This window comes from Dermacentor andersoni, chromosome 4, assembly GCF_023375885.2.
Source record: "Dermacentor andersoni chromosome 4, qqDerAnde1_hic_scaffold, whole genome shotgun sequence".
NCBI classification, from domain to species: domain Eukaryota; kingdom Metazoa; phylum Arthropoda; class Arachnida; order Ixodida; family Ixodidae; genus Dermacentor; species Dermacentor andersoni.
This window is the reverse complement of record NC_092817.1, coordinates 21,597,267-21,668,522: the sequence shown is the minus strand read 5'-3', so window position 1 is coordinate 21,668,522 and position 71,256 is coordinate 21,597,267. Positions and strand designations below refer to the sequence as shown.

Here is a 71,256-nt window from a genome sequence, read left to right as displayed (position 1 = left end):
CGGGGGAGGGGGGGTGCATGTTTCGGCTTAAAGAGGGGATTTATGGTCTCTTCGATTTGGCTTGCACTGGCTGCACTAGTTCTGAAAAGTGCCGCAGTGGTGCCGAGCGGGTGCAGCACCGGCAGCGCCGGTTCAGCAAGTGCAGCTGGAGCCGCACTAGCGCACGACTGCAAAACGAAGACGGAAGTGCAGGCCTAGCAGAGGCATAGCTTTGTTTACGTGTTTTACGTGCACGTTGTGTATCGCTGGCACCGCTTGCGACGTAAAATGGCCCTCTTTGAAATTGCCATGGAGCTATTGGACTCGGAAAGCGACGACGACTGCGACTACAGTGACATCCACGTTGACTCCGACGACGAGTTCGACGATGTGTGTGTTTCGGTAGCCTGTGCGTTGGTACGAAGAGATGCAAATCGTGTGCCGGGGTACGAGAACGTGATAACCAGGTATCATGAGCATGAGTTTAAAAGATTGTTCAGGCTCTCTAGAGAAACATTTGACTGGCTAAGTGGTCAATTCAGAGCTTCGACCTTCTATCCAAACGCGCTTCAAGGGCGTCAAAAAATATCCGCTGAAAAGACATGCCTAATTGCTCTTGTGTATGTCGGCTCGCAAATGTCGATGTACGCCATAGGAGACAAGTTTGACGTGGCAGAGTCGTCAGTGCATGCATGCGTGACGCGGTTCGTCCACTTTTTGCACTCACTTAGCGGTGATGTTATATGCTGGCCCAGCAGTGCAGAAATGAGTCGCATCAAGGCAGGTTTCCTCGCCAAGAGTGGAGGCAAAGGCCCACGGAATGCCATCGGCTGCATCGACGGTTCGCACATCCAGATCCTGACTCCAAGCGAATCGACGCAGTCATATTTCAATCGCAAGAAGTGGCCATCTATTATTTTACAAGGGATCTGCGATGATAGGAATCGCTTTCTGAATGTTTTCATTGGGTTCCCTGGATCTGTCCACGATGCCCGCGTTTTGAAGGAGAGCCCATTCTTCGCACGTGCGCCATTGGAATGTGGTGAAAACTACATTCTGGGGGATAGTGCGTATCCTCTGATGCCTTGGCTGATGACTCCATTCAGGGACAATGAAGCCTCATTTCCGTCTTGGAAAAAACACTTTAATAAGCGACACAGCCAGCAGAGGGTGTCCATCGAGAACACCTTCGGCATGCTTAAACAGCGTTTCAGGAGGTTGTACCTTGTGGATGCCAAAACTGTTGTGCAGTCCTGCTATATAGTCATGGCAGCGTGTGTGCTCCACAACCTGTGCAACAACGAGAGGGACTTCTTCCAGGAGCTGACAGCTTTACCACAAGAGGAAGATGTGGGTAATGACGACAGTGAAGGGGATTTTGACTGCAGCCTGCCAGGCTACAGTCAGTCCCTGCGAGAGTTCATTGCAAAGGAGCAGTGCTAGGAACATGTCGCATCTCTGTGAATGCCATGCCAATGTGGAAAAGTGTTTTGTAAAATGATTTGTCTCATATATGAGGAATGTTTTCATTTGAAATAAATTGAACATGCAGTGGTAGTGCAAGACAACTTTATTCTTCCTGTTGCGACCCTTGTTGCTTTGCAATCAAATCTAGCAGGCGATCAAATCTCTCCATGCGGTCTGCATGCCGCTTTGCCCGCTCTTCCTCCCACTTTTTTCTTTCTTTTTGTTCCTCAGCTCTCGCTTCGGCTTGCTTCTCTCTTGCTTGCCCCATTTTTTCCAGCACCTCCAAAAGGGGAGTAAGCTGTGACTTCCTGTGGCGTTTCCTTTTAGAGGCCGGGCTGTCCTCAACTGTTGCAGACAGTCTGTCCTCGACTGGCACAGGCAAAAGCTCGGCGGATGCTTCTGTGGTGCTTGTCCTGTAGAAAATATACACACAGATGCCACACCAATTCCAGGTTTTCCACAAAAACTGTCGTTCGCTTACCCTGAGCATCCGCTGGGGAGGATTGCCTTTCCGGGCTCCAAAAGCAATCTTGGGTTGATACTGTGTTCCTTTTCAAGTATCTCTGACAGTTCCCTGTGTAATGCGTGATGCACAAATGAAAAACCCCATTGAATACCATAGTAAATGAGCACACTTACTCTTCATATTCGCAGGTCACGCGGTGGTGACCAGATGAACTGTTCTCCTTCTTGCTCCTCTTATATGCTCGGTCAAGTGACTTCCACTTATTTTCAATCTGTGTGCTGGTCATATTGCACATAAATTCCTTATTGATCAGCTCGGTGAGTCTCACCCACAGAAGCTTTCTTGTGCTAAAATGAAAGCATAGCAAGTTAAATACAAAACACACTGCTACATGTGACTGAAATTTTGCGGTACCTTTAGTACTTAAGTGTGGCGCTTTCTGGTACTCTGAAATCATATTTGCATACTGGCTGCCACACATTTCAAACACTCTTGAGATGAGAATTGATGTACTAAGCTTAAACAAATCCTGCAAAGTATGCATGAAAACATTCCATTGACATTGTTGGAAGTATAAATTTGAGAAACGACAGTACACTTCATTGTTGCTCATAATATTGGTGGCAACATCAAATGAAACGTAAAAGGCAACGTACCGGAGTTCTCTGCTCTTTCCAACCAAGTTCTTCATCTCCGTGTACTTGGAGATGAAGAACTTGGTTTTGCGAGTACTCCATATCTCCGATGTTTCTTCAGCGGACGCGGATGCCGTTGGAAAGGCGCCTGGCCCCACTCCATCGAAGCCGTCACTGGCGCAGGCCGGTGTCGGTGGTCGTGTTACAGGAGGAATATTTTCAGCCTGTGAATCTTGGGCCACGAACCGGAGTGTTACGCGCTGCCCGTCTGCGAAGACATAACATAATATTTGGAATGTGCACACAGCACAGCACGATATCTCAGAAATGCTAAATGGATCTAAATCAATGCCGCAATTAGACGGGGACCTATGCGTTGATCGTGGCCAACCGCTACACGTGGCCACGAGTACGAATAAAGCACAAACTGCCCGCTAACCATGCTTTCATCGAAAACATGCAGCACCACTTGCCTGATGCCTCGTATATATATCCATTTGCGTTTACGTCCTCCAGTGGTGAGCCGTCGGGTTTGTAGACAAGCCTAACTTCTTTCTGGACGCCGTGGACGAAAACATGCATCGTCGTCTGCTCTTGGCTGGGCGGCAAGTACGCCATGCTGCACTTTTCTCTGCACTTGCTCTGGAGCGCGTGCAAGCCGGCCGAGAACTCGTGCAGCACTTGGCCAGCACCTTGACAAAACGAGGAGAAAAGTGTAGAGGGCGCGCGCTGCACCAGAAAAACGAGGATGGCGGTGCTGCACCCACTGAACTAGTGCAGCCGGTGCTGCCAAATCGAAGAGACCTTTAGTTCCGCGGCGGTCAAGGCGAAGCAGGTGGATGGAAAGAATGTCACATGCCTCTCCCGCGCATGCGCACAAATTCGACAGTTGGCCGAGTCGAGGCAAAGAGGAAGACCATCGCAATCGCTATCAGTTCCTTTGCGACGCCGGCATGGTACGGTCGAGCGATGTAGGTGTTTCGTGGCGTATTGTAGCAGCAATCTAGCTATTTTTGCTGCTATTTATGCTTATGCTGTGTTGTGGCTAATTCATCGATGCAAGCCAACCAGCAAGGTGTTTGCGAAGCGCACGGTGCTTTCTTCGTTCCGTGATGTGAGCGTTTCTGCAACTTCTCTGCCAGCTGCGATGCAGTGTCGTGTGAAGTGATTTAATATTGGCACTGACCGTGTTTTAAACTGCACAAATAGCGAACAGCTGTTCCTCAAGACTGCTATGCGCCGAAGTTTTCTCTATCTCCAAATTATATTAAAAAGTATGTTCTTTTCCATCATTTTTCATAAACATATTATTTTGATGTTATTTTATTTCAGTTTCTAATGCCGCATTTTGGCAGGTTATTATAGCGCGAACTGTAACAACGTGAAATGTTCTAAGAACGATTTTCTTACCTTTTTCAGCTGCCCCGCGTCATGGGGTTCGCTTGAAGTTGCTATAAACACGAAGCGTACAAATACTTCGTTTTCACAGCGTTCGCAATGACCTAAGGTCTGGTAAATATTGTCTGATCATGAACTCATTCTTTGCTCTTTCCTACTCTGGCTGCACAGGATGAGAAACAGTAAAATATTGAGCGTATAGCTTCACGGTTCACAATTACATATTTTTCAGCGAACCGGTTCACAATGACATAGGTTGCACTGGATAGACAAGTGCGAATGTGAAAGAAAATCATTCGCACCTGTTTAACCACTGCAACCTATGTCATTGTGAAGCGGTATATTTTGACACTGACATTTTGTTTTCGAGTAAAAATAAACGAACACGTCAAATTACAGAAGCGTTCCATATAATGTGTGCTTAAATATGCATCAGTCAGCCATTGGTTGCTATCACTGACAAAGCATTTGTATTCTTGAATACTGCTTCAAGCTCTGTCATCTGTTTATATAAAAATGGATGACACGTTTTGCACATGCTCGGTGCAGCTAGCTGGCGCTGTTACGTTCATTCCTTCCAAAAATAACTAGCTTTGAGTAAGCGCTCGCGTGTCCACCTTCTCTGCGTCCGTGTCTATTGTGCGTGCTACGAATTTCACCATGAATAAACCATGTAATTAACTTTTTAGTGAGTAACTCATTTATGCAAGTAATTGGTAGACAAACCCATTTTGTACACTTTCCGAATTTTAATAACACGTAGTAAATACAACGCAGCAAAGGATATGCATTGAATAGTGTGCCCCATCCTTGCCATCTCCTCTGCAAGTAAACAGGGATGACGGTCACAATTTTAGCATTCATGTGAACCTCAAAAAGCTGTTCTATGTATGTGATATGCTAACCTGAACATGATGTTAACACTGACCATCTTGTTTCTGTGCAGGGTTGGTTCATTCTGCAAGCATTCTGAGACATCAGCTTGCATAATCGATGCTTGCTAGAGATTATGCGACAGCTGCCATGCCGTAATCAACTAAGTCATTATTCATTTTTTTAAATTTCTCTACTATTCTCTACTACTTCTCTCACAATTCTGTGTAAATATTTTCGTGTGAATAAACTTCTTTCAGTGCAAACTTGCATTTGTTTTCCATTTACGTGCACCTTCTAGGTTGCATACTGCCGTTTACCAACATGTTCACACATACTGACAAATGTTTACACTATGCTACTAGGTCGTATGTGGGACAAATGTTACTAGGGGAATAGTAAGACGTCAATAGCAAGTACTACATAAGCACATGTAAGTAAAATTTTGCCAGAGTGTTACTAAAGAGCCTAAAGACTTGTGTTGGTTGACGGTTAGTAGAATGTCTACAGACCATCTATGAACATGCTTCAGTTGAAGTACGGTAGCCAATTCTTGATAGGATCCAATTCTTGATAGGATGTTACTAGGGTGTATAAAGACAAATGTTAATAGGGGATTGGTAGAAAGTCAACAGAAAATATATGAACATTTTTCTTTTGAAAGAATGTTAATACGGTGTATAAAGAAAGCTTGTTTATAGGGGATTGGTAGGAAGTCAACAGAATATATATGAACATTTTTCTTTTGAAAGAATGTTAATACGGTGTATAAAGAAAGCTTGTTAATAGGGGGTTGGTAGGAAGTTAACAGAAAATATATGGACATTTCTCTTTTGAAAGAATGTTACTAGGGTGTATAAAGACAAATGTTCATAGGAAATTGGTAGGAAGTTTAAAGACATCCTATGAACATGTTTCTATTGAAAGTTGGTGGCCAATTGTTTCTAGGGTGTTACTAGATCGTTGTTAGGATGTATAAAGACAGCTGGTAGGATTTCAATTGACTGTTGGTAGGTTCTAGTAACAAAAGTCTATAGACTGTCTAAAAAATGTTGCTAGAAATTTTTATAAGGGTAACAAACACTATCTAATTCCTGCGCATTCTTCTTTTGGCACTCGGCACAATTTTTATTGCACAATATGAAGATGCAGCGGAGAAAGAAAGTGCCTCCGCCTACGTATACAATTTGTCAAGTTGCTCAACATCGACATCAAAATCAATAGCAACTGCCAAAAAAAAGGGTATATTCTCGCAATCAGGTACCATTGATGGCTCTCCAAAGTCTTGCGAGCAAGTTGCATTCGCCCAGTGGCCAATCGAAACTGAAATTCCGTGAGCACCACCGCACCCGCGCCTTCCTGTTCGGAGCTCCGGGAACAAGCCCTAAGTGCCTATAAGAATGCCGGGTTGAGTTCGGCAATTCTTCATACTGCCTTATAGCGCGTCCTTCCAGTCCAGATGTAAAGCAGACGTGTTCCTATGAGTCACACACCTCCATCACCTCGGTATCGGCAGGGCTAGTTGCACTTCGCGAAGACCCGACCGCCATGTTGCCGCTCGTCGAGGGGCCACGCATGAGACGCGTCGTTCTCCACACCGAATCGAGGCAAGCGGTGCTCCGCCTCGTCGACCGCTCAGCGGATGTAGCGATCGGCTGACGACATTGTGCGGCGGCTTGTCCGTGCCCGGTTCCGAGTCCGCCTCAATTCGCCTATCTTAGTGTTCCCGCTCCTAACGCGGCAGACGCCGTAATGCCATCCCTCGAAAGGATGGCACGCACCCGTTGCCCGTGCTTCCAGACTCTCAGACAGCGGACATTCACGAGAAAATCCTTCGGCGCACCACGCGAGCTCTCATAGCCCCGTGTGGTTACGACCTCCCTGGTGGCCCCACCCGTCGAGAGGAGGTCCGACGAGTTCGCGCGAGTTCGGCTGTCACCCCGTCCACCCCGCGCGCAGTGGGCAGTGCGGCGTATTGCTCGCTCCTGAACAGAAAGCTGTCTCCAGTAGTCACTGCGGACCCGATAAAATTCTGATTGTACAAGAAGTTACACCATTAGGAATAATCTTTAATTAAAATCTCAACTGGGACCAACACGCTGATAAAATAACTCAAAATATAGCTAGGACTTGCGGCATATACTGTCTAAATTTCGACAACTGTTTCCGTTAAAAATGAAACTTTCGCTTAAAAATGCATTATTCTCCTCTCACGTAAGCTGCTGTAGTCTTGTATGGGGAGATACACCTCCGGAAAATAGAAACAAGATATTCTTGTCACAGAAAAAAAGCAATTCAACATATTGCAAGCGCCCAATACGACGCCCATACGAGTTAATTGTTTGGAAATTTTAAGATTTTACGAATCCACCAAATACACAGCTTTAACCTCATTATAACATACAAGCAAAACTTTTTATCCAACAATGCTTACTTTCATAAATTATGCAACCTTAGGAAAAAACTAGAACCGCGTTATGATATTAGACAAAGGCCTTCCTGGTATATATCTTTCTCTCGCACTAACTATGCAAGGGATAAAGAGAACTGAACACTCCATTCATGCATGCTTAAACTCATTAGAAAATAAAAACAGTACAATTTTAACATGTCCAAAAAAGAATGGAAGAAGTTTCTAATTAGAAACAGTGGAATGTAGTTCTTTTTTCTACGTAGTCCGTTACACTACTATATGTTTAACATTTTCGCACAAAACTGCCCATGTAACAGGCGTCCTCCTACGTTGTTGCTTTGCTGATTTCTGACACGGGACCAATAAGCATGTGTGCAAGCAAGCAATGAAGCTCCTTGGCTTCATTGCTTGCTGTGATGGCCGTGATTAAGACTAATCGAATCCCTGTCTCCCTTCCCCTCGTTCATATATCATCATCATCATCATCATCATCATCATCATCAGCCTGGTTACGCCCACTGCAGGGCAAAGGCCTCTCCCATACTTCTCCAACAACCCCGGTCATGTCCTAATCGTGGCCATGTCGTCCCTGCAAACTTCTTAATCTGATCCGCCCACCTAACTTTCTGCCGCCCCCTGCTACGCTTCCCTTCCCTTGGAATCCAGTCCGTAACCCTTAATGACCATCGGTTACCTTCCCTCCTCATTACATGTCCTGCCCATGCCCATTTCTTTTTCTTGATTTCAACTAAGATGTCATTAACTCGCGTTTGTTCCCTCATCCAATCTGCTCTTTTCTTATCCCTTAACGTTACACCCATCATTCTTCTTTCCATAGCACGTTGCGTCGTCCTCAATTTAAGTAGAACCCTTTTCGTAAGCCTCCAGGTTTCTGCCCCGTAGGTGAGTACTGGTAAGACACAGCAATTATAAACTTTTCTCTTGAGGGATAATGGCAACCTGCTGTTCATGATCTGAGAATACCTGCCAAACGCACCCCAGCCCATTCTTATTCTTCTGATTATTTCCGTCTCACGATCCGGATCCGCCGTCACTACCTGCCCTAAGTAGATGTATTCCCTTACCACTTCCAGTGCCTCGCTACCTATCGTAAATTGCTGTTCTATTCCGAGACAACGACGACGAGAAAGAAGAACCTTGTTTCGGTGCTTGGTCGACTACACTACCTCTCGCTGCTCCAACGTTCTAGTCGCGAACACTTACTGCTCAAAGTGCTTCGCGACATTTGGTGGAGGTGCTGGACTTTTTTCAAACCTGGAACTCCGAAGCCGGACGATCCCTGTCCCATCTCCCATGCCTGAGGAGACTAGTCCTACCGCGCCACCCATGGCACCGCCTCCAGTCGTCTGTCCTGGTGCACCACGCCAACGGGATCCTCCCATATTCAATGGCACTGACGATCATGACGTAGAGGACTGGCTGTCATCGTACAACCGAGTGAGTGCCCACAACAAATGGTCTGAAGCTGACAAGCTTGGTTACGTACCATTCTACCTTTCCGGGGTCGCCCATCTTTGGTTCCGCAACCATGAGGCTGACTTTTCCACCTGGACAGCATTCCGGACGGCACTTCAAGAAGTATTCGGTCGCCCTGCTGTGCGCAAACTTCGGCCTGAACAACAGCTTCGCTGTCGTGCCCAACAAGAGGGCGAAACTTTTACGAGCTACATTGAAGATGTAGTTGACATCTGCCGGCGTATCGACCCAGATATGACCGAAGATGACAAGGTCAAGAACATCTTGAAAGGCATAGAAGATGACGCCTTCCAAATGCTCTTGGCAAGGAATCCTCGGACAGTCAACGACCTCATAACGCTTTGCCAGAGCTATGAGGCGCTGCGCAAACAACGGCTTTCTACGCGCCAAGCACTCGCTCCGGACGTCGCGCTTTCAGCTCTGAGTGATGGTGTTACTTCTACTCCTTGCAGTTCAGAAATTTGCGACAGAATCAAGCAATTTGTACGAGAAGTGGCGCGCCAACTCTCTCTTCTGCCAGTCGCTCCAGCCTCAGAGCCGTGCTTGTCTCCAGATCTCCGTCACATAATACAAGAACAAGTCGCTAACGCAGTACCACTTGCTCATCAACCGCCTCCTACGCCTGTGCCACTTACGTACGCTGCCGTTGTCGCTAATCCAAGGCCTCCTTTCCCAGCGCCTTTCCCTCACCTCCGCAAGCAGCTGCAACATATTCTCCTGCCCCCCCCCAAGCAGCTACTGGCCGCCACAGCAGCCCGTGCGCCCACCTCGCCAATATTTCCAACAGTCTTCGCCCGCCGTTCTCAATCCATGGCGCACCCATGACAATCGGCCTATCTGTTATTCGTGCGGCCTACCTGGGCATGTAGCACGGCTTTGCCGCCGGCGTGGATGGTATCCTTCGGATTCTCCGAGGGCACAAAGTAACGGTTTCGACTCTCCGTCCCGTTCTGCTACTGCCGCTAAGCCCTTCGAAGCCTCGTCTCCTCTTTCCCGACCCTACAATACCCGTTGGTCTCCGTCTCCCCGTCGGCGTTCTCGGTCGCCGCTTATCCGTCGTCCTGAAGCTATCCGAGAGGAAAACTAAGGACCGCAGTTCCGGAGGCAAGAACTGCGACCTCAGCGAACTCCTCAAGTCCTCATTTATTTCCTGCGAACGTCCTTGAAGTTTATGCAGAAGACATTGCCGTTCATGCGCTTGTAGACACGGGAGCAGCAATATCAGTGATTTCAGACCAACTTCGTCTTACCCTTAGAAAAGTCGCGACGACTTATTCAGCCATTTCATTACGTACAGCAAGCGCTGCGCCGATTGAACCCTTAGGGAATTGTACCGTGCGTGTTGTTATAAGCGGTGCTTTATACCATATTGAGTTCGTTGTTCTGCCTCGCTGCTCCCATGCCATGATTTTAGGATGGGACTTTCTGTCCTCTCATCATGACGTTATAGATTGTGCCCGTGCTGAACTCGCGCTGTCGCCATTCGGCACCAACGTTTTTGAAGATGCTGATGACACTTCCGGTCGTGTGTTCGTCACCGCCGACACCGAGATTCCTCCATACTCTGCCGCACTTGTACCCGTTTCCTGCGTTGGGTTTTCCGACTCCTCAGTTCTTTTCACGCCGTCTAAGCTTGTTGCTCGCCGCCATCCTTTCTTGCTACCCTTTGCCCTTCTTGCCATTCGACAAGGTTCGAGCGCACTTTCTGTATCGAACCTGTTTCCTTGCCCTGCTAGGCTGCTCCATAATGAGTGTCTTGGTTATGCCGACGAAATCGAACCAAGCTTCCTTTACGATGTGCCTGACGACCCGGCTTCTACTCCGGTTGACGCTCTGGCCCTTCAAGTGTCTCCTCCCATGACGCCGTGTGACCCAACATTTTACCAGCGTATTGATCCCAACCTCACTCCAGCGCAGCACGCCCAGATCGTCCATCTTCTAGACCGCTTTCGCACGTCATTCGACCTACAACAATCTCGCTTAGGCCTTACTTCCACTGTTGTCCATCACATCGACACCGGCAACCATGCGCCTTTACGCCACAGGCCGTATCGTGTATCCGCCACGGAGCGTAGCGTGATCGCTGAGCAAGTTGCAGACATGCTCCAACGCGGTGTCATACAACCTTCGCACACTCCCTGGGCTTCTCCTGTAGCGCTGGTAAAAAAGAAAGATGGCACAATTCGCTTTTGCGTGGACTACCGGCGACTTAATAAGATCACACGCAAGGACGTTTATCCGCTACCCCGTATTGACGACGCGCTAGACTGCCTCCAAGGCGCCGAATTCCACTCATCCTTAGACTTACGATCCGGGTACTGGCATGTGCCAGTGGCTGAGTCAGACCGTCCGAAAACGGCCTTCATCACACCTGACGGTTTATTTGAATTCACGGTGATGCCATTTGGCCTGTGTAATGCGCCTGCCACATTTGAAAGAATGATGGACAACATCTTGCGTGGCCTCAAATCGCAGATATGCCTGTGTTATCTGGACGACATCGTTATCTTTTCACCGGACTTTCCTTCCCACTTACTTCGACTTGAACGCGTCCCAAAGTGCATCGCCGATGCAGGCCTCCAACTTAACTTGAAGAAGTGTCACTTCGCTGCCCGGCATCTGGTCATCCTCGGCCATGTCGTATCGAAAGAAGGTGCACTCCCTGATCCGGCGAAACTACAAGCTGTTGCCCAGTTTCCCCGACCAACGACTTTGAAAGAACTGCGCAGCTTCATTGGATTAGCGTCATACTTTCGCCGTTTCATCCGCAATTTTGCCACTATAATAGCACCTTTAACGCAGCTTCTTCATGGTGGCCACAACCTTTCAACCTGGTCACCGGATTGCGATGCCGCCTTCACAAAGCTGCGTCGTCTCTTGACGTAACCACCAAACCTGCGCCATTTCGACCCAAGTGTTCCAACTGAAATACACACGGATGCCAGTGGCGTTGGCCTTGGGGCCGTTCTCGCTCAGAGAAAGGCTGGCTTCGATGAGTACGTCGTTGCCTTCGCCAGTCGTGCACTCACTAAACCTGAATCCAACTATTCTGTCACAGAAAAGGAATGCCTGGCTATAATTTGGGCCATAACCAAATTCCGTCCGTATCTTTATGGCCGCCCGTTTGACGTCATAACTGATCACCATTCGCTGTGCTGGCTGTCGTCCTTAAAATAACCGTCCGGTCGTCTTGCTCGATGGGCCCTTCGACTGCAGGAGTACGACATTCGCGTGCTGTATCGTTCTGGCCGAAAACATTCGGATGCGGATGCCTTGTCTCGTTCGCCACTAACAGACGAGGCTAGCTTCCCGAAGGACTCATTGTCCGAGTCTTCCCTTGTTGCCACGGACATTCTTCTGGAGCAGAAGAAAGACCCATGGATTGTGTCCATGCTGCGTTTTTTGTCCAGCCCATCGACACCCACTACCAATCACGCATTACGTCGCCAAGCACATCACTTCTTCATTCGCGACGGGCTCTTGTATCGTCGCAACTACCTCGCGGACGGTCGCAAATGGTTGCTTGTCATACCGCGACACCTGCGTTCGGATATTTGCGCAGCGTTCCACGACGATCCCCAGTGCGCGCATGCAGGGGTACTGAAGACATACGCTCGTCTACGCCTTCGTTACTACTGGCGGGGGATGTATCGATTCATCCATCATTATGTCCGCTCCTGTCTGGTTTGCCAACGCCGTAAAGATCCCCCTCGTCGTTCAACCGCCCCATTGCAGCCTTTGCCTTGCCCAGCACGTGCTTTTGATCGAGTAGGCATCGACATTTATGGACCTCTGCCAACCACATCAGATGGCAATCGCTGGGTAATCGTGGCCATCGACCATCTTACGCGCTATGCGGAAACTTCCCCTTTGTCCAGCGCTTCTGCACGTGACGTCGCCTGGTTTCTCCTGCGCCACATCATCCTTCGCCACGGAGCTCCCAGGGAATTACTCAGTGACAGAGGCCGCGTCTTCCTTTCCGACGTCATCGAGGCTCTCCTCAAAGAATGCCGCATCATTCATCGCACCACTACTGCGTATCATCCGCAGACTAATGGCATGACCGAGCGCTTTAATCGCACTCTTGGTGACATGCTGGCCATGTACGTTGCATCCGACCAAACCAAATGGGACCATGTTCTACCTTTTCTGACCTACGCATACAACACCGCCACGCAGACTACCACGGGATTTTCACCCTTCTTTCTCCTGTACGGACGCGAACCTTTTTCCGCAATGGATATTATCCTTCCGTACCACGCTGGCTCCACGGAAACAACTACCCTATCCGAAGCTACTGCACACGCAGAAGAGTGTCGTAAGCTTTCCCGTATATTTACGTCAGAAGACCAGCAACGCCAGAAGCACCATCGACAAAGTTCCAATGCTCCTGTATCCTATGCTCCTGGCTCGCTAGTGTGGCTTTGGGTTCCAGCCTCTACCACTGGACTGTCACCGAAACTCGCGTCGAAGTACCAAGGCCCATACCGCGTGATCAACCAAACGTCTCCAGTCAACTATATTGTGGAACCCCTCGAGCTACCTTTGGATCATCGCCGTCATGGACGCGAAATTGTGCATGCCCAGCGCCTCAAGCCCTACTATGATCCGCCTGTGCTGTCCTACCCATAGGTCGCCGGGACGGCTTCCTTTTCCGCGGGGGAGATAACTGTACTGTAAAATAGGGAGCAGTGGGGCTGTGGCTAGGAGAGAGACAACGACGACGAGAAAGAACAACCTTGTTTCGGTGCTCGGTCGGCTACACTACCTCTCGCTGCTCCAACGTTCTAGTCGCGAACGCTTACTGCTCAAAGTGCTTCGCGACAATATATATATATATATATATATATATATATATATATATATATATATATATAGCCGTTCGGCGACGGCCCTTATATGAAGGGCCCTGCATTACGGAGTCGACTGAGTGCTTTTGTGAGTGTCGGATGAGAATGAATCTCTTCTGAGAAGCGATTCGAGACAAGCTTCGGACCTTCTACATTCCTACGCAGCCTACCACTTACACATCGGTGGTGCATCTCAAAGTCATTATATTATTGTTCGTTTTTTTCTGTCTTTTTGCGCTTTTAATATTTTATGTTCTTGTTTTTGTTAATCCATCTCAAAACCGTCTGCATGTGCAGAACAGTGGTTGCTGTTTTTGCTGCTAAAGCTTCCGAGTAAAAAGAAAACCTTTCGAAATATTTGCAGTACCAGAAATATTGCTGAATGAGACACACAACAAAATCTCACCGACATTCCTCTTTAAGAGTCGTTCAGCTGACGTGCTCTGGTTACAAAAGCGAGAGTAGCTCCGATATACCGCTAGAAATAAGCATGCTGCGTACGTGGTGTTGCGTCGTATTAGGTATGTGGGAATTCACCTTGCGATGTCAACGCCAGTGTTTACCTGTAAAACGAGAATTTGATTGCTAGTATGCGTAACTGAAATGTCCAACACCGACGTGTCTCACTGTTTTCATCTGTATGACATGCAGTTCAAGAAATATAACCTTATACAGACAACGTACAGTCTGATTCGTGCTCAGATTGACATATCTGTATATATGGTATGGTCTGTACGCGTACGGTCGCCAGCCTTCGCTGGCACTAACATTAAACTCACACTAAAGAGCAATCCTAAATTCGTTTAGAATGCCGCCACGGCTAATTCGGAGGGCAAACTATCGGGCCAAAAGCTAAGGCACGAGAAGAGACAAGATGCAGTGCTAACTGGCAACTGAAGGTTTAGTCGATAGGCAAGAACCTTTTAAAATGCGATGTGTTATACGTCATGCAAAAGAGAAAGTAAAAAATAAAGAACATTTTCCCGTGTTACACGCGCCGAAAAGATCTGCCGTTCGTTAAGTCGCCTCTAGAAAAGCCACTTCAATATCCTGAAGCGCTATAGGGGCACGGCTGACACACCCGGTCCCCTTTTTCTTTATCTCGCGCGCTTCTAGAACCTCTCTTGTCGTTTTATCTTTATGCGTATACAATACTGCTTTCTTTTTTTTTTCTTTCAAACTGGGGTGTGCACTTATCATGCGACTTGCAATCTTTTATGTGCATTGGCGAAGGCTCTTTCGAGACTTTGTTCGGATATTATTTGTCTGGTATCAAATCAAAGTTTATTTGTCAGTACAGCGTATACATATGCAGCATACCCCATGTGGGTTACTAGCACATAAGGTTAACATCAAAGTTGTCGCTTTTCAACTTCGCTCCCAACCTCAGCGGTCAGGAGTAAATTTAATCATAGTGATATATATATATATATATATATATATATATATATATATATATATACGTACTGTTCACACACACACACAGAACGGTTCTTGTAGCGATTATTGTACTAATCGCAACAATAACCGTGCTCAGAACTCCGTCACTTATGACAAGAGAAGAGAGAGAGAGAGCAAATGATAAATGAAAGGTAGGGAGGCTAATCAGGACTGAGCCCGGTTGGCTACCCTACACTGGGGAAAGGGAAAAGGGGAGGGAAAGATTAAACGTAGAAGAGAAAGTCCACTTTGGATATCGATCGGTCACTCAATCCGGATCACAGACGGTGACTCAATCCGGTAGCTTTCAAATTACGCAGCAGCACTTCTGTGGCCCTTCGTAGCGGCGATATGCGAGGCCATGGTCCCAAGATCTTGTTCAAGGTGTTCTATCTAACTGTTTTCTATCTAACTGATTTGGAGCTGTGCAGAGGTCATGTCTTTGATTTTCAGAAGACGGACAGCAACACAGTAAGTGTCCTATAGTCTCCTCGACACCGCAGGCATTGCACTCGGCGCTATCAGCCATTCCATTCAAACGCGTATATGCGTTGGTGAATGCGACACCCAAGCGTAAGCGGCACAGCATTGTTTCTTCATTTCGCGGAAGCCCAGGTAACAGCACCAGTTGCGTAGATGGCTCGGGGAAATACAATCGATGTTGGGTGAATTCAGGTGTGCGCCACTTCTCCAATGTCATGTGGTGCGCTAGTTTGCTTAAGCGTTGGGCTGCGTCAGTCTGCGATAAAGGTACAGAAACAAGGGTTGCCCCTTCGTGTGCTTTCCTAGCAGCTTCGTCAGCAAAGTCGTTGCCGGAGACACCGCAGTGTCCCGGCAGCCACTGAAACACGACGTCGTGTCACTCTTCGCCGCGGGTCCTGTGAACAACTCGTGCCGTAGATACGAGACATTCATCATCACATGATCGCGAGAGGACACGACGTCGTGTCCTCTCGCGATCATGTGATGATGAATTTCTCGTATCTACGGCAAGAGTTGTTCACAGGACCCGCGACGAAGAGCTGACTGAAGACTTTGTAAGGCCGCCTTCGAGTCGCAGAATATTTCCCACCGGTTAACCGGTTGGTTGTTAATTAATATAACCAACGGCACCTCGGAGGGCAACAAGCTCCCAACCGGTCGATGTTGTCACGTGAGAAATCTTGTATCGGATGCTTATTGACAAGAGAAAGCTCCCGGTGAGACAACGTGGCAGGTCCTTGGTTGTCAGTCGCTCGTCGAGCGATTAGAATCGCATTCTCACTTTTACGAGCGCACGCATACATTATCTGCAGAATGACCTATAATACCACGTGTTGCAAGCGAGCTTCAGGGACACAAGTGTTGCGTCATAAGTATCTCAAGGCGAGGTGTTACGGCAGCGTACGAGCGTGCGCCGTGCTGACTGTATCGAGTACCCCTGATGAAAGCAGTTTGGCGACCGCGACAGGTGCGCTCCAGAGAGGGTGGAACGCGAGAGCGCTCATGTCTTCTATAGTCGCACGTCCAAGGAACCCGGAGAGCCTAAATGAATTCCAAAGCGCTCTACTGTGACTTTTACACCTTTACAGTCATTGAGGGCCGTTAAAGGAAACCGTACCTGATTGATTGATTGATTGATTGATTGATTGATTGATTGATTGATTGATTGATTGATTGATTGATTGATTGATTGATTGATTGATTGATTGATTGATTGATTGATTGATTGGTCAGTTGGTCGGTCCTAACAGCGTTTGTGTTGAAGAAAGCACCGGCTCTGTGACTCATCGCTGTGGTACAGTGGTTATGGCGGTGTCTACTTAGTTACTGAGCACGAGTATTCGCTCCCGGCCGCAACGGCCGCATCGCGATGCGGCAGTCGAACGCAACATCGCTCGTGTGCCATGCTTTTGGCGTGCGCGACGCTCAGTCGGTCAGAGTTAATCCGGAGCCCTCCACAACCGCGTTTTTTTATTTAGCACCGCCCGCGCGTGTGATCCCAACCAGTCGCTGGCGCGCGACGGCGTTCTCGCCCCATCACGCTGCTGTCGCGGGCCCTGCGCGGTCAAGCGCGGGCGGCCGTGCAGCCCGATCGAGCCGTTGCCGTCGTCGCGGCTGCGTGCCCCGAGGGTCGGGCGTGCTTCGAGAAGAGCCTTCCTGTCGTCGGCTAGCGTGTCGCGAGAACGCGACAAGATAGTCGTCACGCATGTGACTTTACGACGTACTTGGGCACGTGGCGCACGCCACTGACCACTTTGGTCGTGCAAGCTCAGGCGCTCCAATGCGCAGCTACTCGGAACCGCGTAGCGAATCTTTATTAATCCGTTGATTGTCCGTAGACCCGCCGGGCTGCTTGTCTGATTGTTTCTATTGCTTGACTATTACAAGTAGAATTTACCAGAAAATGAAATGAATTTATGTAAAGTAGAATGCTTATGATCTATCATTGCGCTGTCTACATGAAGGCACGCGCGCGCACGCACAAAATCTGTTAGGAAGACTTAGATTAAAGTACGTGAGCACATTGCAGCCCCCTCACCTAAAGCTCTCTCATGCACTCACATCGATGAAGAAACCAGTTATGCGCCAAAAGAAAGGCGCAGCTGCTGCCCGCTTATACTCACAAAGTTCGTTTGCACTGCTACGCATATACGAGGCGCTCCCTTGTGAACGACAAAAGCGCGCTCGTCGGACTTGCATTCAGAATTTGTCATTGCCGACGTCGACGAGGGTGAAATTTCGCGCCCCCACATAATAATTCTCCATTAATTTAGTAATGATGTTGCTTGACGTATTAGCCGATGCGTTGGAAGATCTTTGCCTGTAAACTCGGTGACCTTCACTTCCTAATGTGCCACTATGTTGGAAATGTCTCAAGTTAAGCATGCCCGTTGGGCATAGTAGTATACTCTTACAATAGTTGAACCCTATAATAATGGTCATCTTCCTTGTTTGCGTTTCTTTTCTTGAAAACTGAGACCTCGCTACTTCCCTGTCGAGAATGTTGTGTCACGCTGACAACGCACAACTCGTTCGTGACTTGGAATTACCAAGCTCGCAGCGTTAAAGAAAGGAAATACTGGCAAGGCAGATGACTATTATCGTTGTGGGACAACACAGGCCCCCAAGGGTGTTACATTCTTTAAGAGTGTATAATGCGTCGCATATATATATATTGGCGAGTGTCTCGTCGATAGGAAATCCGTCCTTTTACGTTGCGAAAAACAACAGAATGACGCATCAAGCTAGACGTATACGAAGGTTAAGAGTAGGCTAATCTCCGAAGGCTCTTATTCGCACGATTTACTTGCACAATTTAATGTGCACGATTGCGCGATTTGAGACATGAATATGTATCCTTTTATTAAATGCGCGTCAGAAAATGTGGGTGCCTGCGAGAAACAGCGGCTATGTTACTCCATTATAAGTTACACCTAACAACCAGCTTTGAAAAACAATCAGTTCGTACGTGTATTTTGTGCGTAGTATATAAAATACAACGCGGTTTATTCCCAACAACGATAACTGCTAGAAGGCACTGTAGTGTGAGCCAGAAACACAGGCTCCCACGCAATCACGGCGCGGGTCTTCTTCCTCAACGCGCCACGGACACCAAGAGAACGTTGCGACATCGGCCTCCATTGTGGGTCGCGCAGGGTCAGGACGATGTGTGTAGTTGAGCTCATAAAAATGTTCGTTAGATGCACCTGAAATACTTACGCTGCCCTCGAGTTTCTGCGTCGACAGGCTTGAAAGAGTGCGTCACGGAGGCGCTCCGCTGAACCACCGTCGGATTTGACGGAACCGACCGGAGTCATACGAGTACCCCCTGCTGCGCAGCTCGAGGATCGCGTTCTGCGGGAAACAGTTGTGTAGCTGAGGGCCAATATGCGCCGATTTTGAGCGATATTACGTCACTGCGCAACAAGCAAGTGGCGCGCATTCTTCTTGCACGTAAAGCTCGCCCCCCGAGAGTTATTATGCACCGATATCGCACGCGTAGCTGACAGCGGGGCTCACATCAGTCTTGTCCAAGGCACTGCGAAAAAGACGCAGGCGACCTGCAGACACGTATTCAAGTTCGCCTTTTGTATTACGACACAGAAACAGAATAAATTAGCACGCAAAAGTGCAATCGAGTCATAGAAATGAGATCCAACTACAGGGGACAAAGGATAAGACGCTGCGTATAGATTTTACCATAGAGTTTTACAGTCTATAGCTTTCGTAACTGGAAATTTATCGTAGAGTTTGTTTTGCTTTCGGCGAGTGTCGCCATACAAGCGCAAATTTCTCCATATAGCCTTCTGTCGAGTTTCGCAATAAGAGTCGTTTCAAAATGAGCAAGAACTTACCTGTTGTGTAACTACGAAGAGCTGATGGAACTGGTGTTCGCGCTAAGCGCATCCGATAAACTTTTCATGCATGATACGCGCATTCAAACCGAAGCATCACGCGTACTGCGTACAGCGCTGTGCTGGCTGTGCCGTCAGAACGCCGCCGCGTCGCCTTGCGTAGCAATGGCGGAACGCATAGTATACGCCTCAAGGTGCGCACGTGCGTGCGCACTTCGAGAAACAGAAATTGTTCTGGGTCCGATAGAAATTAGCACTTCAAGAGATCGAGCTTTCCTGCAACCAGAGAAAAAGAAAAGAAAACGAAAATTGAAGTTGCCCCAGGACAGCTTGTTCGCTTCTCCGCGATTTCGTAAGCCGCGTGTCGTAAAAGAAATCAAAAAGAAAAAAAAAATGATGCACACGTGCTCGGAGTCGCATAAATGCAGCATCGAAAAAGTGTCAATGTAAACGCGCTGCTGGTTGGTTAAATAAAACGGCGACGGCGGTGTCCCGTTGAAAGAGAATGTGCGCCACGCCTGTACGACCCCAACGTTGCAATGCAAATCAACCGGAATGCAGAGCAAGCGGTAGTGAAAGAGGAGCAGAAACCGAGAACGGAACAACGAAAAGGCAGTCGTCGGCAAGTTGTAAAAGTGAGCCCAACGACGCGAGTCATTTCTCGAAAATAGGCGGCAGCGGCTGCATTGCTGCACTCACCTGGCATGTCCTTGCACTGCAACCTGCCAGCACTGCAGAACATGCGCATATTGAAGCAGACGCAAGGTCAAGTCGGGGCGGCGGAATGCGCAAACATGCACCGCGACTCCAATCGGGCCGGCTTTTACTTTCTGTTTGTCGGTGACGAAGCGAAAAGCGTCCGTTGAAAGCGGGTAGTGCATACAGTCGTCACCGCAAAGTGCACGACGCGTGGGTTCGCGTTCCGCGTCAGCAATAATAATGTGCAGCGTTACGGAAGTTACAGACCAGGCGCAACCTATTCAGGCGCCAAATGTGCAGAGCTGCGCGTAGGCGTATGGCTTCTCGGCGAATATCGTAAGTGAAAATGCCTCACTCAAAACTCCGACACAGCACTAAGTTTTCGTCTATGAGACTGGTTTTGTAGACTCTGTGCCTGCGTAGTTAACGTTAACTCCACCTTTTGCAAAAGAAAAGAAAAAAATGTAGGCCTTAGTGTTGCAATATGTACTAAAAAACAGGCATTGAAAAATTAACAAATCATTCGCATATCATGCAACGAACCGTTATATGTTTCTATTTATCGTTTATATCTAACAGGGCGCTTTGTGCTTTTGCCTAATCACAAGCTATATTCAACAGTATTCATCAGCTATTAGTCACCTACCTGTCTAATGTTCGGAAGTGCTATTTGCTTATACCCACCCGTCAAATACCCCTTCCCGTCGTCTATAGTATGCGTAACTCACATGACCACACAAATCGTACTGAATGATACGCTCTAGCAGGAGCACAAAATTGACAGTCACTTAAGTATCACTGCGTGATATGAATGCGAAAGCATTGGGACTTCTCTAAGTTATCACCTTAAATTAAAACTCCATCTTAATCCACCTTGCTCTAAGTTTTACCAACCTTAATCTATATTAGTCCACCTTGCTCTAAATTGTACCTACCTTTCACAATGGGATTTCGCAGCGCGAACCGCAGCAGTTCCAGCGCCGGGAACTTGACGTCATCCCATGGTCACGTGGGTTTTCTTACCATCCGATATTAACGCCGGACGCTCGCCAGATTTTCCGCTTCATGGGGCACATAAGGCCTTAATAAAATTCAGTTCTTACTTGCGGGAATTCTCTTAACATTCGCGTCACCTCTCACGCCCAGAATCACGAGTGACGAAACCTTGCGGCGGTCGCAGCGCTGTGCTTGCCCAATATGCGTTACGGAATGCGCGCGTGAACACCACGTGGCGTGAAATCAAAATGGATTTTCTCGAGTTAAAAATGAAATCAAAGAAATGTTTGCACGCTCACTGCATAGCAGCATAAGAGAGGCTGCATCAGCTGTCTCGGGTGCCTCGCGCACTAGTGAGCGCCTCAGCATATCTTGCAGCTTCGACAAGGCTGCATGATGTCGACCATACGGATACACCTCGCGTGTTGGGTATACCGTGTACCCTTCGTCGTTGCAGACGCTTGCATACATAACGTGCGAGGGGCGTGGCCGAATTGCTGGAGTGGGTCAAGTCAGTAAAGCTGCAGAATGACGGTGCAGGAAAAGTTTCTAAATTGAATTCTGTGGTTTTACATGCCAGAACCACGATTTGATCATGAGGCACGCCCTTACTAGGGTGACTCCGCATTAATTTCGACCACCTGGGGTTATTTACCCAATGCACGCTACACGGACGGTTTTTTTTTTTCATTTTTTTTTTCAATTTCGCGCCCATCGAAATGCAGCCGCCGCGGCCGGGATTTGATCCAGCGACACGGTGATTTAGTAGACGGTGCAGACGCTTTCTGTGAAGCCGCACGTATTTGCAAAATATCAACCAAACAGCTGAGGTATATATAATTCTACAGGCCAGCATGCACAGGAGAGGGAAAGCAACAGATCCGTCTCGTCCACAACTGCCGAGTATACGCGTATGTGCAGACGTCCTTAAATGCCACGGTGACGCCATCAACAGGGGGCATGTACTGAGGTCACGGCAGCCGCCACGTTGCTGCAGGGACAGCACTGTGAAAGGCAGTGCGCTATCTCGGTTCTCTTATCTCAACAGCACTGCGGAAGCAAGAACGGCGTCCGTGACGTCACGCGAATACTCGCAATAACAAAAATACTGCGTATAGTCTGATTGTGAAGTCACGTAGAAAGCTTACTCTTCTCCCTCATAGCACCTCGCTTCAGAAAAACAGTTCATCGCGCTAAATAACGTCGGTTGGGTTAAACAGAGTGTCGTTCTTCTATATAGTGCGACGTCCGAGCCCAAAGCGCTCATTACTTTTGAGCTGAGTTTATTTATTTCACTACATTTTCACAAGGCGAACATTACCTGAGTGGTAAGGACAGTTTGGGGGAAAAGTTGGCGTGCGGAATTCGTACTGTCCACAAGCCCTTCCCAAAATGCATATCAGGAATGACTTTAAATTACGACATACACCAATAAACACCATAAAAAGAACATTTTCAGTATTGTATTTATCAATGGAGGACGTAATATTTCATCAGTTACTTGATATATTAATTTACAGCGGTAGGAAAGGGGTATCTCAAAAGTTGAAAGCCGTAATTTATGTGACAACGTCAAGCATGAAAGTGGTCTGTATGTCGCGCAAGACTAAATGCGAGATCTGTTTTTTTTTTTTTTTTTTTTTTTAACGTGCACTCCGTCTAATTATGAGTCATTGCACGGTGGGTCAATATACAGGTATTAGCAAAATAACGCAAGAGCGAAGGAAGTAATTTATTTATTTATTTATTTTATTATTTATAACACGTACATGAAGACGTAACACATCATGGACGTACAAGGAACTGAGATGCGCAACTTCAATAACCACATAGTATTGGAAGATATACACACAGAGCAAGGCGATTAAAGTCATATATTGGAAAAGCCTTCTAAAATACATAAGTTGTTAATCAGCTCATCACTTAAGAGAAAATACATGTGAAATCGAAGCTACGTAAATAGTAAGCAGAACATAGATAGTAATTAGTCTACAAGCTCATACAAATTAATGGCAATTTCTAATTTTATTAATATTTCTATCTCTCTCTCTCATTCTATTTAAGAGATGAGCTGCGACAAAAAACTTCCTCCTCTACCCCCCCCCCCCTTTTTTTTCCCTTTCTTTTTGGTACAGCGAGCACATGGAGCTCGACTAGAGGACCAATCATTGTTTAAAAAATGTGCCATGTATGTGGAACGGTGGTGTTTCGGCTGAACGTATATGGGGTGATCATACTTAAGTTCCCTGGAATCTTTAAATATAGCCTGTTGCAGATAACATAATTCTAGTCCTTGAGCTGGATTATTCAGTGAGGCGGATGCTACTTGCGCGAGGAATCGAAACACATACCCAACTATTCAGAAATTCACTAATAGCTTAATTAATTATATTGCGGCGCTATTGTAATTTACTAATTGTAGCCGGTCAGTCTGCAAGACGTATCCACTTGGATGAAATTCCAGAATGACCCCTGTTTGGAGACATGCGCCATCAAACTCGCCGTAAAAAATGCTCTCTTGTTCCACTTACCGCTTTTTAACAAAATGCTCTTTTATGCATACAAACACATAAGTAACTGGAACGCCCGAGTATTCCATCCAACACTTTAAATCATACCTCGAAACTGGTGTCATCCTGGAGATTCATTTCAAGTGAATACGTCTTGCAAACACACCGGCTACAATTCGTAAATTGCAGTAAGTGCCATGATGTAATTCAGTAATACGCTAACATTTTTTTTAATTATGTGCATGTGTTTAGATTTATCGTGCTACTGTTGTCCGCCTCTTCCAATAATCCAGCTCAAGGACAAGAATTATCCTAGCTGTCGCAGGCGAGGAGGAGGAGGAGGAATGAACGTTTATTGTGAGAAACAGCGAGAAAGTGTTCTTTCTTCGCCCTAGCTGGGGGCTCTCTTAGTCCAGAAAGTCGTTGGCTAATGCCGCAGCCCGGGCCGGTCCACCAGACTTCGCTGATCTTCCAGGCTCTGTGTCTTTAACATTGCCTCCCACGTTTCTTCGATCGCTCGTAGTGGTTCTGAGGCATCATCTTGATTGTTGTTCTCGCGGTGTGGGCACACCAAGACCATGTGTTGGAGGGTGTCTGGCACCTCACAATATCGACATAGGTATGAGAATTTGGTGGGGTGCATCCGGTGCATGACAATTCCATGGACATACGTATTCGTTTGTAGTCTGCGGAGGGCGGTGGCTTCTTTCTTGCTTAATTTTGAATGTGGTAGAGGATATTCTCTTCTTTCCAGTCGGTAATGTTGCAATATTGCGGCGTAGTTCATGGGAACGTCCTCCACCCTCGTCGCTTTCCGGAGACCGTGCGGCAGGAAATCTCGGCTGGTATGCTCTCGGGCGACAGCATGTGCTGCTTCGTTTCCTGCCAGTTGTTCGTGGCCTGGGGTCCATGCGACGTAGGTTTCGGGTAGTTCTTGGCGCCTTGTTATTTCTTTTAGAATCTTCACTGCTGCGGCAGAAATTCGGCCTTTTCGTAGGTTTCTACATGCCGTTTGCGAGTCACTCAAGATGATTGCTGTGTCTTTGCATGTGGCGATGCCGAGGACGATGGCCACTTCCTCCGCCGTTTCTGGATTTCTGGCCGGTATGGTGGCAGCGATTAGCTCCTTTCCTTGGTTGTTGGTCACGGTAATTGCGTAGGCTCTTCTACCTGGGTATTTTGCCGCATCTGTATATCTCGTGTTGGGGTTCTTTGAGTATTTCTTGCTGAGCGCTCTAACTCTTGCTTGTCTTCTGTCTTTGTGGTATGTTGCATGCATTTTGCGAGGTATTGGAGCAACTGAGATAGAGTCACGAAGAAGTGGCGGCAATCGGGCTTTCGCGTCTGAGTCTGCTATGAAGTTTTCGCTGTATCCGAGTTTGCGAAGTACTGCTCTGCCTGTTTGAGTCAGCTTAAGGCGTTCCAGCTGGCTGGCTCTGTGCGCTTCACTCATTTCTTCCCAGGTGTTATGGAGACCAAGTTTGAGGAGTGTCGTGGTTGAGGTCGTACTGGGAAGTCCTAGTGCGCTCTTGATTGCTTTTCTGATGATGATGTTGAGTTTTTCAATTTCAGCTTTCTTGAGGAGTAGATACGGGGTGCCATATGTGATCCGGCTTATAAGTAGTGCTTGGATTAATTAGACGGTTTCTTGCTCTTTAAGTCCTGTTCTTTGGGTGGTTATACGCCGAATGAGAGGGGTTACTTGTGTTAGGGTCTTCTGAAGCTTCGGAAGTGTAGCTGCGCCAGAACCATCTTTATGTATTATGAGGCCAAGGACGCGGAGGGAGCCAACTTGAGGGACGTCGATTCCATTGAGTCTGACCATGGGATCTGGGGCGACGTAGGCTGGTGGTCTTCCTCGGGTCCTTGCCTTGAGGATAAGTAGCTCTGATTTTTCTGGGGCGCATTGGAAACCGCACCTTGAGAGGTACTGTTCTATGTGATCGATTGCCTCTTGGAGGGTAGTTTGCTGTTGGCCGGTTGTGGGTGCTTTTGTCCATAAAGTTATGTCGTCGGCGTATATTGCATATCCTAAACCTTCGATGCCATCGAGTTGTTGCGGGAGCCTAATCATGGCGAGATTAAACAGCAAAGGTGAAATGACTGACCCTTGTGGAGTTCCTTTGTTGGGCATTTCAAACCTGTCGCTTCGGATGTTGCCGATACCCACCGTTGCCGTGCGAGCTTTGGGGAAGTCGTGTACGTATTGGTAGGTCCGAATTCCGCAGTTGGTGTCTTGGAGGTTCTGGAGAATTGCTTCATGCTTCACATTATCGAAGGCTCCTTTTACATCTATTGTTAAAATAGAGAACTTTTTGTGGCGTTCTAGGTAGTCCAAGAGGTCTTCCTTGAGCTGTAGTAGTATATCTTGTGCTGAGAGGAGCTGTCGGAAGCCAAACATTGTGTCAGGCATGAGTCCTGAGTCTTCGAGCTATGTGGTGAGGCGATCGTGAACTATGTGTTCGAGAAGCTTTTCAGCGCAGGAAGTAAGGGAGATGGCCCGTAGGTTGCTGATTTGTAGTGACTTGTTGTGTTTTGGGATCATAATGACTTCTGCGTGCTTCCATTCTACCGGGAGCTCACCTTTTTCCCAGCAGTTATTCATGTAGTCGAGGAGTCCATTTAGGGCCTTGTCTGGGAGGTTTCGTAGGATCTTGTTCGTCACCTTGTCATTTCCTGGCGATGTGTTACGGGTCAATTTGGCAAAGGCGGCATGGAGTTCAGGAAGCGTGAAAGGGCTGTCGAGGGTGAGGTTTGGTTTGCCTTTGTACGGTCGGGAATCGGTAACCTTGGGGGCATTGTCTCCGACAAGTTTACGTTTGATTTCTTCCAGAATTTGTTTCTCAGTTCCTGGATGGGAGTTAATGATTTTCTTGAGGTCATGTCTTTGTTGGGTCTTGGTTTTGGTGGTAGCTAGAAGGGCTCGCAGTATATGCCAGGTCTTCTTCGTGCTGAGTGTGCCTTGAAGTTGGTCGCACAGCTTATGCCAGTTCTGAATGCTCAGTTGATCTCCGTATTCTTCTGCTTGCTTTGTTATGCGAGCGATCCGTTTCTGCAGCTTGCGGTTAAGCTTCATCTTTTTCCACCGCTTCAGTAGTCCTCTTCTGGCATCCCAAAGATGTAGGAGGTGAGAATCTACGGCCGGCGTGTCCATTGTGAGTTGGATGACTTTCGTGTGCTTCTCCGCTGTCTTGACCACTTCGGTGAGCCACTCTTCGATATTTTCGATGTTTTCTTCTATGTCATGTTCTCGGAAGGCCTTCCAGTCCGTCAGCTTTGCCGTTCCGGTTCTGCTCGGCTTCTTATGGTGCAGGATTTCAAGCTGAAGGATGTGGTGGTCGCTGCCGAGATTTTCTTCCAGTCGGGTCCATTCCGCGTTTGTTATTCCTATTGTAAAGGTGAGGTCGGGATTTGTATCCCTGGACACACTGTTGCCTATTCTAGTCGTTAGTTTCGGATCATTCCAGAGGGTGAGGTGATTCTGTTGCGCCGAATCGTGCACTCGCGCTCCTTTCTTGGTCGTGTGCTGGTAACCCTATGCTGTGTGGGGGGCATTAAAATCCCCCATTATTACGAGTTTATGACCTTTAGATAGTCTTCTGGCTTGCGTGATGAAGCTTACAAAGTCGGATAACGGATCCCTGGGTGGATTATATAAGCATAGTGCGTATAGTCTTTGATGTGTCTTCTTCTCAGGTAACACTTCCACTAGGGTGTGTTCCACGGTTGTTCCCTGGATTGCGTGATCTTGCGTGGTTAGATTTTTCTTCGTCAGGATGGCTGTTCTCTGAGGTCCGGTGTGTGTATCATATACCCTGTATGCGCAGATTGGTTTGATAAGTTTCCTGGATAGCGATGATATCTGGTTGTTCCAGTTTGGTCAGTTCTTGGAGGTTTGTTCTTTTGGTTCGGATAGAGCGACAGTTCCATTGCCACAGCTTCATTGGTAGTTGTGGTAATCTCTTCTTGGTATTACTCGCCATATTGTTCGATTTCGTTGTTTTCGCCCCGGGCCATGGATTCCGGTCTGGCTGCATTGTGTAGGTCTTTAAGTGCTTTCTTGCGAGCCGTGTCGGTGTTGTTGAGTAGCTTTTCCACTGTGGCTTTCGTTACGTGGTTCTGCTTGGCATAGGACGAGAATTTGCTGAGGTCTTGGAGGGTAGCATGGATAGGGGCCAGCTGAGTGGTGATGTGTTGCTGGAGCTGTTGTGTTATCTCCTTTGCAAAAGTGGTCATGACCTCCTGTATTTGCTTCTGCACCTCCGTTGTTACAATTTCCTTGATTCTTTCTCCCGTAAGGGGCGGTGGGATGTTTGGCATTCCTTGAGGTTCCGAGGCTTGATTGGCGCTGTTTTGTTCTTTGCATCTTTGTAAGAGCTTGTCAATGAGGGCTTGCTGATTTTGGAGTTGTGCTCGCAGATTTCGTTCGGTTTCCGTGGGTTCTTGTGCTCGTATGTTTCCTCCTGCCGCGTCTGCATACGTGACTCGCTTTTGTGAGGTGCGTGTATGGCATCCAGACCGTGATCTTGACTGGGCTCCATCGTTTGCTTGACCGCCTGTTGATTTGGAGTCACTTCTGGATCTGCGTGGACTGTGTGGTGAGATACTGCTTGATACGGATAGTGCCGGGAAGTCTGAGTCTGAATTTGAGTTCCATCTGCGTTGCTGCTTTTGGATCTTGCTTTCCCATTGCAGTTTGATCTTGTGCGGGGGTGGATTTGGTTTCAGTTTATGTCGGCACTCCTTTCCTGCTGTCTCATGGGGTTGTTGACAGATTTTACAACTGGGTTGGCAGTCGTGGTCTTCCGGTTGATTTTCCATCCAGCATTCGTAGCAGAAGTTGATAAGGGGTTTCGGGCAGATATCTTGCCGGTGCCCTAGTTCTCCGCAGGTTCTGCAGTATTGCACGGATTTCCTGTATGGTTTGCAGCGGTAGTCACAACATTTATACATGATGTTATATGGGACGTGCGGCCCGTCGAAGTAGATCAGTGCTGTTGACGATCTTCCCAGCATGCGTGCTGCAAGAACCGTGTATCGTGCGGATACTCGTAGCCCTTCTAGTAGTTACCCGCCGTGGTTGCTCAGTGGCTATGGTGTTAGGCTGCTGAGCACGAGGTCGCGATATCGAATCCTGGCCACGGCGGCCGCATTTCGATGGCGGCGAAATGCGAAAACACCCGTGTACTTAGATTTAGGTGCACGTTAAAGAACCCCAGGTGGTCAAAATTTCCAGAGTCCCCCACTACGGCGTGCCTCATAATCAGAAAGTGGTTTTGGCACGTAAAACCCCATAATTTAATTTTTTGTAGTAGTTCTTCGCTCGTGCCTGGCGGGATGTTGTAGATTACGCCTTTGCTGATACCCTCTGGTGTCCTGACATGTGCTTTAACTTCGTAAATGGACCCTCCAAGCTGGATGCTCGTGATCTTGAGGAGCATGTCGTACGCTATGTCTTTGTTTGATGTACTTGCGATTATTATATTCTCGACATGTTGCACTTGAATCCTGATGTTGTCATAAAAGTATTTTTGGGACAACTTGCTGGCTCGGCCGATGGCATGTGTCACTGCCACCAATGTCCATTTGGAGAGTTGTAATCCCGCCTTAGGTCTGTAGATGATCTTCGTGTCGTCCACTGGCAAAGGCGGAAGTCTCGGTTTTCTATAATGTGGCATGTTTCCCGCAATAGGTATTGTTGCTCTGGCTTGCTGCGTTCGTGGTTGGTCTGCTTCCTCGGCTGTGGGTTTTATATGCACTTCAGTCTTCTTGCCTCTCCTCTCCCATGTGTGCCATTTTTCCTGGATGTTTATCGCTTTTTCGCTGCTCTCGTCATACGTCCACTCCGCTTCCAGTTGTTGCTGCTCTTGTATCGTCTCCACCTGCATTTCAATGCTGTTGTTCTCCTGGTTCAGTTCTCGTGCACTTCTTGCTGCGTCGGATGCGTCAGTCATTGGTACTCAGCGGCAGCGCCGAGTCGCTCTCGAAGAGAGCGAGCGGCGGCTCACGAGCGCTCACGAGCCACGGGACACGCTCCGCGGGTCACGCGCGTTCGGCTGGCCGCTCAGCCTTGTAGGGTTAGCTCCGTTAGCGTGGCGTGAAACCTTCAAACGGCAAAAAACGACGGTAATTCCACGTACCGCTCATAAACTTGATATCCTCCGGTATCACTTCCGTGCCGATTCCGTCGATGCCACAGTTTTCGATGAATAAAAGCAGGTGTCCAGAAAATTGCCGAGAAATGCAGGAGCCCATGCGAGGTGCGTCAACACTGCTTAGCCCCCTAGCGGGCAGTCCCGCAGGCGATCTTTTAAAATTCTAGAAAGGCTTAAATATGATAACCCTGTAGATAAGATAACGCCAACGAGCATATCTCGAAAGCTGAAAATAAAATTGTTCGAAGTATATATCAGTGAGCAGTATTCGCGACGTTGTCCGCAGACAACAATACATATATGGAACTGCCATATTGAAGCAGAAGGGAAGAGCGCTGCTTGATTACCACGAGCACAATTAGGCTGCCAGGTGGATATCTCGAGCACGCATAATTATCACGAATACATTTAATGGACATCTTAATGGAGAACATTAGGGCACGATAGCGCCGAAATTGAAATCGATTGTTATTTAAATTCATGTACTTACGGCATACATAGCCAATTTCTGAGGTTTTCGCAACAAGCGCAAGCCTTCAGGCACCCTTCGTCAAGGCCGGCACAGAATTATCCTAATTATAAGCTGCGTTCGACAGGATTGCCGCCAGCCTAATGTCGCGCGATTTCGTATTACGACGAGCGTGGTGAATAGCAGCAGTGGGTTCGGCCTACAGGCTGGCAATAAAGGTTATGGCTTGCTTTGAGTAACAAATACGAGTCTTCGTGAAGGCGTTGTCGATTGTGCGGTCTCACGTATACTGGAACCGTTTGTCGCTTTTCCCCTCATTTTCACTCCTGTGCTATGAAACTGAATTACGGTGTAAGACTATAGTTTACGCGAGAGAGAGGCGCGGAGATGTTTTGTGTGGAGGGCAGATGGAATTCTGCTTGAATGGGTCACGGCGTGAACTGAACGGATCACTGCACTGCTTAAGTACTGTAACACCCACTTCCATAATGATCCGTCTGAATCTCCATGCGATAACGGCCAGAAGTTCAGGCACTGACTAAGCGTTCTAGAAGACTTTCACACGCTTCCTATCGCCGCCTTTCAATCTAAAGGCGCGACTTGCCACTGTTGACAGCCCGTCCCCCTACCACTTTTTCCCCCTCGCCGGTCTTTTATTATTATTTTTTTAGCTTATAACAGCAGTCAGATTGTTCTACAACATACGATTGCTCGCCTTCAGCTCTTGTTTGCTTCTTCGTGTTAAGATTTTCTCTCACCAAATGATACCACTTCCCCGATGCCACTTCACTATAGCTCACTAAATGGCCCCCGCGTTGAAGTTTCAAAGGCAAGCGTGCCCTACCGAGGAGAAAAGAAAGATAGAAATAAGAACGTGCAAGTTTACAACAGCGAAACCGATGGATTACCCATAGGGTAGTCATCATGTTTGTCTGCGTGATTCGAGCTTCGACGTATGATACACCGCCTTCTGTAATGAAAGGAAAATAATTTTACCCCTACGTGAAATTTTTGTCAACTATTGTATTTTACTGGGAAATCAGTTCTGTGAAACCCGAAAAGGTGTAGGAAAGTTTATGAAAGGGAAAGATTATCATCCATCCTGACTGTAGCACGAAGCTGCAAAAGAAACCCATACGTTTTTCTCAGAGAACTAAAGGAAACATTGTCATCCAATCGATTTAGCACGAAACTAGAAAGGAAACTCATACGGATTTTTCCGGAAAGATTCTGCTGAGAAAACCCGTATGGGTTTTCCTTGTAAGTTCGTGTGAAAGTCGGGAGCATGACAATTTTCCCCTTTGATTGTATTTTATTGTGTATGTGTATGGATTTTCAAGAAACTCGTAAAAATTTGAAACTGGTAAATATACTTGACAAGGCACCGAGTTGGTAAGAGTTAATTAAACACAGCGATGACAAATATATGGAGAAAGCGCACGAAAAAGAAAACCAAGCAAACAAACAAGGAAATTCATTGGAATGAGTTGGGGCTAGAAGGGACATCGTATGTATACAATTGCAAAACAGAATAATGAACATGAAATGAGAAATGTATTACACAGAAATAAGCGAAATAAGTACTATATGCATGGTAACTGAAATGACCAATGCATGTTTTCTTTTCCTTTTCTCTCTCTGAGTGCACAATTTTTACTTGCTTTCAAGCACTGATGCCATCGCTATATGCGCTTTCCTGCCAACTTTTAGTTACGGCTGACTGGAAAATAACGTGAGCGCGTACGTGCTACCCATGCCAAGTTTGCATTTGCTGTCTTTTTTTTTAGTACAGCGGTTGATTTCCTGAAGAACTGTTCGTGTTTCGTTTTCATGTGTGATGTGTGACCTTCGTTGCAGTGGAAGCTTCATCCCCTATACTATTTCGTTTTGTGTAGATCATCTCTTTAATGGTCATCTCACAGCATATCAACTTCCTAAGACGATGCTTGGCTTTGAAAAGAAAATGCATTTGCTTGTACTACAGCTGTATCCAGCCGTCACGTAGCCGTGAAGCATCGCTTGCGTGTCTGGAGGCATAGTATAAGCGACCCGTGCAGGATTCTGCCGGTGCGCTTGGCACAGTCACGTGGAAGGCTGACCACGATGTCTGTCAGCATGTTCAATCGCAGTGAACTTTACGCGCCAGTTAAAAAACGAAAAAAAACTAAATGTTCATTGTATTTTCAGTACACCCTAGCAAGAAATTGTAACAGACCAAAGAGGCGGGAAACATGATAAATAATTTAGGATAATACAAGACAATTTCATTGAAGCGTCAATAGGCGCACTTATTTTTCTTTCTTAGTAGATCATAACAGAGCAGTCTCTTTTAGATTATTAGCGCGACCGTCGAGTAATTGTAGAATAAGTGTGGAATTTGACAGCATGGTTTGGATCACCATGTTTTCCGGCTTTTTAATTTTAAATCCATCGAAATCAAACAATCGGGCTGTCGGTTCCTGGCCACGTACGTACCGAGGGTTTGGATGACCACTTACACGTTACGGCATGGCCAAGCAAATGATGGTTCAGTAAATTACTTAGACATTAAATTTCGATTCAAGCGAGTGTCTTTCCGCGCTGGTGCCGTTCGCGTGTGGCTGGACAGAAGTGTTTTAGCGTCCCTCGCTTCTTGAACGCATGTTGTCGAACTCGCCGCAACGACAGCGACTGAATAGTAACAATAAGATTATATTACTATAATTAAGTATTTATTACTTTACTCAGTTGTAAATTACGACTTTTCTGCGGTCATAATTACATTGGCATCCGCGGATGCTTCGAACTCGCATGTAATTAAACTGGGCCGGTTGATAGCTTCTCGAGCGTGAAGGAAACATCGTGAGAAAACATGACCAAGTAGTCAAAAGACGATTTGTCTCCCGTGACGATACGCTACCGTGACGCATCAGCGTATCGGTTAAGCACTGAACTGGACAAGGCTCGTATCGCAACTCACGCCCACTTTTTAGCAAGGACGCCGTTGACGTTCAAAAAGGGCTGCACGACTCCGTCAGAACAGCCTAACATGCGCAGTATTATGTTCGTGGAAAACAGTCCACTGGAAGCCGGAGAGCAAGCCATGCCATGGAGAGAGAAAGAAAATTGGCACGAGGTGACAGAAAGGACCGGACACAATAGTTAGCAGTGCTAAGCGTAGGGAGCATTCACTTTCAAGCCACTTTCTTCTACTGGGTGCCCCGTCATATTTTTTCACACAAAGCCCTCTTCCTAGTTTTTTTTTTCCCCTCTTTTGAAAAGTTGTAAGCTGGAGGAGAGGGAGAGCAGGGGAGTCATCGCCCGTCCGCAGGAATTCGAGAGCCCCCCCCCCCCCCCCCCCCCTACACGGCAAACGTCATAATCTCTAGTGGAGAGGGCATCGTAGAAGGGAAAGCGTCTTCTCGTAGGAAAGGGGGTGGTTTTGCCGGCGAGGGCTACGGTGAAAAGGGAAAACGTGGTGAAGGCGACGAACAACTCAGGCTGCCGGTACGTTCGCTTGCAAACCAGACGACGTCACATGTGCGGAAACGAGGATCAAACGAAGGGGGGAGTGAAGAAAGGGTGAGGTTGCGCTCTCGCTTCCGATTGGTTGCCTCGAGATCACATGTCTCAGTGGTGGTGTATATGCCTCAACCAGGGACTGCGTAAAAGAAAGAAAGCGCTGCCGGTGACCGCGTCTCGCGAGAGTTAGGTTGCAAGCGCGCACGCGTTGTGGATTTTTGAGAAACACTACCTGTGCTTCGTGCGTTGGGCATTCGTCGGCCAGTCGTCCACGCGACCGACACACCGCATCGAGGCGACGACCTGCTACACCGGCGCCCTCGAACATGGAAGGCAAATCTGAAATCGCGGAGTTTTTCGCCGGCAGTAGCGTCTTCCTCACTGGGATCACTGGATTTCTCGGCAAGGTAAGCTTGATTCTCCTCTTGCGAAAACACTTTCGGTTTTACGCCGCGCTCAGGGCACCCCTTCAACGAATCACGTCTGCGTCCACCAGCTGAGATGTGTCTGCAAAAAATTTCTCGATGGCTAAGCTATGAGTCAGTGCTTTTTCGCTTCACAATATTAGTCACGTTATCTTTCTCTTTTTTTTTTCGCGAGTGGTGTAGATAATGCTTATCTGCGTTCAAACGCCTTTCCGAAGCTTCTGACCCTGTATTTCGTGTTAGTGGTTCGTCGCCTCTCTAGAGAAGCCGGCGTGTTTCTAGCGAGTATCGTTGAATTTCTCGAGCTAGCAGCTGCCACGTTGCCGCGACCACGTGCTGCTGACACGGACCTGCGGATATTTCGCCGCAAGATGCATTCCTGTAAACTTCGCGTCCATTGTATTTCTGGTTTGCGTCCATAGTTAGAATGTTTCCTCCAGATCGCACTGTGATTTTATATACGCGTGTAGCACATTTACGACAAGGTGATTAACAGAAAGAGGTCGTCATACTTGTAGCGCGCTGTCAAGCGTTCTCTTCGAAAAACGATGTTTTTTTGTATCTTCGATATTTATGTATCAACAGCTGGTTCTACGATCATGGATGGTTTTAGTTTAGCTGCCTGCACTGTTACCTGCCTGCCTTCCGTGTTGACTTGTAGATAGCATGTATATGTCGTAGTAGTTACAATAAACGTGTGCACCCTGCTGGATTTTGCTGACTGCTGATACTTTAACCACAAACGATCCTCACGCGCCGATCTGCTGCTTTTTTTCTGCACTTATGGTACATCGCTGTTTGAAATGCGGTCGAATGACTTCGACACATGCAAGTTAACAGTCTGCGCATCCGTTCGTCGCTTCCAGCATGGCTGTCAGTGGCACCTTCGTGCCAGCTTCCATTACGCGTTTGTCAGCAGCCGGGCACGCTCCAACAAGGCTTCTCGAAGGTGCACGGCGATCGCCGTGTGCGCGCCGTCGCTTCACTTTATTGCCATGACCGCATGGATGCGCCAGCCAATGCCCTGCGTCGCACTCACAACGCTCTTGCTTCTGTTTCCCATCCTTCGGCGTACACGGTCTGTCTTCTTGTTTGCTTCAGTGTTTGCTCCACCTCCTCTGTTGTTGAGGTTTCCAGTCGCCAGCGCCACCTACCTCTCTCCAGTGGTGTCGCCACGATCCACACCTGCTTAGGGTGCCTCGATGTGCGCAGCTCCCCTCCGCACCGAGGCACCCTACACCCGCTGCTCAGGATTACACCGTGGCTTAGGACGAAAAGAGGGAGCGAAGAACCTGTTTCGACCCGTCGGTCCCATGCGCCTCTTGGTCTTCTGACGAGGGAAAAAGTGCCAGAAGGCAGCGGCGCCGTCCGCCTCTTTGCTTTCAGCACCCACCCTCTGTCCATTTCTTTATTTTTTCAAACGTTAGTTCGGTGTAACGTACTCGCCATTGACATGAACGTCCTTTTGGTGCCTAAGCGGTCGTCTGTGTGCCTATTTAGACGATGTCCCGAGGGTCGTGGTTCCCGCAGCCCTTCTGCGAAACAAGCCTTTTTTTCAAAAGCTTAGCCGATGTATATCTGACCACCGCTTCCCTGTTGAGGGTGAAGAGGTCGTTCCTTCGTCTTGGCAACACCTGAATATTTGCACACATGGCATTGCATAACGTTAACATCACGTCCAGTGCCAGCAGCACTCGTCATCTCTTCCGGTTCAGTCTCTTCCTTGACTTTTCTTGCAAGGAGTCTTGAACTTGAGCGCGTATTCGCAAAGGGAATGGGGGGGGGGGGGGGGGTTGCTTTTATGAAAGCAAACAGTTGTCATCCTGCCTACAGTAGCACGAAGGTACATAGCTATGAAAGAAACGTTCCCAGTTGCAGAATTCGTCATGGCGAAGGGATCGGACAAGGGAACAATGCATTGCTGGAGAAGCCGCTCTGCGCCAGACGATCTTTCATCTGACTCTCTGTTATAGAGCTGTGGGGTGGGTCTTGTTTACCCTAAACGTTTCCTAGGCACAATGGACACGCGGCAGACTTGAAGGGCATTCTGGCCACAGGTGCAAACCAATTCTCTGGAATTTCTCAGAAAGGCGTTCATCTGAGCACAGTATAGACATTTTCACAAAAAAAGCTATTCGTGATGGTGCATTGACAGGTCCCCGCTGGCATCATTGAAATAAGCTGAATGGAGATTTGGTACGCGAAGCTTCGGCATTCGACTGCCGCAATACAAAAAGTCGATTGTCTCCGACGCCGTGAAAAGAGGGGCATTGTGGGGGAGCACACAATTTATTAGTCCCAGAATCCCGCAGTTCTTATCCTGGTCTCGCGTACGCGGTAGAAGACATAGATAGACAGTGCGAAGCTTTTCGACGATTAGCCGACGTAAATACTGATCGGCCACCGGAAGCCAACACAGGATACCACACCACCTTTGTTCCAAACCTGCAAATTTCCTAATTTCTGTGCACCACTTAATCCTCGGGCGTCCTTCAACTGGGATACATTTCCTTTCCCTCGGCACCCACGTCCGTTACTCTAATGAGGCATTGGTTATCTGTACCATGCATTGTATAACAATAATAATATCTTTATCAATTATTGACAACTACATTTTTCGGCCTGCCAAAGCCACAAAGGACATGGGTGGCAGTGGGAGGTCACAAAGTCTACAATAAGATATTCGACAGCAGTCAGTTGAAAAAAAAAATGTTTAGTGATGGAACTACACAAACAAGTACGACTCACGTGCGCTGCAAACTGAAGCTGAAGAAGTTCCTGACAGTACAGCGATTAACGTGCAACAATGAAGCCAAGATGGTGGTACCATAGCCAGCCGGACGAATTCTACCCCAAAGGCGTCTCACATTTAGTGCTGCGATGGGACAAATGTCTGAACCGGTGTGGGGACAATGGGGAAAAATGATGTAAGGTACGTAGAATAGTACTTATAGTTGTAATTACCTGTATGTACCTTACTTTGACTAATAAAAAATAGGGACAAAGACTTTCTGATTCACCCTCTTATTTTTACGGAAAGCCCCAACGTCACTGGAATACTAAGCACATTTTGCAACGCTGCGTTGCGATTAGTAGATGCTTGTTCTTCCTGAGAGCCGATATTGCTAGTTCATTACTGCCGTGGTCGCGCTTATGGTCCAGGCCCCAGCGTCATTTCCACAAGCATTGCTTTCCCTGTGTGAGGCAACAAATGTGACTCACGTCACTCAGTCAAATTTACCTTGTGCGCAGATTCCCGCAGCTACGTGCGTCCACTGAGCCAGGCCTTTTCCGTCTCCGAATTTCGTGGACGGCGCTTCCTTCCTCACGTGTGTGATTTACTCTCGGCCTTATCGCCGCACCTTATTGGCTCCGACCCAAACGGTCGCGTGCTCATTCGAAACTGCTATGGAACTCGCTACGTACTCATGCTATCCGGTGACTCTCACTGCTGAGGCCTACTCGTGAGGAGTCCATAAACAACGGTGCAAGACTCGCTGTGACCGCACGAGTGAAACATTTCTAACAATCGAGGCATCTGGTATAATTAACGACACTTGTAAGATAGCTCGAAAAGGACGCAATAAGCCTAGCTTGGCTCGCTGTTTGTCGCGATATATAATGTTTCATCAGGTGCCATGGTTTTGAGCCGCTCACCGTGAGGGCAGACTCCACGTTGCGCGTCGGTTTTAATAAACCAATGAACGCAAGGCTTTGAGTATTTGACACACGACAAGGCTTCTAACTAGCTTCATTAAAGCACCGAGCTTTCCTGCTCTTCCGTTTGGCAACACCCCAGCATGACCAAAACTGTCTAGCGTTGTCATTACCCTTACCGGCGTGTCCAGCTGGCAGCCCCCACTTCCCGTGATCCAGTTATTTCATGCATCGCGTGCACTTGTCAGTGGCAGCATGGTTCAGACTGCTTTAGCCTACGAGATCAAGACTATGCGCACTAAATAATGAGTACGTACACTTCCAAATGTAACCCTAATGGACCAGTTCCCAAATTCGTGGTGACTTCTAGAGCCAGAATCTTAAATGTGCCTCGCCGTGTGGATGGAAAACACGTGTTGCCGGCAGTAAATGCGCTAAGGGAGACTCACACAATTGATGCGTATATAGCGTCGAGTAGGACTTGTTTTTGGCACATTCAGCACAGGCTCATCTTCGCATAAATGGCACTAAACAGGCAACCCATAGTAGTTATTTGAAAAAATCTGGAGTAGGCTGCCCAGCAAGTTTGCTTTTCAACAAAAGCTATATTTCTTGTACACTAACTACATTTCTCCTTTTAAATGCGGCTGACCTCACCAGGGAGTAAACGTGAGCACAAAAGATTTTCCAAAATTGTTCGGAAAATTTCGTGTCTTCATAGTTCCCCCCACTCAGCTACCGATAGGAAATGTACTGTTGCCATCCAACAAACTTAAATGTTGCGGAAATCCCGCACAGAAGACGGGTGTGCCAGGTTCGGTGATGGTAAAGGAGAATCTTTTGAACGGGAACAATACTTCGTGCTACGTTCTATGAGTCTGTGTAGAGAGTATATTGAACGGCAAATACTTTTCTCACGCGTGCGTAGCAACGTTTTTCCAAATGGTATGTTGGTGCCAGAAGTGTGAGGGCCATTTGTAGTATTCAGCATGACTCCCACGTGAATACTGCACGTGCCTATTAGCTCGCCCCCCCCCCCTTTCTTTCTTTCTCGCCGCGGGACAGTTACAATGCCCCGCGGCTTTTCTCTTCCCATTCCCAAACAATACATACTACTACACACGGGAGTGTCCGGCAAGTAGCTGCACGGCCAAAGGTATTTTCTGTATATCGGCAAGTAATTGGTTCTAGCCCTGGAGGCGCGTTATGGGCATTTGTTCAGTCTCAGCCGCTCGCTGCGAGTGAGACGCACCTCGCTAACTCACATTTTCGGGCCACTTGGCACACCGATCGTGAGTCCCCGTTCGCAACACACACATACCAAGCAGGCGCGGCCTAGGCCCACGACCTCTGAGCGACTTTCGACCGCCACTTGTGCCAGCGAAAGCAGGCGCACGATCGGCGACGCGGGCGCGGAATGTTCAATTGCGGCGCGGTATACTAATGTAGACCGGGCGGAGAGGGAGCTCGTCCGATTCCGTCGACGCCGACCAAGGGCGTCTGCAGAGAAAGCGTCTCTCTTTTATTTCTCTCGTGCGGACCTTGAACGGCAGGTTTAACCAAGCCGAATTATGCCGATGGCCGGCGATAGGGTCCGGCCGTGATCGCAGGCTCGTGACGTCACCGGAAGCAGATGAATAGAAAAAAGTGCGCATGACAAAGATATATATATATTTGCGGTAGTGGTTCTTTCCCCGAGTTCTTCATGAGGCGAGGATTTATTTATACCACATTGCCGAGCGGCCCTGATGTATGTCTGCCAATGAGAACTGCTTGTTTATTTCTTAGATTTCGTCTTCTTTCCTCCATGGACACGAATAAACAACTTCTACGCCGACATTAGTATTACCAGGCCGATAACCGTCGCCGTTCTGGAAAGAAAGCGGCAAAGCACGCGGCTGAAGTGAAACGATTCTCATTACCTAACACGGAAAACGGCGTCGCCCGAGGAGATGAAGCCCCGAAACGCGCTTTTGTGTTTTGTGCGGTGATTCACTTCGTGAAATACATGTGTTGCGCGAGTCCGCTTGCCAAATATTGCTGGAATTGGCAGTTTGCTTCTCTCTTTCGTAATGAGAGGGGTTAGCGGTACTCGTGAGAAGAATAGGCAAATCAGTGTTGTTAGCTACTACTGCTCCCTGTATGATGTGGTGCAGCGGGTGTAGGGAAAGCGGGTCATACAGCGAATGCTCGCGTAGACACTCGTGAGCGTGTGTCCTACTACTGCGCGCTTTGGGAGTGGACCACCTTTCACAATGATGCTGCAGTTACACAGAGATATGTTTTACAGCCACAGGCTCCCGGCCACAGACCAGTGGGACAAACCATTGTCACCATTCAAAAGCCCCACCTGCAGAACAACACAGCTTTGCATGTGCGGCCGACTAACGGAATCCGCTGTAAAGGGGAGCATCGCAGAGAGACGGTTGACGGTTATAAGGAGCTGAAGAGGATGATGAAACGAAGTCATATTGTACCTTCGTATGTTGCACACCGACACATGTCCGTGTGTAACAGGCAATGTACTAATGTGAGTGTAACCAGTTCTTCAGTGTTCAGCTTGCGCTGCTATTTTAAACGCAGGCCTGCTGAAACCACCAAGCAGCTTCTGGAAGGCATTTATCATTTGCTTCATCATCTTGTTAATATGGCAGTCTAACGCTGAGCTTTGGAGGCCCTGCCGAATGTGCGGGTCCGCGAAGCTAAGGCCTGCTCCAGTTTTGGAGTCCAGCCTGGTGCTTCTTACATGTACCAAGGTTAGCTAGTGGAAGACGATATTCTGCTATTTACTGCAGATTTGCGGGTGCAACGAAAATTACGTCATCACCTTACATGGTGGAATTTTGACCTTTTGGGGCCGTACGGATAACGTTTCTCACCCTTTTACCTCTCTCGCGGGAGGTCAATGGTGTTATAGACTTTCGTTACGCTTTATCTCACCTCGGCAGTAAAGTTTTGGCGTTATTTGGATGGCCTTTAGATTGGTTATCATTATCGAGGGGCGAAGACCTGCCATATGCTCACACAATGGGAGCCCGCCATGTCATTGCTACTAAACAGTGGTGTCATCTGTGACAGCTAAGGCAAAAAAAAAAAAAGAGAGAAGCACAACGAAACGTGTCCGGCGGTGACAGATTGCGTTACCGTTCAGTCGCAAGCAAATATGTTTGCTGGCACGCACTTGACATTGCCTTGAATTTGCGTTGTTTGGGGCAGCATACGCCAGCATGTATGCTCTCCTACCTCGTGCATCAGCGCTCGGACAAGTCAAATCCGGTTTATAAATATTTAATGAATCCTTAACGCACCCTACACGCGTGAGCTTTTCGTGGTTAAAATATATGCATCAGCGACGTGTGTCACAACCCTGCATGTCTCTGTTGGGAGCAGTGGCTGCATCGACGGCAAAGAATTCAACGGAGCGCTCTAGGTTGCACCACCAGAGAAAGCGCGTGGCTGACGATCCAGAGGGGCCTTTCAAACAAGCAAGGAACGCCAGAGACCAAGCTCGTGCCTATGCAGATCGGCGACCACACGCTAATACACATCTTAATGCCATATACTGAAAACATGTGCGTGTGACTACTTTCCCTGTTCTTATATGGCACTCAGAGGCCACAATCTCTGCGGTAACGTACTTTGGTTCGAGATTCAAATAGTCATTTTCACTCGTTCTTGCGTAGTCTGCAATGGGCGCTAGGATGCACTCGTTTTCATTTAGCACTAGGAATGCGTTTTTTTTTTCTTCGTCTTTCTTTTTTTAATGCGCAAGCATTCTTTGGCGAGAATCCCAGCAATATCTGTCCGTTCTGTGAGGCCCGATATATGCATAATTGGTGTAGGTAACACATGTAATAGTTGTAATAGTATAATAGCAGAGAGTGGTAGCGTTAGGAAAAAATCTATAAAAAGTGGAAATAAACAAACAGGTTACGTGGCCGTCGCCGCGTCAAGGTCGTGACAAAAAGGAAAGTAACGTAGTTAGCACACATAATCGCTATACTAGTGTAATAGATTATTCGTAGCGCTAGAAAAACAATCTGGTGACGTCGCCGCGACAAGGTCGTAACAAAAAAAAAGGAAACAAACCTGCGGTGTGGCAAAAACGAATGTATGTATATAAAGAAAGTGGTTGTGACGGCGTTTCGGCTCAGTTGATACGATATATCTGCAAAATAAATACATAATTGGTCAAGTTAACGCATGTAATCGTTATAATAGTGCAATAGTACATTATTGGTAGCCATGAGTAGATATGCATAAGCTAGCTAAATAAGGAAGCGTAAGCGAAGCAGCGGCTGACTTAAAGAATGCTTACTTAGACAATTCTCAGAATTATCGGCAGCATATTTTTTTTTTATTTACTTTTGTCTCCAGACTCTCAGTTCCCTTGCTTGAACTGAGGTAGCTGATTTGTACACACAGAAGTACGACTTACAGATATTAGAGATCGGTCAAGTTACTTTACTGGGAACGCCGACTTTCGTAACACAGAGAGAGAGAACGACTGCGACATCTGCCATGGCCGCGGCAGTGTTTAATGCAGCTTAGTAAAAGCTAGCCACACATTTGACGGTTTAGAAGTCAATTAACAGTGTGCGCCTAGACGCCAATAACTCTATCAGTTTGTTTTTGGCTCCTCTTTAGAGCCATAGTACATGATCTTCCTTCCTGTTTTCGTGGTCGCGCGCGCGCCCCAAAGGACGCACACGTCATGGTTTATGCCCGCGCGCGTGGAAATAACCGATGTCGTGTGTGTGTGTGTGTTTAATGTACACCCAGTTAACTATTCAACGCTAGTATGAATTACAAACAGAGGAAAACATGACTATACGGCGCAGTCCTGACCGGCGAGATGTATAACAAACTACATGAAAATACTGAAAAGGAAAAGAAAGACCTTGTGACTGCTCCCGAATGGTGCTGAGGGTGACGTGTATGTTTAGGGCAACAACCCTGAACTGCTTGGTTCGTTAACGCCCGAGGTTCGGCAACTTCTGGCCGGGAACAAAACGTCCTTTCTGTAAGTGAAGAGAAAACGTGTCGTCTGTGCCACATAGATCAAGACACGATTGCACTGTTTTTACGCGCAGACACTTTCGCTCTCACAAAGAAATAGTGCGTTCTGTTTTCTTGTTGCGAGTTCGATCGCCTTCTCGCTCTTTATCCCCGTGCTCCAAGGTAGCCAGCTACACGTCCCCGACATCGCTACATATTCAACTAGGTCAACCGGAGACGCATTTACTTAAGGAGCACTATCTCTGTATCAATAATCGGTTTCACTGTGGCTGCAGCAAACGTCCCTAACCCGTTCGCAACTCGCGGTTGCCCAGCTTGTCGCCCTGGTTAAGCTCACGCCCCCCAGCACCTCTTGCTCGGATCTAGTGAAGTTATGCAATCGTCATTTGTAACACCCGCTTGCTATATACACTGTCATGGGCTCGCGTTTCTCTGCGCTCCCCTCTCTCGCTCTGATCGCGAAGATTTGACTCAAGGTAACAGAAAACGCTGCAGCCGTAACCGGTGCAATTTGGAGAGGTCAAAGTAGACGCACATGCTTCGTGGAGTGCAAGTGAATATTATATAAGCCGGCACTCCGATTAGTTATCGTCTGCGAGCGAAAACTGCCTTGCTGTCGGAGCCAGAGGGGACGCAACGCGAACAAGTGGAGGAGCAAATGTTCGGATTTATCGTTCATTACTGCGAGCAACTTGGAGAGCAAGGGCTCTTGCGTTGACGTCGGTACCTCATTAATTCGGTTACGCAAAAGGTTGCGGTCCGCGTAAAAACAACCCGTTACAAAGACGCACGTGGGATACGTGCATTAGTACCCATCGAACCTCCTGCTGAGCTGCCCTTGCCGTGTTAATTTCAGAGTTTCGCAAAATATTATAAAAAAGAAGAATGGGGCCTCCATTCCGCTCTGTGAAGGTCAGCGAAGCTGGTGTGGACATGAGACAAGTACCACAACCCCAACTGACGTTAGACGACGTTGCACAAGCACCGCAAGAGGCGTACGTCAGGCGCGCGCGCACGTACGTGCGCGGAAGTGCAGCATTCATCTTCATTCTGCTAGGCCGTCCGCCAAGAGCAAGTGCGTTATTGAATTAAATTAATGTTTAAAAGTAAACTGCGTCAGAAAATGCGTAAAGTATGACTTGCACACAAGCTGCAGACATGATAGCCTCGGACTGTTATCTGAATATACGAGAAAATTTAAGTCTGTTACGCGTAAATTGAACGACAAAGATCTTTTCCAGCTGCCTTTTGAGGCCTGTCTGAGTGGCCGCTAGGTGGCGTTACCGTTAGCGCAGCATACATCCTCATTCTAGTAGGCCCTCCGCCTAGCGCAAGTGCGTTATCGAAGTAATTGAATTTCTCAAGGTAAAATGCGTAAGAAAACTCGCAAAGTACCTACATGATAGCATCGGATTGTAATGCGAACATATGATGAAACATAATTCTGTTACGCGGAAAGAAACACAAACCCCTTGTCCAGCTGCCGTGTTTTGGGTGAGCACACCACGAAAAATCCCGACCAACTAGAGGCTAACAGCTTCGTAGTGAAAGAAAGAAATGTTCATAAACCCTTATGAACCCGACCACGAAGGAGGGCTACTTTGGTCCTTCGCTCCTCTATATTTTGCGCTTGCACTTGTTCTTGTTGCTTTTATTTCTTCGGCCGTCTGGGTTTGGTGATTTTCAGATTGCCGGCTTCGACAGCCTTTTTCCCAAGTTTTGCATCATTGCAATTCATAGTCCCCCACGCTTGAGCCGCTTTGCATTGAGCACTCGTCCGCCTGTACGCAATCGCAACCACAACGCGAGTCCACGCAACGTTTGCGCTGTGATGTGGTGTTGACATAGACAAGTTCGAGATTCGCGTGACATTGGTTGACCCCCCACCCCACCCCCTTGCCCTTTAACCCTCCCAAGACTCCCATAGAAATAGCCAGACCCCACCCCCAAATTTTCCCGGATGAAGCCCACGGACGGCCATCTCGCGTGATTAGTATTTGGCAACCAGCAGATATACTTTCCTCTATCGGCCGGTGTTGCCGTATAAGGCGCCACATGAGCTCGCATGCATATTAAACACAAAATGCCTCTGGAAAAAACAACGACCAGGATAACACAACTCGCTTACATGTGGCACGTCGCCGTAATTGTGTCACGCATTAGTTCATCTGTTTGCTCACAGCAGATGAAACAGTGCTCTCGTTTCAGATCAATGAACTTACCATTCTTAGACCGGTTGAAGTTCCCTATGTTACTACAAGTTGTTGCTTATGCGTCTAAAAAAGTGAAGTAACCTCTAGTCACTGCTATTTATTACCGCCTCTGCCAAAGTGTCACGGAAGCACGCGCGGGGCGTGCTGCATGGCGGGGGCGATTACGGTAAGCAGTGATGCTTTGCTAGAACATTCTAATGTGCTACGTGCTGCCAGTGCCCTTAGAGCGAGCAACAAAACAACAAACAGGTTTTCACGTTAGCGTTGCCACAGTGTCGAGCGACTCCACGCATGCTCGATCACCTTGCAGATCGAAGGCAGCCGATTCTATACTCCTACGATAACAACAGCTATAGTTTGCGTTGTCATATGCGCATAAGTCGGCTATATTCCTCGCTTCCTTCCTCGCACGAAATCCCGAACTTATTTTCCTCCACCTGTACTCGGGCGCGTCGAGGTCGCGTCTTTATTTATTTCTCGGCGAGAGGGCCTGGCCTCGTATACTATACTGCCAAAGGCGCCTTCTGAAAGCTGATCCGGAAACCCCGAGCATCAACTGTTTACTAGAATCGCGCGTGTCACTCGCGTAATATTGATGATTGCTTACGCCAGCCGCTGGTTCCTCTTGGCACGGGAAAAGGAGCCGGCGACAGCGTCACTCCCGTCGTGCGGGCAGATATAGCGTCATTCCGTGGAAAGGTTCGGCTTGCAATTGCCATTTGCACAGAATCGCCGTGGTCGACCATCGCAGCGCCGCTGAGCACAATGAAATAGGCCTTGGGACGCGTCTTCCTCAAAGAAAGTGCTGTCTGTATTGTCGTTTAGCGACTGTGCTTGGCCGCTTCGCTTTTGTTTTCGTTGATGTAACCTCGTGTGCGTATACGCGGGAACATTCCAAAGGCAGTGCGATCGTTTAGTGTGCAACGCGTACGTGTTCTTGGATATTCGCGCATGGACTAAGTGCACGCATGCCTCGCAGTCAGCTTCCTGCGTGGACGACCTCTCCCTTCGTTCGGCGGGTTGACGGCAAACGGTTAGAATCTAACTTAGAATGCAACTTACTGCAGATGAGAGCAGCTTCAGTACAGTGTCAGTTAATTACAAACATGAGCACACGTTACGGCAATCGCACTGCGTCTTCACGTGACAGCCGGTGCTCGTAGGCTACTTGATAAGCAGGATGTTCGAATAGACACTGCTGTATAGAAAGCTTGTTTCAGCGCATAGCGTTCTGGTATTCTTTCTCTCAATATATCCAGCCTCTTACGCCGACGCAATGTTCGAAGTTGTCTACCCGCTTGGACTACGAGATATGTGTTCGTGGTCATCATGCCGCCGAGGTCATTTCATCGGCGTCATGCCAGCTTTGTCATCTGACTCTCGTCATTTCGTCTTCTTCACGCCTTTTGGGCCGACTGAGTGGACAAAGCTGTCTAATAGCTTTGGCCACTATGTATGTGGACGTGGTTGGGATGCCGTCGCGGTCGTTGCATCGCCGTCATCCCAGCTTCGTCATGCTATCGTCAGCGTGCCATCGTCGGATGAAGCGGCAACCACATGTACGCGATATTCAGGTGACAACGACAACCTACGCGTCAGGCACACCTTGTCGCGTCGCGGCGTTGAGCAACCACATGCACCTGACAGCGAGGAAAAATGTAGCGACAAGTTTACATTGCTGTCCAAATAAATACGACCGTGCGGCCGTAAAGAAATCGCAAACGTACCACGAGATCAAGATTTTAATAAAGGTGTATTAGTATTAGCTTTAAAAATTTGAACGACGTTTAAGCTTCGCCTTTAAGAGTGGAACGCGATAGCATTCAAAGATCCCTGACTGCTTCTCACGCTTCCCGGCAACTGCAGCTTATGTAACCGTAATGTTTACCGGGAAACGCTGGCGGCGAACGCTATGCACGAAGGCGAGCTTTCTGGTAGAAACGCGGCCTCTTGCGTGGGCCGCGATGCGGTGGAGGCGAGTACCATCTGGAGGTGTTGCAAGGTACCGGGCGCGCCGCTTTAGTGCCTTTGAGATCTACGCGCGCCGGCGCGCGCAAATCTCAGTGGCCATGGCCGCTCTATGAATGGTAGAAACGCTGGAACAGGGGTTTGATGAGCAAAACGAGAACAAGGTAAAAGCGGGATTATGTTTTCTCGTATATTCAAATTACAGTCCGACGCTATCACGTCTGTAGGTTGTGTGTAAGTCGCATTTTACGATTTTTCAAACGTATTTTAACTTGTGAAATTCAATTAGTTCAGTAACTTCCTTGCGCCACTTGGAGGGCCTGCGTGGTTGGGTATGCATAATCCGAAACTATGTTTGCCGAAACAATGGTCGACGCGGGACGCCTACGCCGGATTTTCTTCGACACGGGGGGCTTAAAGCTGTCGCGTTAATATGCTGTCATCGTCAGTGAAAATCAGTTCCACGACGCCAGCGTGAAATGTTGTGGCGCCGTCTGGTGCAGAAAACTCAAAACAATTTCGCGGCTCTCGGTGGCGGCAGGCCTGACAGCGTCAAAACAAAAGAAAAAAAAGCTGATCTCAACAATAACGACATAATAACGCCGATACTTTGTCCTCAGTCTGAGAGGAGACAAAGCGATGGCTGATTTAACTATTTAAGCTAGTTGTAAGAGTGAATTTAGATTGAAGCGAGCGGACTGGTTGCTGCCATGTTGTCGCGCAATAACACTGTCGGCGTAGGAACCTCAGGGCGACAAGCAAAATTTTCTTGCTGGCCAAAAGCCTCCGCGACGGCAAAATCTGTTGCTCGTCGCCGTCCCTCGAAAATCGCGTGCATATGGTTGGGCCCAGTTATGCTGTCGCTGTCATTCCATCCTCGTGATGTCATCATTCTATTGTCTTCATTCAAACGTCATCATGCTGTCGTCATCGCACATTTCACGCCAACCCAGTGAACCAAGTTGTCATAGCTTGGGCCACTAGGTAATGTGCTGGCGGTATGTGCTGCCTTGGTGGCGTTGCATCGTCGCCATTCCAGCTTCTTCACGCCACCGTCGTCATACAGTCATCGTGCATTCTTTGTCATACCGTCATCGTGATGCAGTTGTCACGCTTTCATCGTCATACATTCGTTGTAATTCCATTGTCCTCGTACCAACGTCGTCATACCACCTTCGTCGTTCCATCGACGTTATTCATTCTTCGTCATTCTATCGTCGCCACTGCGTCGTCATCATACAACCGTCGTCATGCCAGACATTCGCAAGCGAATGCCATAGCAATGAGGGCCGATACCAAAAAACAGCGTATTCGCATTTAACCGAAGCAACGAAAGTCTCGGAATGACCACTACAGATCCTAAGTACACGGGTCTTGAGCAATACGGTGTGTCCCTAAATTCATGAATACTAGTAATCGGATAACCGTCGACAGTCCTCGTGTTATGAGTTCTTCCGGAATTTATGTTAAATCCAGACGACCAAGTCATAGGCCGTCTAATGGCGACGCATTATTATTGAATGACTGTAAGGTATTGTGCGAAAGTTAGGTGCTTCATGCGTTTGCTGGTGAACTGCAGGGTGCTTCTGCAGCATCCGCGGCTGTCCTGTAGCAAAATAATTCTGAACAGACCCCGCTTGCGTCGGTGTTTACTCCCCCCTTCCTTCCCCCACACGAGACTCCAATATCTGAACAGTAACGAATATTTCACAATCTCGACTAGTGATTGCTTGAATTGAATACCACTCGAATAGCATGGACAGTTCGAATTGTATTCGGAATATCAAATATTCGCGCAACCCGAATGATAGGTGACCTCTTCGCACATTCTGGTGACATGTAAGTTGGCATTTATTTGTGCGGTCGCTTCCAACACGCCGCTGACGGCTGCGCGAATATCGTGCAATCAAGCCACTGTGGTCATGCTGGCTGTGAATACTGCGTTCGACACTGTGTGGATCTCGGTGCTTAACTAACGGCACCTCTCGTTTCACTCACCGACACTCCAATAGAACCTGTCATAATAAACACATCAGGCAGTATCCGACACAGTGCGACACGTTTAGATATTCATATTTCGCATGGGCAATTGAAATCTGGAATTCATTGCCAAAGGAAATTGTAGAATCAGATTCTGTGGATGGCTTTGTCGCAAAATTGGAGTCATATTTTGGCTGTTCATGAAAGTATTTGAGTGCGTAGTTCAAAGGTAATGAGTCGGTTGAGTGATTGGACACTAGTGCACGTGTGATTGCATTTCAAATGTAAATATTGCAATGTGCTGAATAGTGGTGTTTTATAGATCCACGATAACTACAAGAGTATTATACGACAAATATTGCAATTGTTTTGAGTACCTTTTTCCCTGATTCATGTGAAAAAAAGAAGTGTCTTGTGTTGAATACCAGTGCTGTTGTATGGCAGTTTTCTTTTTGCTTTATCTGTTTTCTTGTTTTTCTCTTTTTCCTGTTTTTCCCATGCTCGTGTGTATATTTTACAATCCACTTCCTGTTTGGGCCTGTGCAAAGGCCTACAGTATTGTTAAATAAAAATAAATAAAATGTGTACTCAGGTGGTGTTGGAGAAGCTGTTGCGGTCATGCCCCGACATCGGTAACGTCTACGTCCTGGTGCGTGAGAAGAAGGGCCTAAAGGGCAAGGACCGCCTCAACCAGATCCTCAATGAGAAGGTGAGACATGCTTTGTACGCCTGTGAGTTCGACACCTCATCTCTTTTAATGCGAAGCATTCTTTGCCTCATTCTTGACACATTGCGGTAGGTAGGTAGGTTCCTGTGTCGCCGCGCCATCATAAAAAAGAAAATAGTGTGTGACCGATGGTGTAATCGGACCTCTGTCGTTGAGAACAGCAGCTCGGTGCTCTAATCACTGGGCTACGATCGCTTTTTTCTTTCTTTATCTTCGCTATTCGCACGCACACTTCTCTCGCTCCAAATGCAGCCAGTCCTTTGAAACACTCGGCATGTGCGCCACGTGGCACTTTCTCGTCTTCTTTGCTCGTGTGACAGCTCGCGCTTTGAGGCGCCGTGTCAGACTGCACTATCTCCGACCCTTTTTTCCCCAGTACTTTCATCGTAGCAGCTTCCGCTACGCAGTAACTGCGACGTTCTATCAACTTTATGATCGCCCACATTTAAAATTTATTCGCTGGAGTGCAAGTGTCATCGTCGTTTTAACATAGACACCACATGACATAGCCACAGGTACGCACGATTGTATAACACGTAGCTGATTCTGACGTCACAATGCGTGTTTCTCATGCGTACGTTCATTTACTACCCATGTAGAACGCAACAACCGTCGCGTCATAAGCTCGCGTCGTACAGCCAGCTTATATATCGTGCCTTTGATGCCATATACGATCGTCTTCGTTGTCGTAGTCGTGCTGCTGTCGTCGCACCCATGTACGCTCGTGACCTGAGCACACAACTACTCAATTTACGCAAGAACACGCTGACTCGCTTGGCAATGGTTTACAGAAACCCAAACAATGCTGGATAGCCAGCTACCTGCACAATGATTCGGATAACATCGATTCCCACAGTGCGTGGGATTGGCACAACTTTTTTGTGCATTGCGTTTATTCTATTCGACACCCTTTCCCCCAAGTCCACCGGACCTGGTTAACCACTCTGCGTTTCATCACTGACTTTCGCTCTTTCCTATTAAGCTGTACATAGTTGCCACAATTAAACCTCTCTGAGTCATTACATTTCCTTTCGCAGTTGTCCTGTCGTTGGTATAGTTTATGGCAAATCACACGAGGATCCGATTTGAACAGAAATCATCCGCTCACTTCTAAAAAGTGCCACCATGATAATCGATGTGAGATGACTTCCTCGCCACCATAGTACAGTCATATTCAGTGTGCTATATTAATTGAATGGCATACCTGTGGTGTTATTGAAAAATGTTTGCTTGGTGTATATTATCGAAAGATCCTTACTTACACTTTACGACGTTAATTTGACATCATTATTCTACACCGGTACGAGTGAGTCTTGCCGTGCCTTCGTGCTCTACGCGCTGATGCTGTGCAGCTATCGGTACGGTGGCCTGTGGAGCTCCCCGCCAACAATGTCTTCATTTTTACAATTAGAGTGAAATTCTTAGCCATGGACGGGTCGATCGGCCGAGCACTTGGTTGTTTACGACTAATTAAGCAAATGCAACATTACTACAAGCAGTCCGATTATTCCTCCAAACGTCCGATTATTCCTCCAAAAGACCTTGGCGGCCGTAATGTTTTGAGCCTTGTGGGAAAACAATTCCACCGCTATACACACGGCAGATGTTTAAAAAGGAACGGCTTAGCCGATAGCTTATTGTGTGTGCGCAAGAGCCAAGTCAGGAACGCATGTAATATTTCCTGGCGTTAAGCAAGTCTGCCAGTCGTTGGGCGGATGGCGTGCTTCGGAGCCGGGAACAGTTCTCGTTTCCTTAACGTATATAGCGGCGCCGACTGGCACGCACGGAGGTAAAGCGAGGCCCTTAGCTGCGTGATTCGCGACGATATTGCCACGCTTGAATGCGCGCCAGGGAGTAGAACGTTTGCCGTAAGATAATACGGGTGGTGGCGAGCCGGTTTCTTGATTGCAAACACTACGATGCTTTGTCACTCTCATCGGACCTTCTTTCCAAGCCGGAGGCTCTTCAGATAACATACACCCCCTGTGAGAGAGAGAGGTTAACCAAGGACGTGCCCGGTTGGCTACCCTACACTTGGGGAGAGGGAAAGTGGCAGAATACATATGAAGCAGAGAGAAGAAAAATAATGAGAGTTAGTCACTCACAGAGTAAGTCGCAGAGGAATGTCAACTTTCACAAGTGCTAGTACAGTCCAGCAGCCTTCAAGAAGTGCAGAAGGGCTTTTGTGGCATTTCAAATGCAAGAATGCATAGGCCATGGTCCCAGGATCTTTTCCTGCGAGAGCACTTTATTGTCTATATAATAGGATGAGTTTAGCTTGTAGAGTAAGTCATTGAATAAATGAGGAATAAATAAGAATTTATAAGTGCGACGCCCAACCACGCGCGACACAGCGATGTGGTTTCGCGACGGGAGAGTCCAGGTGGAAGGCAAAGTCGCAAGTTAGGGTCGATAGTGTACAAGCGTGAGTTGGTGAAACCCGGTGAATTTCATCGTAGAGGTGTGATGTGACGGGCAAGTGATTGAACTTGCCGCGCAACATCCGTTCTTGAGAGGGGCATAGGCATCCGCTGATGTTTTTGATGAGCCGAACGAGCAGCTTCGTCTGCGCTGTCGTGGCCGGTAATTATGCAATGGCTCGGCAACCGTTAAAATACAATGTCGTGTCCTTTCTCTAGCGCGTTGTGATGAGTGTTCCTTGTATCGTACACTAGTCGCTCGTGTAACGCGTGACGTAGGGCAAACTGCAGAGTTTGTAGGGCTGCTTTTGCTCTGTAGGCTCGTGCTATAGGTAGCTAAAAATTTAATTCCGGAGTTTTACGTCCTGGAAACCACGACTTGATTATGAGGCATGCCGTATAGGACTTCGCCTTAATTTTGACCACCTTGGTTTCTTCAACGCGCACCCAAAACACGATACATTCACGTTTTTGTGTTGTTTCTTTTTTTCATTTCGCTACCGTCGAAATGCAGCAGCCGCGGCCAGCATTCGATTCCACGCCCTCTGGTTTAGCAGCGCGACGCCAAAGCCACAACGCCTCACGGTCCTATGGGTATCCGAATAGCGCTCTCCGCGACGGCTTTCTGAGTAACAGGGGCCTATCTCGAAGGCCATGCTCTTGTGTAGTGCCAGAAGCGAAAGTGGGAGCCGTAAGCACGTCGTGGATGAAATCTTTTGCACACCACCGTGCTTAATTTTGTGCCCCAACTTGCTCCAACAGCGCCCGACATTCTGTAAAGGTCAGCCGAGTCCCCCTCTCTAACCCCCTTCATCCCGGCGTCCGTCTAGATATTCAATTACAGAAAGTTTCTTCTTTCTTTCTTCTTTCTTTCTTTCTTTTTCTTCTTTCTTCTTTATTTCTCTCTCTGCATTAGCGTGTTTGTGAGCACCAAAAGCCACCACAGGTGTTCGTAAACATGAAACCAGTTCGTGAGTGACCGCAAAAGCACCGAGCCTCGTTCCAGCCCTCAGGAGGGACGCTAACTTCTATTTTAGTTTTGCGCTTGCAAGCGCATCGTGCACCGTCCTTGGTGCCAGTGCCGACGGCGACAGATAATCTGCTTTTGACCCTTCGGACAACGCTGCTTGAAATGTCAGGCGCCACGGCTGGCTGAGGTGTTGCTGACCGTCTCGCGACAGCAGTGTGAGCTACTGAAGTTCAAGGGAGAGTATGGCTTCTTGTATGCCGACGCTCCGACATATCTTTCTTGGTTAGACCGGCGTTATTATCACAATCGACTTCCGTTTTTTCTTTCGTTTCTTTTTCTATGACGGCGTGCACGAGGAGGCTGTTTCGTACCCTGCCTTGCTCACTCTCGCTCATGAATAAAAGCAAGCACCAAGTTGCGTTCACTAATCCAGAAAAAAAAAAGAAACTGTCGACCTCCCGTGTTTCTGCCTCACCTGACGTTCCTTCCCCGTTGGTGACGCAGCTGTTCGCCACCCTGCAAGATGAGCGCCCCGAGATGTTCAGTAAGGTGGTGGTGGTGCCAGGTGACCTGGGCGAGCCGGACATGGGCATCTCCAACGCAGACCGGGAGCGCATCATCCAAGACGTGTCCGTCGTCATACACGGCGCCGCCTCGGTGCGCTTTGACGAGCCGCTCAGGTCGGTGCTTCGTCTTTCGCGCTCACTCTCAGAGCACGTCGTCGCAGTTTCGTGGATCTAACAAGCTGAGAATGTGAATTAATTTTACAAAATAATAATAAAGTAGATCGCACTGTTGATGTCGTCGGTGTTTTGTTCGTGTGTGTGTGTGTGTGTGTGTGTGTGTGTGTGTGTGTGTGTGTGTGTAATTTCGCAGCGGCAGGCGAGCAAGGGCGTCTGTATCTCTTAATGCTGTCTCCGTGTGTACGCGAATATACTCCGTTCCACACATGGCAGTCAACGCTGTGGAAGCTACGCAAGAAATTCGGTCAAGAAACGTTATTGCTTCGCGCGTCCCGTCTATGCTTCGCTGCGCACGAGCAGGCCTGTGAGGTTCCTCGCGATGGGCTGCAAATAAACAAACCCGAAAATTAGAACCGAAATAAAAATTATCTAAAACAACGCATTAGCAGAAGTATACCACAGTGTTTTTGGTTCTAAGGAATAAAACTTGTTTCATTCAATACTGAGCCACAGGCACGTACTCAGGATCCTTTTTTTTTCGGGGGGGGGGGGGGGGGGGGGGCAGGCCAAGTTAAAAATTAAATTAGATTATGGGGTTTTACGTGCCAAAACCACTTTCTGATTATGAGGCACGCCGTAGTGTGGGACTCCGGAAATTTCGACCACCTGGGGTTCTTTAACGTGCACCTAAATCTAAGTACACGGGTGTTTTCGCATTTCGCCCCCATCGAAATGCGGCCGCCGTGGCCGGGATACGATCCCGCAGGCCAAGTTAACTTTTCTATGAGAATAAGGGGGGGGGGGGGGGGTAGTTTTACTAGTATAAACGTGAATAGTGCATACCGTTCGCTATAAGAACGCGTAAACCCACAAAAGAGAAATGAAATAAGGTGTATCTCACAGATACGCCTGTGAGATAGACCTCTCCTTTACTTCACAATGAACATCAAATGGACTCGCGCAAGAACACTGCCAAGAACAAATAAGCAAGCGAAAGTCTAAAATAAAGATTTCTATTAGCGTTTCTTGAATTAGGTCTGGAAGACTTATAGAGAAATATATATTTGAGGAACAGTCACAGTTCTTTTGAATCCCTCGTTTACTGCTCTACCAAGTGCCAAAACCGACTCGTATCGTTAAATGGGAAAGTTGCGTAACGATGCGACGCCACCGGTCCCGTACAACCGCGTAGAGCGCCGGACGCTGCGGTTCTAGACGTACTGCGCCCACCGTGAAAGGTTAGAAAAACACCCACACAAGCACAGCAGAGAAGTGGCTACGTCAGGCGGCTCGACTGATAACTGCACATGCGTCATTCAAAAGACACGGAATCATTATCCACTTCCCGCGGCGTTTTTTCTACTTCCTTTTTAAACAAAAAGATGTTGACCCATAAATGTTTTTTTAATATGGTTAAATTTGTTAATTTTCGCTTTTCCTTCCTGTTTGGCTGTTGCCTGGGCTCTCTCCCTTAGTAAAACGCTGAATTTCTAAACTCCTTGCGACTCTTGTTTCCATTTGCGAATTTGCGCGAGAAGTGCTGTACAATTAGGGAGGAACCAGACGAGGTAACGGGTGACAGTCGTATTGCTTATGGGTTTAATGGTTATTGCAGGGTTTGATGACGGACGCTGTTTCGTATGATCTTATTTTCCACCTTTCTACTCCGTATCATGGGTCTATTGTTCCGAGGATTTGCCAGCATCGCGGCGGGCCGTCACTCGAAGAAGTAATGAGGCAAAAAGTTAAACACAGCTGGTGTTTTCTTCGGCCGCAACTCGTTCCAAGAGCATATACAGACCAGCTTACTATGAACTGAACCCCTTTCCTGGTCCCTGGATGAGTATAAACAAAGAAGGTTGAACTAACGAAGGAACAGCGATGCGCATGACCGTTGCTATAGATGGTGACAGAAAGTGAGAGAGGCATAAAGGAGAGATGGCTCGACCTAATAGATGGTGACAATTGACCGCACCTCGAGTTAATCGCGCGGGCACCGAATCGATGAGAAAACTGGCCTTCACACCCCAGGAGATGCCGGTAACTACCGCCATCCAAAAGGAGTGAAAGAGGCAGCAAAATGTTGATCGCCGAATAGCTGTCAAGCCTCAAGATTGATTTGGCGGTGCTTTAGTAATGTGTGCGAGGACTGGTGGCGTGGGCAGGGGGGAGGAGGGGGAGGTATGCCAATTAATTTAGGAGGGACCCCCCCCCCCCCCCCCCCTGGGGTACGTGCCTGCTGATACAATATAAACAACTGTTGCGCACAATTGCGGTAAAAAACAACAACAAAAAATCGAACTATATATAAGTGCGAACGAAGCCCCGCCCCCCCCTGCAAGAATTCTCTCTAGCTTCCACAGCGTTGACTGCTATATATGGAACGGAGTATAGTTAATTCAGGAAACATTTCGCGACGCGCGAGCTTATCAGCCGCCGCTGTCGTTATTGGCAAGGGCGCTTATTGCTGGCCCCGAGCCAGCGATGGCACGCGCCATGGCGAGTGTCATCAGTCGATGCCTCGTTTTCGCGTGTGCGGTATGGCACGTTCCGCCGTTCTCGGCGCAGTCGGCGCGCAAGCGAGCGTGCGCGCCAACCACACGGCACGTATGTTCGTGACCAGCGTGCGCCTGGTGTCCTCCTGTAAGGCGCCCGACTTTCTACCTCAATAAGAATCGGTTCCCCCCCCGCCTCTCTGCCGATAGTCTTTCACTTGTGTTTTTATTATGCGCGTTGTGCTCTGGTAGAAAACGAAAGTGCTTGCCTCGCCGGCACACTGACCGGCTGGACCGGTCTTCCCGCGCCTTGCGCTAGCCCCGTGCCGTCAAGGTCTCGTTCACTGGAGCACGGGAGGACTCCGCACCAAGCTAGGTGTGTACGCGAATGGCGACGGTCACTATACATACAAGCACCACAAGCACTCGCATTCTTGCCCGTCGCTGAGAGAACGCGATACGCCGTGCGAGGAACGAATCCTGGACGTGACATCGCACGTAAAACGTGCCCGTTTTACAGTTGAAATTCGAACAGGCTATTTCCTTCTCGTACAGGGCTATTGTTTTTTTTTTTTTTCACGCTAATGGTAACGTGGCGTTGGTCGCAAAGCTGAAGTATGGAAATCGGAGACAGTGAATAAGGGCGGTGTGGCCGTTGAACGAGCATAAAAACCGCAACCACACGAAGTGCAATTCCGACGTGCTTTCGGCGTCTCGTCGAGCGCTGTCATGGTCAAAATGCGTACCGTGATGCCTAGCTTCAGTCCGGTGGAACACGCTTGTGACCACCACTTAGTCCCATGTGGTCCGCAGACTCCATGTGGTCATTGGCCGTCAAATAACACCAGAAATTGAGAGCATTTGTGTCTTGTTTTTCGCACTGTTTCTATAGATACATCACTAGGCGACAAATGCCATGTGCGTAAAACCGCTTATTTCGTAACCACCCGTAGCGCGGCTTTCGTTTCTAGCTTACAGAGAAGTCGACGTTAATTTTACGGCCCCGATTCCCTTGCTATACTGACGGACTCCCCAATATACTTTGAATGCAACGCCCCTGATGACCTGCAACACGTTCTGTGCGACATGCTTCCGCTATGCGTCAGAGATACAGCATTTGAAGGTGGCACTACACCTTCAACGCGGTCAAAGCACAGGTGGTGCTTACGCGCCGCTAAAGCGCTGCTGATGTTCTTGCAGGCCACGATCGAGTCTTCATGAAACTTCGTAAATATCCCTACGGTGTGTGCGTGTGCGTGTGCGTGTGCGTGTGTGTGTGTGTGTGTTTGAGATTGTACGTGCTGTTGAGTGATTATCACTGTATATATTGTAATCATCACCCAGCATCTGGAGTAGCATGTCAGGCAAAACGCCAGGCTAACATCTCCAGCATCTCATTAAAGCTTGTTTCTCTCTCTCGTCGGCGACCTACGGGTCCTCTCATGTATTTAACGCGGTCATATGCAAGTTGCTTCACCTTTCCAAGCGCACGCGGAACGCTGCAAGGCCACTTCCCTTTCGCGGACACTTGCCTTCAAGATATTGGCGTCACCTACCGTGGTTGCTCAGTGGCTATGGTGTTAGGCTGCTGAGCACGAGGTCGCGGGATCGAATCACGGCCACGGCGGCCGCATTTCGATGGGGGCGAAATGTGAAAACACCCGTGTACTTAGATTTAGGTGCACGTTAAAGAACCCCAGGTGGTCGAAATTTCCGGAGTCCCCTACTACGGCGTGCCTCATAATCAGAAAGTGGTTTTGGCACGTAAAACCCCATAATTTAAAAAGATATTGGCGTCGCCGGCAGTAGCCATGCCTGCCGTCGCGCGTCCATCGCGGATTTGTCGACCTTCCGCCGCCGAGGTGTCTCGGCCACGCGTGATTCTCGTTGACCTCTAGCAGATGATCCGGCCAGAGCAGGCTGGCCGCCGCCCGTCTCAAACCGCATTCCGCATGCTTTCGCGGATCTTTGTGATGCAGACGCCACAGCACTACGTCCAGCGGGTTACCGAGTTTAACCTCGTCGCTCTTGAGATCCTCTATGCCACCTCTCTGATCGATATCGACGCCCCTTTGGGCTGCCTTGGAGGGTACTGCCGCAACGTCAGCTGTAGTTACCATCAAAGATTGTCCTTAGTATACTACCTATTACTACATGTGCTGGGTACCTGTACTCGTAACTATTACATAGCCGTATCGTTCTACCTGCGCTACAACAAATTAGAGTATTACATAGCGTTATGCCACGACGTTGAAGACCCATACACGAACCTACTGGCCGGCGTTGTCATTGCTGAAGCGACATTCACTGATGCCCTTGTCGCAGGGCCAATAACAATGCCCATACCGGCCCGAACCGTGGCGGAGGTGAAGCAGGCGTTAAGCACTCAGTCCCTATACGTGGACCGATCCCGAAGATAGTGCAATGCCAGGCCGACCCGCGGCGGAGGTGAAGCAGGCGTTAAGCACTCCCCTTACTTGGGCCGATTTCGAAGATAGTGCAATTCTGGGCCGACCCGCGGCGGAGGTGGAGTTCGCCATTAAGGAGGGGCCCACATACACAGCTTCGCTGGTCATCCTTCTTCACAGACTGGAAGGGCACTGAGATTTTTCCGTTTTTTGTTTGTTTTTATTTTCTATAATCCGAGAAATTCATAGGAGGGCAGTAGGCAAGGTGGAGTAATACCACTGCCAAGCTCTCATCAAACTATTTAAAGCAGAATAGCAGTTGGTAAAGGGTTTTCCGCCACGCAAAACACAGCATTGTCTCAGGATGGCGAAGCATACTAGCGAATTTAGCTGTGGAGTACATATATGTACATGTGCAACCCGCCGTGAAAGTTTTCGGAGCAGGCAAGTCGCGTAAAGAAAGCTTATATTTTCTGGTGGCGTAAATGTAGTCGAGATACGGAGAGTCCTTTCTGTCGACTTGCAGAAACTTGAGTTACAGCTCAGCCATGCACAAATAACCGATGCGCTTGAACCTCGCGAGCGCGTCTTTGTGTTTGACAGCATCAAAACAGACTCCAGCTCCCTTTCGTTTATTGTAGCCAACTGTAAAACCATTGCGTTACCTACCAGACGTGTTTGTTGCTTGCTAAAGTCCTCGTGCACATTGCTTTGCAGGGTTGCCGTCAACGCCAACGTGAGGGCGACCAAGCGCGTCATCGACCTTTGCTACGAGTTGCAGAACCTGAAGGTACGGAAACCGAGTGTCATGTGGTTATCGTTTGAACTGACTCGAAGACTGCAACGCTTACGACATGATTCTGCTTCTTCGACGCTTTTATAGCTGCTATCCCGCGTTCATAAGCTATAATGCTCGTAGACCTTTGTGTGCCCGTTGATCATGTTGACTGGTTGAAAAATGGGAGAAGATTGCGAAAGTGTAAATACAATGTGTGATTCTGCACACTGTCGAATGTCGCCATATTTGGGTTATTCAGAGAGGGCATCGATGTCAATCGAATACAGTGAGGTTATGCGAGATGGCGGCCTGTGGCAGTAAGCTTCTGCAAATTTATTAAAATGCAACAGTTAACCTGCCGTTGTGCAACCAATGTCTATCTTAGGTACATTAACATAACAGCGGTCTCGGTACGTTTCTTGCTTCATCAATGAACGCTTAAGGATGCTGAATGTTTCAACGAAACATGTATGTGTCTGCCTAGTCCTTCCGATCGCCTACCGCCACTTTGTTCCCAAGATGAATGACATATCAGCTTGTACAGGTTTTGGTTCTTCTACAGTGTATCAAACGGGCATTATTTGAAAGCATTTTAATGCGATTAGTATTCTTTAGATATTTCAAGCACTTTTCGCTCTGCCAGTATCTGTCTAACCTCCTTTGCGAGGTTGACTGATAAAAGTGAGAACGCGGACACTTCCAAACAAAGGTTTTACGCCTGAAATAGATCACTATGTAGCAGGCGCGCCTTACTGTCACACATTATAATTCCAGCTTTAAGCGGCGTGCAGCAGGACCAACACTGTCGCACACTCACTTGTGCACAATCAGCATGTGCCTGCAGTGCCCACTTATAGTTACCCTTCACTAAATAGTAAGCTTCGTGGACTTGTGATCCTGGAAGAATCTAAGCTTTGCTTAACAATAACGTTCACATGCATAGGACTGCCGTAACAAATAGAAAATTCTGTATTTTTTTTTTTTTTTTTTTGCCATCGTATGTTAAATTTTGCAAATGACTTGGAGTGTGGTAGCATACTGCTCAGTTGCTGTGAGGACTCATTTCAGCTAACATCATCCTTTCATTTATAGAACAATTAACGCATTGAGAAGATCAGTCTTCGTTGCCACGACTTCCGACGTAATAAAATAAAATAAATGAATAGTTTGCATTTGCCGAGTTTCTGGTGGCCGCCTTGCAATATTTCCCTCAAAGTGCTCAAGCTTTCACGTGACGCCCAGTTCTGCAATGTGTCGGTATTTCATGTCCGCTCTTCAGGTCTACGTCCACGTGTCGACGACCTACTGCAACTGCCATCAAAAGGAGCTCAGAGAAATGGTCACACCTGCACAAATCAGCCCGTCGAACCTGCTCAACATCGCAGAGTAAGTGACCGGAATCTTTCTTCTGGAGCTTTGCGAGCATTGCCAGGTTACCGGAGATGTAGACCTGACCAGCCTATAGACCAACCGCGTTGGCAGCGACATCTCCTGTCGCTCGAGATTCACTGAGGGACGCGCAGCCACTGCAGTGGCCAGCCGTATTCTATTTGGCTGCTACTGTACAGCGTCTGCAGTGGCATAATTGCTAACGTGCTGGATGCGTCCGACAGAATTCCAGAACTCTTGAAGCCGAAGAGCGACAGAGTTCAGCGTGTACGCTAGGACTTGAGTCTCCTGTCTCAACACTTTCAGTTACATGATCTTGGCACACCGTTTTCGCAATACCACTGCCATTGCCTCTACTGCCAAGCGACAGAGCTTCGCGTACGTGTGGTATATCGTGACACGCATGCTCAGTTAGTACCAGACAGGCGTGCGGGTGACAGAGGTATGCTTGTATACGTCCTAAAGAAAGTGTGTATCAATTCACACGCCAGAATGACTACAGAGAAGCCTTGCCCGAGATGAGCGGAAAGAACCGTGCAGGGGCACCCCGCGTTTTCGAGGTCTCGGAGTGCGACCTTCGTACTGGTGCGCCTTTCGCGTCCTCCTTACCATGTGCCTGCACGAGTGAGGCCGACAAAGTGCCGTGTCCCCAATTTTTCTCTCCATCTGATTAAACGATTTCACCACGAATTCGCTGCGCCCCGTCATAAAACCCTGGGCGGCCGATTTGCGGGTCCAATATTTCAGACGCGCTAACACCCGTCAAGGATACGCGTTCCACGCTGCGGGGCTGAACGCGGCGTGAAAGGGCACACAATGGGTTGGAAGCACTTTCTGAGGTCTGCACGCTGCTTTCTTCGAATCACAGCAATTGACTCGCATTCCAGGGCCCAACAGGCGCTCTGCAGCGGAGCATGAGGTCGTGGGTTCGATTTACGATCGCAAAGGTCGCACTTCAATGGAGACGAAACTCAGGAACGCTCGTGTACCTTGCATCAGTCATTTTGCTTGTGCTAAGTACTGTAAGACGCAACGGGGACGAAACGAACACTGGATATGAAGCGGACACGAGGTGACACAGGGAAGCGTCGCCGTTGCGTCACACAGTACTTCGCGCAAGAAAAATGAATACACACCGACTAGCCCAATTCATAGCTCACCGGACATTACGCACGCGTTGAAGAATACGTGGTGGTCAAAATTGATGCGAGGCTCTCCACTGCGCCTTCTCTGGTGGCCTCTTAGTTGCTTTGAGACGTCAGCTTGCGTTAATCGATCAATCTAGCGATCACAAAAGATTCGATCGTATTCTACGGATTACTTTCTCGCTGTAACAGACGTCAGAATTAAGAAATACGGCTATATAAATAATTGAATGAACTATTTATTGCGGGACAGGATGGTTCATTGTTTTAAGGGTGGAAGTCTTAGAGGACCAGCTGACTATTCCGACTCTCAATCTGCGGATTAATTCACTCGTCCAGTCCTGGTACAGTGGCTGCGTACCTGCGGCGAGCATTGTTGAATACAAGGCATATAAAGCTCAGGAGCGCTAATGAACACATATTAGCGTGTTATTGTGAACGATTGCGTGGTCTATGTACCGTAGAAAAATCGAAATGTGACTGCATCTGCAGAACCGTAGATACTATTCACGCGTTCACGCGCAGCCGCAATGGACATGGCCGCTTGTCAACCGCTTTATTCGGCGTCAGCACACCCAGAGAGTTTCCCGAGTCCCGAAGCGCCAAATCAACGTGTCTCCAGTGACGACGGCTTCGACAAAAACTCCATTATATATATATATATATATATATATATATATATATATATATATATATATATATATATATATATATATATAATATATATATATATATATGTATATAGGTATATATATACTTTCTAGCAGTACTAGCAACGGGAATGGAACAGAAAGCTGAGCTCCAGGATCCGGATCGCGGTTATCGCTCTTTCTACACGGCATTCATTGAAGAGTGGTACTATCAGCAAGGCGCACTAACCCCATTTTACGATAATGAAAAAAAAATTCACCGGTGATTACGATGCTCCTTAATGCGAAATTTGAGCGCAGTTCTAAACATGTTTTCATTTCCCGATATATCGACTGGCGCGGACAATCTGTCTCGTGCGGCACGTTGCAAGCGGAGCGAAGTGTGGCGCGACTGTTTCGCTAATCGGGAGATCACGAGAGGCAGCGCGTGGGTGACGCGTGGCTGCGATCCACTGCAGCCGCCGCAGACAGACGCTCATGCAGCGCTTCGTTTTCATGCAGACGACGCGCGCTACTCTGGCACCATCTCGGAGCCATCGTCGCAGCAAAGCCCTTCATGTGCGCCACTACGCTTTTCTTCTCACGCTTTCGCCGTACCCTCCTCCTCCACTTTCCTCTTCGCGCTCTCTTCGCTATCGCTGTCTTTCATCTCCCGCTGCACTCCGCGTTCGCTTTCATCCTTCGCTGTACTCGTTCGCTCGGTTACGAGGGGCAACGCCGACGCTCCCCGCAGGATCTGGCGCCTAAGAGCTGCGCTCTAAAATACTTTTGATAACTATGCCAGTGATTTCCGTTAGCGATAGTCGCAGGGTCGCAAGCAAGAGCCACATGTGCGATGAGTGTCTTCGGCTTCCCGCAGGTGGATGGACGATTCGATGCTAGAAACCCTGGAGCCGAAGCTGTTCGAGGGTCGCCCTAACTCTTACACATTCACCAAGGCCGTGGCCGAGATGCTGGTCCAAGAGCATGCTACCTCGCTGCCCACTGTCATCGTCCGACCCTCCATCATCACAGGCACCGCCAAAGAACCATTCGCGGTGAGCGCGTTCATCCGTGGGATTTTCTGGCTTGCAGATTGTCAATAGGTTCGCTATAGTAGTCCAACGTTCCTTTCATATCGTAATAATGTGTGCCGTCAATATCTGAATCTTTTTCTTACGGGTTAAATCAATGCAATTTTTCGCTTGTTATTGCAGAATGTTTTGTACTGTGCTCAAATCTGAATATGCTCTCATTATCCCCACGTGCTATCTTTCTTTCAGGGCTGGGTAGACAACTACAATGGTCCCACCGGGCTTTTGATCGCTGTAAGTGCACTTATACACGATGGCTGCATTCCTGATCAACACTTTAACGATGGCATCGTGAAGTTAATGTCGCCTCGCGTTGTCTGCAGCTGGCCAAAGGTGTACTAACATCTGTCTACGGAGACATCAACAAGGTCACCGACTTTATTCCAGTGGACATGGTTGCCAACTGCGTTATCGCAGCAGCCTGGCAAAGAGGCTCTGGACGGTAAGAATGCTCGTCTAGCAATCGGCATGTGACGCTAATTATATCGTTTGTTTGTTTGCTTCGCGTAACCTCCGCAAGTTGAAATCGCCGTTATGAAGCTTTAGTCATGGCGTCCTCAAGCGGTTTTGCGCACCCAAGCGGTTATGCGTACGCCTCGCCGATAGCGTCCCCTAAATTTGGGTTCCCTTTCTATAAAACCCCCTATTGTCTTTTCGAAGTTGCATTGCCTCACTCAACGTATTCGACTAACCAAATTTTCGTTATAACGAAGGCGTTCCAATGCAAGAACTATCCTATAGTGTTGTGGACGATCACAGCATAATCTAATGTTGTCACCTGCACTAAAAATTTCACAGCTTATATACAAAAGCCTAAATTTACCCGCCATGTCACCTGTAAATATTAGTATCAGGTCCACTCGGACGTTCCATATTTTTTTTATCCTCTTTTTCTCCCATTCTCTTCTGGAATCTTTTAATCCCATTCCCCATCCCTATACAGAGTAGCATGCCAGCGGTTATATACGCGCCGGCGAAATTATCTGCTTTTCTAATAAAGAGCTCTATCTCTCTCTCTCTCTCTCTCTCTCTCTCTCTCTCTCTCTCTCTCACTGCTATTCCCGGATGCGTCTACGCTAGTATATATACGCTGTGCCATAACTGAATCATTACCTAGAGAGAGATAAAAAGGGAGGGATATACAGCGTGGTTAGCCAGTGTAGCTCTCGCTATGAGCAAAGGGTCTCGATAGTTGCGACGTGTGCCATTCTTGTGTTTCAGGAGCCAGAAGATGACCGTGTACAACATGAGCTCCGGCGCCGACAACCCGCTGACATGGCAGTACTTCCTGGACTGTGTGCAGAAGATGCCCTACAAGATCCCGTCCAAAGTTACCTTGCGCTACCCACAGCCGCGCCACACCAACAGCAAACTGTTGCATAGGATCCGCATGTTCTTCCAGCACTACCTCGTCGCCCAGGCAGGAGACGTGGCCTTGTGGGCCATCGGAAAGAAGCCCATGTAAGTCAGTTTTCTTGCTTGCATAGTTGGGACTCCCTTTTGTTGGCGCGAGATGGCGCATCAGTCTTTAGCGCAACGGGACAAGTAGCGCTGCGCTAGAACTATTAACCAATACTGCGTTAATTGGGAGCGGTAATACGTTTGCGTGTTACTGCCCGCGATAGATACTTTTCATAATTGTAAAGTGAGCTTTCCTGAAAGGCAGGTTGCCCAATTAACGGCGGCGTAGTCATTCTGTAAACATAGTGTATGCACACTTTGGTTGTATTGTGACATGGAAAATGTAGACGTGGCCCTCGTGATGAAACCGTACGCAAAAGAGAAGCCCCTGCATGTGCAGCTAGCACTTCGTCTTCAATTGAAGGACGACCGGTGCCGTCGCGCAACTGTGCAGTGCAGATGAGTGCACTTGCCAATCAAGAAAAGGGTTTATTCATCATGAGTACCTTAGAACGCTCTATCTTTAACAAAACGCGGCTGAGTGATGACTGCGATCGCTTGCTCGGAATTGTCGTTCTTATGTTTTAATTGTTCCTAGACATCTTTCTTGTCATTCTTTCAACTATGACTCTATATTACCGCTTGCGGCAGCGATTGGAATGTGAAAATGAGAAAAAACAACTTCATTTTTTAAATTCGTGTCAGATCTGAAGAGTGTGCTTTGCATGGAAAGGCCGTTTTGATCACTACTAGGCTATTCGGTAATCTTTAGAAGTAGCGACAATTGGAGGCACATATAACTCACTTGGGATAAAATAGGAGTGAGGCAATGAACAAAGCCAAAGGACGAGTGATATTACAAGGTATTTATTGGTTATTTACGTCACTAACAAAATCGCTAAAAAAAGAAGCTAAGGATCCAGTAGCAGGCTGTAAACTTGCCAAATTTAGCGACTTTCTCGTTATGTTATCAACACTGCAGATACACAGCCACAGGACAGGCGGTTAAGGTCTTGTCCGATGACGGTTACTAAATTTCTGTCTATTGTTGCGCTTAATGTACCCATGACTGAAGCTGTTTACAGTAGGCAAACATGAATCATTTTTAGGCACCGCGGCAAATACAGTGTAAAATACCCAAGCACAAGGGGTCGATCGCGCGGAGATGGTAATCAGCGGCACACTTCCTAACTGTTGGGTATTACGTAATCCTGATGTGGCTCCTCCGTTTTCCGCAGGCTGTCGAGGCTATACGAGAAGGTCGAGAACCACCTCGACATGCTGGAGTTTTTCAGCACCAACGAGTGGTACTTCTACAATGAAAACGTCAGGGCCCTCTACAGTGAACTCAACGCCACAGACAAGGACGTAAGTGCAATATTGTCTTGTTCTTGCTTTTGTTGATACCCGACTCATTATGGCACCTAAAGAAGTGAAAGTTGCTGCCACAGCGCTGTCACGTTGTTCAGCAATATTGATTGTAGCTTGGGCTTTTGCGCACGCTAAGTCGCTTGCGTACGCTATTCCTAACGCTCCCTGTTGGGTGGTGGCCACCTCAAGTGTTGTACTACGGCCATTGACCCCTCGCAGCGATAAATGTATCAGGTGCACACCTCAGTGGCGCAGAGCACTTGAGCCGTGCATATCAAGCTTTAGCGTATTGAACATCAGTGATTCCTTTCGGCATCATTTCCTTCTTCGCGTCTTGTTGCTTCCCGTTGTAAGGTATCTCGTCCACAAACCAGCTTGACGACCGAGTCCAATTTGTGCTTCAATCTCATGACCGTCACAATACGATTTGACGTTGCAGGTGTTCAACTTTGACGTGAAGACGATCGAGTGGAAGCCGTACCTTCTGTCCTACTGCTTCGGCATCCGAGAATATGTGCTCAAGGAGGACCTGTCCACCATCAAGGAGGGAAAGCGACAGCTGGCAAGGTGCCGTTTTTTTTTACCCTTCTTCATGCAGATTTACAAGAGTATATTGCGGCTGCACCACATAATCGGCACATTCCATTACGACTAAGCGCGCCGCAGACGGCGACGTTTTAATTGTTTCAGAATAACTATAGGTCTTAGCTATCTACATTGCGATACAGGGATTAAATTAATTTAATTGTGGCGCGCGCTTGGTGTAGAATATGTGGTGCAGGTGCTTAATAAAGAAGCTGTCTCAAGCTATACGAGGGCGACTTTCTCGCAGCGAGCACGTTGACTTTAATTGGAATGATTATTTCTCAATTAGTTCACCGGATAACTTTGGAAAGTACGGTTTGCCTCAGAGCCAATAAGAAAGTTGAACGCGCCTGCCCGCACCATGTCGCCTGCCTGTTGACTGGACACACTGTTTTGTTAAAACATGTGCAAGCGCATGGGTGGTCCTTATTTTGCTTCGCCATTTCACTCGTTTCCACGAATTAAAATTGCAGAATTCCAATAGTTCCCATGAATGATCTCATCACGTTAGGCTGTGTTACATTATGGTGATTATGACCCGTGATAACCTGGTGTCGTTAAAGCTTCACCGGTTCTAACGGCGCGTTTCCCTGGCGACGGGTCTCACGTAGCCTAGGTACGCTGGTACCACTTTGCAGTCGTAAAAGCGGACACCTTATTGCTCAAACTTTTGGCTCGAGGCAAGATCTGGCACAGCGAGACCCTTCTGCACGATTAGGTTGTTTTGTCATATAGTCAACCTTAACCGACTGGGCCATGTTGCCAGATTTGCGCGCCTTAGTTACGCTGGGGCGCACTTACGTATAGATTGGCCGCAAGTAATCGGCGACATTTGACCAAGATCTCGCCAGTAACAGCGTGCAGCCATTTTCACAAAGAAGTCTAATTGTCTTCATCAATATACAACGATGTGATTTAGTCAATTCATGAGCAGCGCATATCTCGACATCTCCAGCGCTCCGCGTCGTTTTTTCTCAGTCCAATGCTCACATTCGGCTCTCTTGTGACTGTTCCTTTCTGCAGGCTGTACGTTGTAAGCAAGGTGAGCAACCTGCTGATCATTCTTGGAACCTGGCGGGTGCTCAAGATGATCTCCCTGGATCCCATTGACATGGTCTACACGGCAAGCAGCTACGTCCAAGAGCTCGTCAACGCGTTCTGAATCATTGCGACGGCCTTCTCTCGTTTCTTGCCACCATTTTATGCTTTGTTCCTTGGTGGGAGGAAGCTCCGACACTTTATTTGCACATTCACAGCTTGACAAAGAATACTTTTCAGAGCTCGGAAAACGATAATCGCGCTGCTTGATTCTGTGACTCTGTCGTGGCCATTCAAGTTAGTGGCCTCTATGATCGCAAAGATTGCACTGCTTCCTTAAATCTGTATCTGGCAGAAGAAAGTTGTTCTGCTTTTGCAGCTGTAACTGTACGTGTGACAGAAGAAAAAAAATCGGAATGTGAAAGTTGCTAGGAAAGAATTGGCCGGTTGTATGTCTGGTTAGGCTTCCAGTAAATTGCCGAGGGTTCTTATATGCGTTATCGTGTGCGACATGGGTTACGCACTTCGCAAACCTCGGTGCTGTGTGTCCCTGACACGGAGGGATCCAGATTCTGCGTGCCTTCCGTGTTTCGGAAACGCCAGTGGCACGTGCACCGGCTTGACTCCGTGGAGCTGACAGAGAGCCTCAGTGTGGCGCGCAGTCGTATCACAGCGCGCACGTAAAACGGAATACCGGCAGACGTCTTCGGGAACAGTGGCGCTGCTGATGCCTTATCGTGGCCCTGTGATCAACTTTATTACACGCTTGAAGCGTTTTAAGTAGCACCACACTTCTTCGAAAAACAATATGTGAAAAGTCACTTCATACGGATTACAGTCGAACGCCTTTATGACGAAGTGCTTGGTGCCTTCGAAATCTTTTGTTATACAGGTCACTTTGTTGTAAAAGTGTGGCACCGCACCCCTAACTAGAGAACTGGGATAAAATTATTCTTCGTTATACAGTTCATTTCGTTGTGTAGGCGTTCGATGTAGAGGCGTTCGACTGTACTTTGTTGTCGACATGTTTCCACCAACAGCAGAGCCGGCCGTTGCACGGCAGGTTTCACACGCGTTCCTCGAAAAACGATGCCTCACCCTGTTGGCAAACATTGCTGCTGTTTGCGTCTGCGTCTTTTGGTATTCTGATGTCCGAATACGTTAGTACGTCTTGGCTCTGTTTACATCGTCTAATAAATATGGCACCAAAGTCCGAGTTGGAGGCCCCGTTGAGAACAGTATTTTAGCCACAGTGAAATACCGGGGTGTTTTGAGTACCCCTTCGCCAGTACGATTCTGAGTGCCTTGGAACAGCGAATGCTAATTAGCCCTTGCACTTTTGCGTTTGTCACCGTCAGACGCTGCCTTCTCAAAGAAGCGCTCAGATGTACATATTGCATATTTATGGATTTCACAAAGCAGCGTATGTGTGCAGGCTTCTCCCCTTTTTGGTGGCGGCGCTAAGGCAGTGTCCGTCATGGAGGTACGAGTGTACGCGTGCGCAAGACTTGGTGTTGTTCGTTGAGTGCACCATCACTGTACATATCATGTAAATACACGCTTTTATGTTCAATAAATAGTACTCACGCACATGCCTCGCGCTCGTAAAGAGCTCACTGCCCTCGCCGCGTGCCACTTCGGCGTGCGTGCACGCGTGCACCGACAGCACTTCGTTTTTGCTGGTGCCAAGTTGGCTTTCAAATCATCAACGTCGTGGAGGAAAAAATAACGAAGCACCAAGGTCCTCGCTATGGTTGGACTTTCTGGCATACTGCTATTTACTTGACCTTGTTGGGACCGCTATTGACTTGCGATCTGACCAGACTCGGAAACTAGTATCAATGCAAAACACGCTGTCATTGCATGTACAAAAAGTGGACAAGGTGTACGTTCCGGCTGTTCAAATCGGCTCAGGTTTGTTGCATTTGTATTTTCGTTTTTTAATGTTTTTTAACTGTCATCAATGCCAAATAAAGAAAGCGTTAGCCTTTATGAAACACGTGCGGCGAGTCAAAGACAGAATGTTGAGCTCGTTGCAGCTGATGTCAAGGTCAGTCTCCTCGCGAGCGGGAGCGCCCACCATCCTGAGCTCCGAAGGAGGTATAGGCATGTTATGGAAACCAAGAAAGAATTCACCGACTAACCGAGCTCTGAGGACGTCGTTCAAGCCTCAATGTGTTATACGAGCTAGTACGTTATGGAAACATTCACTATGACCCCTGGTTGATTGTATCGCCGATATTACAATCGCTGTGCAGTAAATGTAGTTTAGGCGTTTGTTAGTGAGATAAATGCGATTTTTTTCATTTGGCGATGTGCCTGGGTAACACAGTCCCACAAAGCATTTGGTTTGTTCATGAGAGAACCCGCTCTGGTGGCCAAGTTCGTCCCGCAAAGGGTGGTGAACATAACGAAGCCCCTGGAGTGCAGTTGCCGCGTGGTAGCGGTGGCTACGATATTGACCAGCCTGACGATATCTATCTGCAGGCTTGCGTTTACCTTTCTTTTTAGCAGAGGTGTTCCCACACCTCCGTCCTTCGTGCGCCACAAGGGATGGGTCATTGGCGCATTCACGCTTCCCGCGCGGGAAACCAGCTGACACGGGCGCAACTCGGAGTGCTGTCAGATGTATAGGGGGAGGGGGGGCGAGGGGGATGCGAGAGCAAAGAGAATAAAGCCAGGGAGGTCAAGCAGACGAGCGTCCGGTTTGCCACCCTACACTGGTGGAAGGGAAATGGGGAACCGAAAGAAGGAAGCGGGATAGAGAGAACACTGTGTGTGCACGCAGCAAAGCGCCTGGAAATTAGTCAACAAGGCTGATTCTTGGGCTAGTTGGTACGCTAAATTTATAATAATGGCAAAGCGCTAAAGGCTTTGCCATTATGAGTAAATTAGTCAAGTCCAAGCAAGTGCTCCGCCAATACGTTAGGCTGCCGTCATTCTACTGCCTGAAGCTAATCTTGAATAGGGAAATCTTGTTGTATCTACATAACTTGGCGTTTCTTGTGGAAATGAGGAAATTAGTAGAAATCTAGAAATATCTTAATCTTTTTTTTTTTTTACTCCAGGGTTCCCAGCCTCTACTGTTCTTTGCAAATCGAGGATACTGCTGGCCAAGGTGAATAGAAAGAGACCTGTTTCCACAGTACAAATGGGCTTAAGTAACGCTTTGCTTT

At 48.0% G+C, this 71,256-nt stretch overlaps 3 protein-coding genes across 4 annotated transcripts in view; 2 read left to right on the top strand and 1 right to left on the bottom strand.

Moving 5' to 3' along the window:
• The window catches only part of LOC126536004 (uncharacterized), a 2,061-nt gene extending 525 nt beyond the window's left edge, over positions 1-1,536 (top strand). The window contains exon 1 of the mRNA XM_050182892.2: positions 1-1,536. This exon is cut by the window's left edge and continues 525 nt beyond it. Coding sequence (XP_050038849.1) covers positions 268-1,422 — 1,155 coding nt within the window. The 5' untranslated portion in view covers positions 1-267 and the 3' untranslated portion in view covers positions 1,423-1,536.
• On the bottom strand, positions 1,532-3,344 carry LOC126536005 (uncharacterized). Of its 2 annotated transcripts, XM_050182893.3 has the most exons (5): positions 3,021-3,344; positions 2,569-2,815; positions 2,086-2,259; positions 1,928-2,020; positions 1,532-1,859 (listed from the first exon to the last, which is right to left on the bottom strand). In XM_050182893.3, exons 1-5 carry the CDS (start codon positions 3,163-3,165, stop codon positions 1,550-1,552), a joined length of 969 nt encoding a protein of 322 aa, XP_050038850.2. In that variant the 5' UTR covers positions 3,166-3,344; the 3' UTR covers positions 1,532-1,549. The 2 variants fall into 2 exon arrangements, with proteins under 2 accessions (XP_050038850.2, XP_054929502.1); XM_055073527.2 differs by having other exon boundaries at positions 2,086-2,815; positions 3,021-3,341.
• A 30,174-nt stretch (positions 3,345-33,518) lies between these two features.
• On the top strand, positions 33,519-69,675 carry LOC126536003 (putative fatty acyl-CoA reductase CG5065). Its single transcript, XM_050182891.3, has 12 exons — positions 33,519-34,092; positions 49,540-49,656; positions 53,569-53,744; positions 59,368-59,440; positions 60,708-60,814; positions 63,472-63,649; positions 63,875-63,919; positions 64,009-64,127; positions 64,907-65,146; positions 66,325-66,454; positions 66,897-67,024; positions 68,066-69,675. Exons 1-12 carry the CDS (start codon positions 34,012-34,014, stop codon positions 68,202-68,204), a joined length of 1,533 nt encoding a protein of 510 aa, XP_050038848.1. The 5' UTR covers positions 33,519-34,011; the 3' UTR covers positions 68,205-69,675.
• The last annotated feature ends 1,581 nt before the right edge of the window (positions 69,676-71,256 follow it).

What these genes read in the sequence shown, in the direction of transcription:
- LOC126536005 (XM_055073527.2), bottom strand. Translation starts at nt 3,165, where the DNA reads ATGGCGTACTTGCCGCCCAGCCAAGAGCAGACGACGATGCATGTTTTC. An exon ending in ATATATATACGAGGCATCAG is followed by an intron (nt 2,816 to 3,020) that starts GCAAGTGGTGCT and finishes ATGTCTTCGCAG; the next exon opens with ACGGGCAGCGCGTAACACTC. An exon ending in GTGACCTGCGAATATGAAGA is followed by an intron (nt 2,021 to 2,085) that starts GTAAGTGTGCTC and finishes CGCATTACACAG; the next exon opens with GGAACTGTCAGAGATACTTG.
- LOC126536003 (XM_050182891.3), top strand. Translation starts at nt 34,012, where the DNA reads ATGGAAGGCAAATCTGAAATCGCGGAGTTTTTCGCCGGCAGTAGCGTC. An exon ending in TCACTGGATTTCTCGGCAAG is followed by an intron (nt 34,093 to 49,539) that starts GTAAGCTTGATT and finishes ATGTGTACTCAG; the next exon opens with GTGGTGTTGGAGAAGCTGTT. An exon ending in CCACCGGGCTTTTGATCGCT is followed by an intron (nt 63,920 to 64,008) that starts GTAAGTGCACTT and finishes CGTTGTCTGCAG; the next exon opens with CTGGCCAAAGGTGTACTAAC.